This window comes from Alnus glutinosa, chromosome 6 (assembly GCF_958979055.1).
Source record: "Alnus glutinosa chromosome 6, dhAlnGlut1.1, whole genome shotgun sequence".
NCBI lineage: Eukaryota > Viridiplantae > Streptophyta > Magnoliopsida > Fagales > Betulaceae > Alnus > Alnus glutinosa.
The window spans coordinates 27233636-27305184 of record NC_084891.1 but is presented as its reverse complement, the minus strand read 5'-3'; the positions used below and the strand labels follow the sequence as shown (position 1 = coordinate 27305184).

At 36.9% G+C, this 71549-nt stretch overlaps 5 protein-coding genes across 7 annotated transcripts; 1 reads left to right on the top strand and 4 right to left on the bottom strand.

Moving 5' to 3' along the window:
• Positions 1-10577: 10577 nt before the first annotated feature.
• LOC133872004 (B-box zinc finger protein 21) lies at positions 10578-12231 on the bottom strand. Its single transcript, XM_062309508.1, has 3 exons — positions 11717-12231; positions 11218-11625; positions 10578-11092 (listed from the first exon to the last, which is right to left on the bottom strand). Exons 1-3 carry the CDS (start codon positions 11900-11902, stop codon positions 10829-10831), a joined length of 858 nt encoding a protein of 285 aa, XP_062165492.1. The 5' UTR covers positions 11903-12231; the 3' UTR covers positions 10578-10828.
• Positions 12232-26095: 13864 nt separating this feature from the next.
• Positions 26096-27581, bottom strand: LOC133871824 (receptor-like protein 19). The gene has a single exon (XM_062309256.1). It carries the CDS (start codon positions 27532-27534, stop codon positions 26257-26259), a length of 1278 nt encoding a protein of 425 aa, XP_062165240.1. The 5' UTR covers positions 27535-27581; the 3' UTR covers positions 26096-26256.
• Positions 27582-30830: 3249 nt separating this feature from the next.
• LOC133870512 (uncharacterized) lies at positions 30831-48585 on the bottom strand. 2 transcript variants are annotated; one of them, XM_062307671.1, is made up of 8 exons: positions 48315-48585; positions 46973-47109; positions 43146-45248; positions 42993-43047; positions 40394-40542; positions 33424-33510; positions 32013-32141; positions 30831-31106 (listed from the first exon to the last, which is right to left on the bottom strand). In XM_062307671.1, exons 2-8 carry the CDS (start codon positions 47075-47077, stop codon positions 31005-31007), a joined length of 2730 nt encoding a protein of 909 aa, XP_062163655.1. In that variant the 5' UTR covers positions 47078-47109; positions 48315-48585; the 3' UTR covers positions 30831-31004. The 2 variants fall into 2 exon arrangements, with proteins under 2 accessions (XP_062163655.1, XP_062163656.1); XM_062307672.1 differs by lacking the exon at positions 46973-47109 and having other exon boundaries at positions 48315-48584.
• Positions 48586-53485: 4900 nt separating this feature from the next.
• On the bottom strand, positions 53486-57380 carry LOC133871828 (agamous-like MADS-box protein AP3). The gene is made up of 7 exons (XM_062309262.1): positions 56868-57380; positions 56703-56769; positions 56539-56600; positions 56318-56417; positions 54168-54209; positions 54003-54047; positions 53486-53907 (listed from the first exon to the last, which is right to left on the bottom strand). Exons 1-7 carry the CDS (start codon positions 57053-57055, stop codon positions 53770-53772), a joined length of 642 nt encoding a protein of 213 aa, XP_062165246.1. The 5' UTR covers positions 57056-57380; the 3' UTR covers positions 53486-53769.
• Positions 57381-61263: 3883 nt separating this feature from the next.
• LOC133872028 (coatomer subunit alpha-1-like) lies at positions 61264-68426 on the top strand. 2 transcript variants are annotated; one of them, XM_062309532.1, is made up of 4 exons: positions 61264-61558; positions 61866-62096; positions 64152-64646; positions 65103-68426. In XM_062309532.1, the coding sequence occupies exons 2-4, from the start codon at positions 61889-61891 to the stop codon at positions 68054-68056; spliced, it is 3657 nt and encodes a 1218-aa protein (XP_062165516.1). In that variant the 5' UTR covers positions 61264-61558; positions 61866-61888; the 3' UTR covers positions 68057-68426. The 2 variants fall into 2 exon arrangements, with proteins under 2 accessions (XP_062165516.1, XP_062165517.1); XM_062309533.1 differs by having other exon boundaries at positions 61739-62096.
• The last annotated feature ends 3123 nt before the right edge of the window (positions 68427-71549 follow it).

The following is a 71549-nucleotide window of genomic DNA, read 5'->3' as shown; positions in this document are numbered from 1 at the left end:
CAATCAAGTCTGCCACTTTGGCATCCTCATTAAGAGTACTTCGAGGTGTTTGGATTAAGAAAGAGGAGAGAGTCGGAATCTCTCTATCACCCCAAATTCGAATATTTCTACCATTCCCAACTCTCCATATCAGACCATTTTGGATCACCTTACGTGCTGACAGAATACTTCTCCAAGCAAAAAAAGGTTGGCTTCCCAAAGAGGCCTTTAACAGTGACTTAACCGAGTAGTATTTTGCTTGAAAGATACAAGCAGCCAAAGAATGTGGATTATGTAATAGTCGCCAGCACTTTTTAGCTAGGTAGGCTTTATTAAATAATACCAGATCCCGAAACCCCATTCCGCCTTGTTTCTTTGAGCAGCTCATTCTCTCCTAACTTATCCAGTGGATCTTGGATTTCTCCTTTTGGTTCCTCCACCAAAAGTTTTGCATCATACTATTTAGTTCTTTGCATAGTGAGACTAAAAGCTGGAAGACACTCATATTGTAGGTGGGTGTAGCCTGTATGACTGCTTTTATCAAGATTTCCTTACCTGCTTGGGACATGAAATTTATCTTCCAATTTTGTAGGCATTTCCACACTTTATCTTTTATGCGTTGGAAGGATTTTTTTCTTAGACTTCCCAATCACGGTGGGAGGGCCAAGATAGGTGTCATACCTTTGAGTACCTTGGAAACCTGACAACTGGATGATCTTCTGTCTTTGGTTTTGGCTGGTGTTCCGGCTGAAAATAATTGCAGTCTTATTGAGATTCAACTTGTGTCTCGACCCTGCTTCATATTTTTCCAGAATCTTCATAAGGCATCGCCATTCCACCGAGTTGGCCTTACAGAAAAGTAAGCTGTCATCTACAAAGAAAAGATGGCTCAGTCGTGGGCCGTTCTTGGATGTAGGAATTCCAGTGATACTCCCAAACTGTTCTGCTTGATGGAGAATGAAACTAAGAACCTCTACGCAAATAAGGAAAAGGTAAGGAGATAGGGGATCTCAGTAGCGAATACCTATTGTTGGCTTAATATTTCCCACAGGATTGCCATTGACGATCACTGCATGTGAGACTGATCTAACACAAGCCATAATAAGATTAACCCACCGATCCGCAAAACCCATGCGCCTCATCACAACTTCTAAGAAAGCCCACTCCACCCTATCATCAGCTTTGCTCATATCAATCTTGAGACCCATGAATCTCACCCTACTCCATATGCGAGTTTGCATAGAGTGCAAGGTTTCATATGCCACCAAAATATTATCCGAAATCAACTGGCCAGGAATGAAGGCACTTTGGCTAGGACATATTATTAGCGGTACACCACTTTGAGTCTATTGTCTAACACCTTAAAAATCAGTTTGTACATGACATTACACAGGTTGATGGGCCAAAATTCTGTAACAATACTTGGGTGGCTTATTTTTGGGATCAAAGCTGTGTGTGGCATTTGTCTTTTCATCCATAAGACTCGTTTGAAAGAAGTGAAAGATAGCATTGTACACCTCCATATGAACTGTGGACCATTTTAGTAGAAACAAGCAACAAAACTGTCTGGCCCCAGGGCTTTAAAAGGCGCCATTTGATTTAGCTCTGTAGAAATATCTGCCATAGTAAATTCTTCCAGTAAACCTTTGTTCATAGCTGTAGTAACTCTCCTACTTATAGCCTGAGTACATACCCCTATTGCAAGTCCTTCTCCTGCTGTGAATAAATCTTTGAAATAATCAGTAAAAGCCTGCTCAATCTCTGCTTTGGTAGAACACTAGACACCAGCCACATTTCTTATCTAATCAATCTGATTAACCCTCTTACGTTGGTTTGCACATGCATGAAAATATTTTGTGTTTCGGTCACCATATCGGAGCCAATCTTCTTTTGCCCTTTGTTTCCACTTCAACTCTTCTTGCTCCAAGAGCTCATGTATTTCATCTTTAATATGTGCCTCAGCTACTGAATTCCACATATTATCCTATGCTTGAATTTCTTCCAAATTCTTTCTTTTTTGTTTGATCTTATCTTCAACCGAGTGTTTAGTTTTCCGGACCCATTATTGTAGAGAGACCTTGCATCTACTAAGATTGTCATGAATATTTGCCTATTTATCGCCTGGTATAGTTTTCTTCTTCCATGTTGAATGAATAAGGGTTGTATGATCACAGGTTCCAACTTGCCTCAAATCGAAATCGCCTATTTTTGGGCCAAATGACTTCATCTTTGCATTGAAAAGTAATGAGAAAAGGATGGTGGTCAGATGTCCGAGTGGCCAACACAACAACCTCAGCATACGCAAACAAATCAGCCCACTCCTTGTTGGCTAACCCCCTGTCCAACCGCTCTTTTGGGTGCTAACTAATAGTGATGTTGATGACACATTATAAACCATTAACTTTAACGGTAAAATAACCGAGCGTAACATACAAACATACGGTAAAATAACCAAGCATAACATACAAACATTTCTCACTTAAAATTTGACCAAACTTAAAGACCTTATTATTGAAATATGAAATTCAAAGATAAAAGTCAACTCAAAGGAAAACTTAAGAATTAAATATGATTTTTTTTCCTTTATATTATGTACATATCAGCAACAACTTACTGATGATCGCTAATATGTTTATATTAGCAATGAACATAGTCATCACTAATACATTTATAATATGTGGTCCATCACCATGTTTGCCAAGTTGCGTGCACCTAGAAGTTAATCAGCTAGCCAAAGAAAAAGTTTGTGGCCACATATGTTGTCATGATCTCGAAGGTTAGATCACGCAACCCCTGCATACGAAGCTTAACATTATGCACATGCAATAATATAAGACGAATAAAGGCACTATAAGAAATATGGTCTTTAGTGACTATCGACTAAATTTTGTCAGTAATGAGTATTAGCAACAACATAAGTTGTCGTTAGGGTCATCGCCACTACAAAAAACCCCCAATTATTGACGGTTTAATTCTAGAGGGTTTTTAAATTTTTACATACGGTTTTTTGAAAACCTTTCGTAAAAAAATAAATTACGACAGTTTCGATAAAACCGTCTGTAAATTTACAAACAGTTTAAATGAACTATCTAAAAATTTACAGACTATTTCAATGAAACTGTTTGCAATTTAGAGTTTTTTTTCTTTCTATTTTCTTTTTTCTTTTTTTCAATTTTCTTCTTTTTAAAACAGAAGGCTCTTGCCTTAAAAAAAAAAAAAAAAAAAAAAACAGAAGGCTCTAGATCTCTAGCTCTCGACTCTCCCATGAACCACTCTCTCTCTCTCTCTCTCTCTCTCTCTCTCTCTCTCTCTCTCTCTCTCTCTCCGACGGGCGACAAGATCTAGATGGAACGGCGGGATCAGGACGACGGGAGATGGAGTGTCGGATCTGTCAAACCCACGCCGTGTGCATGGGTTTCCAGCCGAAACCCACGCTCGACCTCTCTCTCTAGCCGGTTCTCTCTTTCTCTGTCGCCGGCCGACGTGGGATATCGATCAGACCATAATTTTTTTTTTTGAAAGTTATCAAACCATATTAATTAGTTTTAATATCAAAAACTAATTAATATAAAAAATAATTATAATGATATTAATATAAAAAATAATAATTATATTGATATTATGGACAGTTTTCCCAAATCATCCAAAACCCCGAATTCATGACCCATATTTCTGGACGGTTTAAAACCGTCCAGAATAAACCATTTGGACTTTGTTCTAGACGGTTTTTTGCAATTTCTGAACGATTTAAAACCGTCCAGAATTCTATTTGCTCCATCGAGAAAGACTTTTCAAAACTTAAGTTACACCAGACATCAATAGCTTTAAACTTAAAAGAAAACTTATCATTAGCTCTCAAACGGTTCTCCATGACCTATTCACCTTGGCCCTCCGGCCTCTTTAAATCTTTCTTTTAGACCTTGCAAAACTTTGTGAGACCTTGACTTTCTACAAGTACTGCAGGTCGTATATGGAATTGTATTGCACTCAAAGCATAAGAATTTTTCCATCTCTCCAAATCAAAGGCTCTTCTCTTTGCACCATCAGAGAGACATGTATATGTCCGCACGTAGGTTTTTATGTTTGAAGTGAGGATTTTGATAGGAAAATAATAAATAACGATTAAAGAAAAGAAAAAAAACCTATGCCAGCACATAGGTTTTTATGGTTAAAAGAATTGCATATTTTTGCATTTTTGGAGCAAATTTACTTTGATAGTTCATGGGAACTTATGCAAAGAAACGCTCATAAGGAAATCCAGTCATAGCTAGACTGACACATAGCTCGAAAGCTAGTAAAGTAGTTTGAAATCAGTGACAGACTGATGCAAATGCAAGGTTGGATAATTATTTCTTAATTGTCTTTCATGGGTCTTTACAAATTTTTGTTTAGTTTCGGTCTAACAATTATTTCTTATTTGCATATTTGGCGGAGTAACAAAATCAGATACATGTTTACTCTCAACTTATTATTACATATTTTTTTATATCTATTTCTTTATCACTTGTTTTTCGATTTTAAATTGTTATTAGCATTTGATATTTTTATTGTTATAATATATGTTGTGTCATATCCCTTTCATGCCATTCAATTGTACTCAATAGGATAATAAGAAAAATCTCTCTCTCCACTACTTTCCCATTCTCCTGTAACCCCAAAAAAGACCTTCGCTATGGTGCTTCCCTCCCCCCTCTCTCCCTTTACTCCTCCCCCTCTTCCTTTTCTCCCTTTTCCCCCCTCTGACGCCGTCTCTGTTGTGGCCTTTGCTTCCTCCTCCAGAGAAGCCTTTATCCTGCTAAAGCTTGATCTAGCATTTCCCTTTCTGGAGCTTGATTTAGCCTTATGTTACTTGTTTTTCTTCACCTCAACACAGCATCTATCGGTCTTCCCCTCCATCCATCGTGTTCTCTGTGTTGTTTGGCTTGGTTCTTGGATCGGAATCTTTTGATTCTAGATCTACGACTCTCCGCCATTTTTCACAAGACACGCCTCTCCATCAATGCAAGGACGCACTGGCGCGTGGTGCATGGAGTTCCGGGGGAGTCGATTCTGGTGCCGGTGGAGGTGGAGGACGACGCTGCCTCTGTTGCGGCTTTTGCTGTCCGTTGGGCTGTCCGGACATCTGTCCGAACGTAAGTTCCTTATGGTTGGTGTCTGTTAAGGTGTTCGGACCCTTCTTCGAACACTGGCGGGCGTCCGAACGCTTCCTCTGGCCGTCCAGACAATCACAATGAAAACCGCATTTGTTGAGCTGTAAGTGCGTCAAAATCTTCCTTGACTTTTGGGAATTGTCTTTCTTGATATTTGTGACACTGAACTTGTCATATTAGACCCTTTTCATATTGGAGAAAATATTCTGAATATTTTTGAAAAATTCTCTTAATTACGGTCCTCCTGTTTCAGCAGCTCCCTAATATGATAATGATTTTGTCAACAAAATGTAGCTAATAAATAGCCCCGTTTGGCAACCCCCTCCCCTCATTTTGGGAGAGGAATTTTTTTTTTTAGTGAGAGTAAAATGTAATTGATGTAATATAAAGTCGAAAGAATTTATATGAAAAAGTGAAAGAAAAAAAAATGATATTGTAGTAGGTTTATTTTATTTAAATAGCAATAAAAAAATGTTAATGTGATATAAAAAAAAAATTAAGAATATTTTGAAATTGATAATTTTTAAGAAAAGTAAAAATAAGAAAAGAGAAAAGGGGAGGAAAAGGAATTTGTTCTCACACTTGACCCTACAGAAGTACCATCACCAGCTCTTTTCATCACTCTCTCAACGGAAGTTCAGTGTGATGTTACAAGACCAAGGCACAATTTATGTCAATAGAACTTTCCCATTTCGAACTCTCAGACAAATGAATCCTTTTTGTTAACTGTTCCTCCGACCTTACCAATTAAGGTACACCCTTTTGGCTCCTCTGGATCTCTCTGTTCCTAATTATCAAACTGACAAACTGTCCTTTTTTTTGAAATTGCAAGGACGTACTCTGTAGCAAGATTCATCATATTTTAGGAGGTGAAATTCAAAATGTTTGCCTGTATTTACATGCCAGACAAGCAAAAATCTCTGTAGACTGCATTGATATCTACAATGATCCACGCATTTGCAAGCACAGGGAGGAAGACGGGGCAAAAAAAAGACGAAAACTGAACTTGGGTTGGGATAGAGCATGTTAACAAGCTCTTCAAACTTTAATTAAATTTTAACTAAAAAATTTATTTTTGATATTTTAATTTTACTACTTTTATCAAATTCTCCAAATGTATTGTTATTAGTGATGACATTTTGATCGTTATTGAAGATTTGGTTGCTGAGGACCAACTTTCTTGTAATGAAAAAAAAGATCTAAAGAAAACGTCTTCTTTTGCCTAAAAAGCCTTAATAATTTGTTTAGGTGTTCAATTTTTAAAATTAGAATTTAATTTTTATTAAGTTTACGAAATTTGAAATTTGACTTTATGAAATAAAATTTAAAAAAAGTTGAATAAAATATAATTTATTTAGAAAAAGTTGAATAAAATATGATTTGTTTTTGAAGAAGTTAAATAAAATATAATTTATTTTTTAAAATAGCAAATACCGTACGTAGCAAAAAGTTGAATAGAACCAAAATTCCAATCTTGCATCCAAACAAACCATTAAAATTTTGAAAGGTATATATATATAATCTTGTGAAACCTTTTGTTTATCACCAAAACATATTACTTGAACCAACACTTAACCAACTGGAATATTATATATTTCAAAAGCCATAATCCTTAAACAACTAGTTAGCTCTTTTCAAATAAGAAAATTTAACTTGTAGGAATAAAAAAGTTTGTCTTAAAGAAAATATCGATAGCCAATCTAAAATACCATTTTTCAAATGGTGTCAAGCGGACCACTCAATTGTGATAATGGTACATGCTCTAATCCTTATAAATTATTTCTCCCTTTAACTTTCAATTAAACAAGAAAGTTTTTTTAGTAGTACTATGAAACCAATGGCAAAGAAATTTCTGCGAAAAACTATGATTTTGGTGATGGAGTTGATTATTCTTGCAATATTTCAAGCTCAGGGCATTGTCCTTATCCCTGCCTCGGCTCTTTGTCCCACTTCTCTCCCCATTCGTCTTCTTCAATCCTCTCAAAATGGCAATGATCGTAGACATCTTTGCGTTGAAAGCACAATTGAAAGATGTAAGGATACACCAAGAGCCGATGAAATGGCTACCTGTGTTCGTTTTTATTTTATCAATTGCATGGATCCGATTGCAGTACGTAAAGGTGGTTTTTCAAGAAAGCATTACAATTTCAATGCTTCAATTTTCTCGGCGATATGCAAAGGGGTTTGCTTCAAGGGTGATCGTGAGAGTGTTGCCCACCCCCATCATGCAATTTGTTTGGCATATTGTCTTGAAATGTTCATTTGAGATGTCAACTCCATGTGTAATTAAGAACGTTTTCTGGTGGGCTGTGCCCATAATACATTCCCATTTTTATATGTTTCCAAAGTATCAATAGAAGGTTCTCTATTAGTTATTTAATTTTACTCTCCACAACACTACCAACTTTTTCCTTTTAATCTAATTTATATACGTTATGGTTTTCTTACTACTTGTAATTACACTTTTGTTTGATTAATCTGCTCTGTTTTCTTGATTGAGCATTAAAAGCTATAAATATTTACTTAAAAAAAAAAAAAATTGGCTTTATTGATTCAGCAAGTGTCAGAGCTTGAGTCTTGAAAATTGTAATATGCACAGTGAAATATATAGCTATATATGATTTTGCAGAATTTTATATTTTGTGATGTTTGATTAATGAAATAGTCAGATCTTTCGTTCAAAAAACAACGTGGCATTGATATTGGGTGCTAATTATAGTGATGTTGATGACACATTATAAACCATTAACTATAATGATAAAATAACCGAGAGTAACATACAAGCATTTTTCATTTAAATTCTAACCAAAACTTCAAGACCTTATTAATGAAATTGAAAACTCAAAAGACAAAATTCAACTCAAATGAAAACTTAAGAGTTAAATGGTTGTCATTAATATCAAATTCTTTTGTAGCATTGGCGACGACCACAAAATGTCATCCCTGATATATTGTTATTAGCGATGACAATTTAGTCGTCGTTGATAATTTGGTTGCTAAGGACTAAATTTCTTACAATGAATGGAAAAAAAAAAATCCTGAAGAAACGCCTTGTTTCGCCTAAAAAAGACCTTAAAATTTTGAAAGGTTATGTAACATTGAACTCGATTGTCTGATTGGGACGTTTTCTTTTTTTTTTATTTTTTGAAATCGTTAAAACTTTTCGAGATACATCAATGTAAATAGTTCTCGGGATACATCTTCACTTGTATGAAGAACCTTTAACTTCTTAATTAATTGCTTATAACTTTTATGCAAGCCTTTGGCCTAGTTCATGAGGCATATGTTACTTTAAAAATACGTCTCTACAATAAAAAACTGTCAAATTTTAATTTGCCAAAAAAAAATATATATATTTTTAGACCAATAAATTATAACTCTTCAGTGGCTTAAACAAAAACCAATTGAAATATATATATATATATATATATATATATATATATATATATATATATAATAATAATAAAATAAAATAAAAAAATCTATCCTTTTTCGACCAAGATTCTTCAAAGCTATTAACTATTCATTCAAGCTTTTTCTTTTTTTTAAGCACGTCATTCATTAATGCATAAAAAGTTTACAAGTAACAAAAAGTTCAACGGGGGTAGACTCCCGGTAACAAATTCAAACCAAAAAAATCGTGTCAAATTTGTAAATAACAAACAAAAAATGGGTGTAGTTATGACTCCAAATGGGTAATAAATGTCACAATTCTTTCGACCCCAGGCACAAGCCAAAGAATGGGCCAAAGAAAGTAGTATAGGGACCAAAACAGAGGAGAGTAGATAGAAGCATGACCCTCGCAAAACCCTTAAACCATTCAAACACTCAACCAAGTGAACGCGAGCAATTAAAGATATGACCCTCAAAATATCTTTTAACCCTACTCGAACGGACATAAACATGACCTTAACTAGACCATCCCTTCAAGGGATTTGGATTCTCTTCGGTTGAAACCAACTTGAGAAGAGCCAGTCCTTTATAAGTGGAGGGTTGAATTGTCTTTTCACATTTTATTTGACAATTCTACCCTCCACTTATAAAGGACTGGCTTCTCTTTAGTTGGTTTCAACTTGAGAGGATCTGTCTCCCTATTCAATCTTGAAGTGCCTAAAAACTACACTAACACATACGTGTGGGGAAACGGATCTCTTCCGGTTCATTTGAACTGGAGAGTATTCAGTCCTTCTAAAAGCAAGGGTATAATTGTCTTTTCACATTTTGTTGAACAATTATGTCATTGCTTTTACAAGAACTGGATACTCTCCGGTTCATTTAAACCGGAGAGAATCCAAATACTGCATGAGGGCTTGCCTATTCAAAAGTAGACAGCTTAGAAGTTAGGCTGAAAATAGCAGCAGTAGGTAAGCTATAACTCGAACAATCAACCTACTAGTCCAAATGAACCGGAGAGAATCCAAATACTGCATGAGGGCTTGCCTATTCAAAAGTAGACAGCTTAGAAGTTAGGCCGAAAATAGCATCAATGGGTCAGTCGTAACTTGAACAATCAACTTACTAGTCTGAGACTCCGAGCCTAAAAGGAAAAATTTAAAAATTTAAAAAAATTATAAAAAAAAAAAAAAAAAAAAAAAAAAAAAAAAAAGGTTGGGGTGGGGGGAGGGGGAGAATTAATGTGATGGCATCAAAAAGCAGTGACCCAAGAAAAAAGACAGAAAAAAAGAGGGGCATAGTAAGCGATATTTATCAGTTATCACGATCAAAACTCAAAAGCGTCCACAAGCAGCAACAGTTATCCAATGTCTTAATCTTGTAATAATGTACAATTATCAACAGGGTTGACTATTGAAAAGATCGTAGGTGATGACGCTTGATTTGATTTGACCTCAAACACCAACGTGGGAGAATGAACACACCCCTACGATTGAAATTGAAAAATACCCCCATTTGCACGAGTAAATTAAAGGTTGGTGAAGGTGAAAGATTTGAGAGGTAGGTTTGGACGGCATCCGGGATCCGGCGCAAAAAGATTGTCCTATCTAAATTTCACCTGCCTGAATTAACACGTATCATGAACTTGCATGTGAACCCAGGCGAGGCTCTTTGTTCTCACACTTGACCCTACAAGAAGTACCATCACCAGCTTTCTTTTCCTGAAAAAGGCATGATCACTCTCTCAACGGAAGTTCAGTGTGGTGTTACTAGACCAAGGCACAATTCATGTCAATAGAACTTTCCCATTTCGAACTCTCAGACAAATGAATCCTTTTTGTTAACTGTTCCTCCGACCTTACTAATTAAGGTACACCATTTTGGCTAACTTAGATGATTGTGTGTGCTTCTACGGCCACGTCCCTCAAAATCTGTGGTAATTATCACACTGACAAACTGTCCTTTCTTTGAAATTGCAAGGACGTACTATGTAGCAAGATTCATCATATTTTAGGAGGTGAAATTCAAAATGTTTGCCTGTATTTACATGCCAGAAGCAAAAATCTCCGTAGATTGCATTGATATCTACAATGATGCACGCATTCGCAAGCTCAGGGAGGAAGACGAGACAAAAAAAAGATGAAAACTGAACCTGGGTTGGGTTATGACACAGAGAGAAGGTGGAAAAAGGATAAAACTACAAACAAAACTTGCAAAGAAAAGAAAACAACGTTCGTTCAAGCCAAATCAGGAAAATATGAACATGAGCTCTGTTCTTGAAAATACGAGATTTGGAGGCTCTGATTCTACCACAAAGGTCTAGATCTCTTGGAGCCAGTGGACGGAGTGGTAATTTGTGGAACGGTGAAACCATCGTCCATCCACCTTTTGTTGGCTTTTATAGTAGTGCCTTCTTTAGTCTCTTTGAGCGCAGTCTGCACAGCCATGTGTGGAGGAAACAGAGGAGCAGTTGATTGAGGGACCCAAATGCCAAAACTACTCTCAGACGAGAAAGTACCCATATTGCTCCCAAGATCAGCATCCAGAAACGGCAATACACCATCATCGCTCTGCCATCAACAGAGATAACGAATATTAAATTTTTGAGATCTAGGAAATCACAAAAATCCTCATTTGGGCAATACATATTTTCAAGAAAGTGAAACCAATCCTGTTTGAATTTAGAAATGCAAACCTTACAGAAACCAAAGGGATCATAAGTTGAATCGAGAAATTCTTCAACGTGCCACCCCGGCAGCGTCTCTATTAAGTACTCCGAGATGCTACTCGTTTGGTCCATCGGCAACTTTTCACCACCCTTGTCAGTGATTGCTGTTGGTGAAACTGCAAGAGAAGTAGCAGCGGAGTTCTTGATCACGGGCTGAGATTTGTGATCAGGAACAGGCTCACAGACGTCGGTTGAAGCAGCGGCGGCGGAGGAGGAGGATGACGTATAGCGCGTCGAGGTAGCAGACAGCTTAACCCCAGTAAGAAGGAACCTATTATGCTTCTGGGTGTGCTCGTTGGCCGTGTGAATCGGAATATCACAGTCTCTGCACAGAATCGCTCTGTCCTCCTGACAGAACAAGAAAGCTCGTCTCTCCTACAGCGAATCCAAATCAAATTAGCAAATACACCAACAACAACCAAAAAAAAAAAAAAAAACCCATCATTCATTTGTGGGTTAATTATACCCGGCAAACGTCGCAGAGAGGGAATTGTTTGGAAGAAGGGTGGATAAGCGAGAAGCGTTGGTGCTTGGAGGCGAGCTTGTTCGCGTGGTGGACGCGGTGGTCGCAGGCGTCGCAGAGGGCTGCCTCGTCGGCGGTGCAGAACACGGAGGCCTCGTCTTTGTTACACACATCACACTGGATCTTCATCTTTCGGTTTGGCTTGATTGGTACAGCGACTACTTTGAGGGAGCTAAACAGAGGAAAGGTAAAGAAATGATGGGCATAAAGAAAGACCAGTGAGTGGATTGACAAATTCAAGAGAAGGAAGAGAGAAAGTTAAAATAAGAGGATAAATAGACAGCCTGAAAAACACAATGGAAAAGGATTTCTGCGAGATTAGGGGATCAAATTTCAGCTCTGGTCTCTTTCCCCATATTCTAGACTTGCAGTGTAGAGAGATCTGGCCCTTTCTGAGTGAAAACCAGTACGGAATTTGACCAAGCTTTCTATACTGGGGTTAGGTTGCTTTTCAACTCGTTCTATAGTGTGATTGGTCTGCTCCATAGGTTTATCACTTAATAAACTGGTTTTCTAAATAAATTTATCCTGCTCAATCTATTAAACTCATGTATTTTTTATTCTGTTTTTAAAATATGTATTTCTCATATTATATATATATATGCCCATCACATATTCTGAGACGCATCACGCATGTTGAATGAAGTCAAAATATTTCTTCCAATCATAAGAGGAAACTTCGTCCTTTAACAGTAAAAAAATATTGTTATTTTCCACACAAATTTATCACTTTTTAAAAAATGTATGGATAAGAAATAAGTTTGAAATGTAAGATTAATTCTTTTCTTTTCTTTTTTTTATTTTAAAAAAAAAGTCTATCGACTGTAGCGAGTGAACTGCTTTTCATTAACGTGACTCAAAAGTTCAGACATTCTTTCCATGCAAACTTCTCGAGGACCATTCGCCACTGCCGGGTTTTGTCAATTGCCAACTCGATTGCTGGAAATAGTTCAATTTTTTAATAGCTCCCTTCCAAGTCTCAGCAGGCCCACTTGTTAGAAAATTCATTAGAGTTCATTGATGCCAAGGGGGAGAATATCGATCTATATAATATATATGGTTTTTGATGCGTTTTGTTAATTTAAAACTTCGACAAAGAAAGAGCACATAGGCATCAGTTTTTTCTTTATAAATCTATTTATATATGTTGCATCAATAATTCATTTTTATAATTATTATTTGATATATCATGTATCTACTCGGTCCGCTCAAGTCGAAATTTTGAGCCTCGGAGCCAATCTTTTGGTCCCGATTAATCAGACCCAATTCACAAGCCTCGATTGGGCTAGGAAAGCCAATGTGCCAGCTCAACAATTGCATAAAGAACATAAGGTCACAATCGCCAACAAGCATAGAATTCAGCATAGCTTTAGGTCACAGTAACAACCTGTCTATGAGCTATAATTCAGTGCCACACCATGTCAGGGTTGTATACCATCAACAGTTGACACTTGGCCAAAGACGCATTCTCAGAGGGTGATTCGACACAAATGAAAAATATGCCATCATTTCCGATACGATCACAAAACCATTCTCACGACTAAGATCCTAACTCTAACCCTCGTAGCAATTCACCTTTTTACATTTAATAACTTAATCATCGGATGTTGTTCACACCAACACTTTCCGACTAATCTTACCCCTTTTTGGTGGGTGTTTGTTGCCGAGTTTGCAATGCTTGTCTATACATCATAATTATTCAGTATAAAATTTATTCATTTATATTGGTACGTATTTATTCTAATTGATTATATAGGTTTAGTTTTTTTAAAAAAATAATAATAATAATAATAATAATTAAAAAGGAATAGAGTAGTGGAGTGCGGAGACTGAAAGGTAGCGCCACTGTACAATCTTGTTGGGAAAGGGATAATGTGGAGTCTCTGTCCTTCTCCCCGCAATAGGGGTTTATTGGGGACCTCATTTTACGTGGGAATGGGGAGCATGGGGCGCTTTAAAAGCGTACATTTATTAGTGCGAGTAATTCTTTTTGTTATAGAATAAGGAATAGGAGCAAATAGCCGAAGAGTCTCGACTCTCTAGCGGGAGTTCTGTTCCCCCATAATGGAGAGTTGTGGCAAGTCATGGGCAACTTTGATATCTCGTCTCTTTCGAGGTCTCTTTTTCTTTTTCTTTTTTTCATCCAATTTAATTTATCTATATCCATACAATCAATCAATAACCTCTCATGCCTATCCTATTCTCTACAAAATATTGAGTATTTTTTACCCTAGGGATATAGGTTTTGGTTGGGAAGCAAAGACCCAAGACTTTAAGAGGTAGTATTTATTGCAAATAGATCTTATTCCATTCAAGTAAATGATATTTACGTAAGGGAAATGTTGCACGTATTCTCACGTGCATATTTTTTGGCATTATATTATTATATTTTAGATGAATTATTATTAAATTTTAGATTTAAAATGGATGATTTATACTATTACGTTTAAAAAAAAAAAAAAAAAAAAACTAGTAACTGTTAAGGATATTGATCTAATTAATGTTGTACCAAATGGTGTAGAATAGCTGATTAGATGGCATTTAAGAATATGATTTGGCTTAGATGCTGAAACTAAAAAAAAAAATTACATGAAATCTCTTGTAGTTTTTTCAATGGTCGAGACAAGGGCAAAACTAGCATTTTAGGTTTTAGGGTTAAAAAAAAAAAAGAAGGTAAAAAATGTGATTTTAAATTGGTTAAAGGGGTATTTTTTAAAATAAAAAAGAAAAGAAATTGGGGAGACATTGCAACTTGAGGGATCAAGATTTGATTTTACTTTCTTTATCTTTCTTAGGGAGAACTTGAAATTAAATATTGAGCATTAAAAAAACTGTAAGAGATCTCCCATATTCTTTTTGTTTGCAACACGTAAGCCAAATCTAGCCTAATGCACATATAGATTGAGATTTGGTGCAATACCTATGGTAGGGTACGCCATACGCCCACCGATAAGGTAATTAGGAGAATTTTTTTCCCCATGATCCAGGGGAGTGGTATCCTTTTTTTAAAGAGGGCTGCTACACTTACAACCAACTTCCCACACCCAACTTCTCACAACCTGACGTGGCATGCCACGTTAGATTTTATTTTATTTTTTTCCCCATTTTCCACCCTCGAGCTGCCCACCCCGAGGCTGGAATCCGGACTGGAAAGTGCCAAATCTCGGCCAACCGACCAAGATCTGGCCGTTCTGGCCGAGGAAAGGACAGCCGGCTCTCCAAATCCCGAGATGCAGTCGCTGGCCGTTCGATCCCATCGTCCGACTTCATTCGCCTGCCGGCCGGAAAGAGAGAAGAAGAAGAAGAACCAGGGAGAGAGAGAGAGAGAGAGAGAGAGAGAGAGAGAGAGAGAGAGCGTTGGACGGCCGGCTCTCCAAATCCCGAGATGCAGTCGCCGGCCGTTCAGATCCCGTCTTCCGGCTTCATTCGCCCGCCGGCCGTTCAGATCACGTCGTCCGGAGCTTCATTCGCCAGCCGGAAAGGAAGAAGAAGAACCAGAGAGAGAGAGAGAGCGTTGGTTGAAAACGAAAAAAAAAAAAAAAAGAAAAAAAAAAAAAAGAAAAATATATATATCTGATGTGGAAATCCACATCAGGTTGTAAAAACTTGGTTGTAAGGATTTGGTAGTAAGTCTAGCATTTTCCTTTTTTAAAACCACAAAAAACGGGTGGATATCAAGCAAAGGGTATGCAGTTGTGGATATTGCTCACCCACCTATTTAGTATTATATTATATATATGTTATATAGAGGAAACTGCATTTATTCCATTCTAATTAATGATCACCCTATTTGTAATATGCCCCTTCGCGACCGAAAATGATAGAAATCTCTTGCATAAGATTAAAAACAAAATATTAGGAAAAAAAATTATAAAAAAAGGCTAAAAATTATAAAAACTAAATTTATGAAATTAAAAAAAAAAAAAAAAAAAAAAAAAAAAAAAAAAAATAAAACTAAAACTAAGAATTTTTTTTATTATTATTATCATTTTGAGCGCAAAAAGAAATATTACATCCCCAATAATAGACTGGAAAAAACATTGCAGAAACGTGATAATTAGAGTGGAACGTGATATTTAAATATATATTTTTTTAAAAAAAAGTTATCTCTCTCAACTCTGACTATTCAAGAACTTAGGCCTTAGGGTTTCAAAAAAACATTTAATCTCTCTCTCTCTTACTGCTCATCGCTTCACCTATTTCCTATCACGATAACTATATGAGTAATGCTATATTCCATCTTTTCATCCTAATAAAAATGTGAGATATAGCATTACTATAACTATATAGGGAGGAACTAATCCTCAAATATCAAAGGTTGGTGCAAGGACTAGTACCTTTTTTTCAAGATGATAGCAAGAGAGGTAACACCCCTTCGACCCAATTTCATTGCTCTCCTAAGTGAATTTCGTTTATTCCTTGGTAGACGAATAAAATTAAGATAAGCATGTAGTCGAAAAAACAAGTGATCTCTTACAAAATAGACAAAAAAAAAAAAAAAAAAAAAGAAGTTTATATTTCTTAAAAAAAAAAAAAAAATTGGAAAAAGTACACATACCCCTCTCATCCTCAAATTATCACCTAATTGTTAATGTCCCATATCTTTATAGGTATTCATGAAATGTAGAGACATTTTATGTTGTCTAGGTTATCCTTTAGCAGCTGTAATCTGTAATGATCTGAGTTTGACTTTGCATGGGTGGAGGAAACTTCACATCTGCCTCTAACTTAGTTTATTATGGAGTTGTTGCAATATTGAACATTGGATTGTTTGGTCTCTTTTATATATATTGGAAGGGATCTTTTAAAAAAAAAAAATTGTCAATGTCCTCTCAAACTATCAATTGTATCAATCTCCTCCCTAACTATCAAAACAATATCAATGTTCCCTCAATGACAAAAATACCCTTCATGAAATTTTTTTAAAAAAATATTAAAATTATATAAAAAAAAAATTAAAAAAAAAAAAAAACCGAAATCATGTCATCTCAAATATAAAATAAATGATTTTAAAACATTAATATATTTTGTCTTTTTATTTTGTATTTATTGATAATTGTGTCATTTTTAATCACTATTATTATTTATTCAATAACGACGAAATAACCCTTTTTTCTTGTTCAAAATATGATTTATTCAATCTGCGTTTTCTTAGCAAAGATTCTTGAAAGAACAAAAGATGGTATGTCGGCGTCAGTCACACTAAAGCTGATAAAGAACGAATATTTTTGCGTTCATTATTTGATTCTAATACCATTCACTTGGACGAAAATTTGGTCGATAATAGCTGTGACATATCCATGGGATAACCATAAAAGAACATAGCCATGTGCTTATTTCACCTATCAAAGCACAAATTATGTAAGATTATCACTAAGTTTTTCATCCAATTGAATTGAGTAATTTTTTTTTTTTAATTCAAGGTATTAAACTGATATTTATTTTTAGAATATATGATTTTTACAAGCATTTTAAATGCTTACATGAAATTTCTATATATGCATGTTCAAACTAGGCTAGACCGAAAATACACATGTTCAAATTAGGCTCAACTCGATTAGAGCTTTGAACATGTATTCAAACTCGGCTAAGGTACCTAGTCGAGCCCTTATCGAGTACTTGATCAGCTCAGCTCAGGTATTTTTTTTTTTTTTTTTTCAATTTCTTGAGTTAAAAAAATAAAATTTATATTGAAATGATAAAAAATGTTAAATTTTATTTATAAGATTTAATAATCGAGAGTAATTTTATGTTCACGAACGGCTCATATATTAAATGAACTGAGTACGAGTTGAACTTATACAAGTCGATTTCGAGGCCGGTTGACAAACAAACTGGTTCATTTACAGTTAGCCTTATTTATAAGATATTAAATTATCAATTATACAACAGCTAGGGAATTAAATAAGACGGTTCCTCAAAAAATTATTAATTACAAAAAGATATTATTAATATATATAAGTGAATATAGTTATAAGAAGATAAATCGCAGTTCATTAATGGTTATTATAATCACAATATATATAATGCATGCTAACGTGACCCCAAATATATTAGAAAATATCATCCCATTCTAGATTGACGCATAACATTATCCATATGCATGGGGTCGAGATGGTGTCCAACCGCCAACGTATATATGTCTGTTAACAGATTAGGTTGAAAAGCATTCTTCTATCCCAATTTGATGAAGGCTTTATCCAAAAAACCAAAAAATAGTGTCCAACAAGCCCCATTTTCTTATGATTCCAGATATTTTCTTCTCGTTTAGAAGAATCGATCCAACGGAGTACTGCACTAAAACAAATGTTGTCTATAACTGGCCGGCCTGAGTTCTGTCATGTGATTTCGGCTTTAATTATTTTGTTTTTAGTCTCGAAAAATCCAAAGGAATTCACTAAAAATAGGGCTTTGGATGGAACTGACAATATTTTTGGGACTGACTGCAAATAGCTAGCTAGGTGTAAGGAAGGAAGAAGCCCATGATGACAGCTGAAAAAAGCTAAGTAATTCTTCGCATGCATCTTCAATAACAACAATAAACAATATTGGATCCCGCCAGATAAGGTTTTCGTGGGACAGAATTGGGGGGTACGGTCTTCTACCGACAGGTAGTGCCCTACTTGGCCACTTTCCACAGGCCGTCTGTTTCACCCTCCCAAGTCCCAAGGGTCGTTGTTTGGACACAAATTTAACGTTGTTGTCTGTCTAGCTATATGTATATATCACATATCATATATATAGCCAAATACTCCTTTTGGTTTATGCTTGTTCAGTTGTACGTTCCCATTCATTCGATGGTTATCATCACTTCTTTGCTCATTAATTCACACACTTGAATACAGCCATGCGAGTGCAACTTGATTATAGCTTGTTGGGTTCCGGCAGCTCTTCCTAGCTAGCCGAAATATTGGTTGGACAAACTTTTCTTTAAGTTGGATTTAAGGAATTTCCTTTTAACACAATCTACTAAAATCGATTTGGGCACAAAATGTGTACGAGAGTACATGCATGCTCAGTTAAAAATATATGTAAGAATCACGTGTATTTTGAACACGTGTCAGTTCAATAAATTAAGTTAAAAGAATTTTTTCCAACCTAATTTGAAAGAAAATATCGTCCATATTATAAAAATGACATAAATTTCTCCCAACTTAATCTACAAATATGTCATATCTCCCTTGAGCATGTAAGAATCACATATTTTTTTTAATAATTCTATTTAAAGTCATGTGATTCTTACATGTTAATTAAAAAATTATGAATTTCTCACGTGCTAAGGGTTATAATCAGTAGTGAGCTAGTTATATAATTTGAGTTGGAGTTTGGAGGAATTCCTATTTCTTGTGGGAAACTTAAGATGACAATTACCATCAATTTCCTTAATTTGTTTTTTGGGTAAGTAATCACTTTCCAAACTATGGACTGAGTTGAGGTACGTTTGGAGGAATTTCTCTACGGAAATTGAAATTCCTCCACCCTATTTATTGTAGAAAACTTAAGATGACAGCCACTCAATTAATTTCCTTTGTTTTTTTCCTAAGTAATCACTTTCCAAACTATATACCGAGTTGGGGTTTGGAGGAATATTTTCTATATATATGGAAATTCCTCCACCCTATTTCTTGTGAAAAACTTAAGAACGATGACAATTGTTAGAACAGTTTTCTAGTGCCAAATGCTGGATCAATTCAAACGTGCCAAAAAGAGAGGAAAAAAAAAAAAAAAAAAATGTAAGCACAAGAGTCTGCTTGCGAGAAATAGCTCCTATGCTTGAATTAGTTTAGTGTTTGAGAAGGTAAATATGAATGTACTAATTAAGTCTGAGTTTTGAGTTCTGCCATGCACTAAAAAAACTGTTCTAACAACAACCATCAATTTCATTTGTTTGTTTGGTAAGAAATCACCTTCCAACTCACCTAATTATGTGGAATCTTTCTTTGAGGACATCTATCTGCTTATAGGTATTTAAAGCATCAAGCCTAATCCTATCTAACAATTGAAAATAAACAAAGAGGCTGGGAATTATTGGCAAAAAGTATGAACAAAATAGCAGCGCGCAGCCAGGCACTAAAACACACCCCCCCCCCCCCCCCCCCCCCCCCCCCCCCGGGGCGGGGTACACACTAATTTTTTTTTTTTTTTTGATAGGCGTACACACTAATTATAAAAAATAGGACACCATTTTAATAATAATTCAACCATTATTCTGGGTATCTAAGTTAAAGTACAAGCATACTTATTTTTTAAAAAAATAAAAAGTACAAATCATGATAATATAAAGAAGCCTTAACCCGTCATTCATGCTTGGGGAGCTTTTATTGCATAAAGCAAGATGGATTAGGGTGGACGTACAGATCCCAGACCACAGCACTTAAATTTCAAGTAGAACTGAAGAAACATAATTAACTAGTGTCTATTTAGAGGCAGATGGGCTTGAACTGCAACAATGAGGAACATGATGTTCACCTTTGTGGGGACTAAAAGTAGCTAATTAGGTTCTTGCATCTTAAAATAAATAACCAAAAAGTAACTTCGCGCTGTGGCTCCGGATCTGGCTCTATAAATGAGCCAGCTGGCCTAGCTTGCATTGTCGAATGTAAAGTATTAGAACACTTATATAGCAGATTTCTAACTATTTTTCTTATATTTAGAGAACGAAACTACTTTTTAGTTTTTATTTCCTTATAAAAAAACACACCACAATAGATTCCCTTAATTTTTTCTATATCAATTAAATGCTCTTTCTTTATCTTATGGGGTAATTACCTTTTCCCCCCATGAACTACCGGTCAATGTCATTTTGCCCCCACGAACTACCACTTCGACCAAAAGAGAGCATCAAACTACCATTTTTACACACTTTGCCCCCTTCTGTCAGTCTAATTCATGCAAAGACGTAAATGCCCTAACTCAATTTTGAAAATGACTGAAATACCCTCATTTACAAAAAAAAAAGAAAGACTGAATGAAAGGGGTGGCTGCCGCCACCCCTGAGGTGGCCGGGTGGCCTGTGAGCCACCCCCAGAGGTGGCTCCGGCCACCTCTGGGGTGGCTTGCGGCCACCCCGGAAGCTGGGTGGCCGCGCGGCCACCCTAGAAATGACCTAGGGTGGCCGCGCGGCCCCCCCAGGTTCTGGGGAGGCCGTGCGGCCACCCCTTAGGTCGGGGTGGGCCGCGAGCCACCCCAAAGGTGGCTCCGGCCACCTCTGGGGTGGCTCGCGGCCAACCCCGAAAGCTGGGTGGCCGCGCGGCCACCCTAGAAATGACCTAGGGTGGCCGCGCGGCCCCCCCAAGTTCTGGGGAGGCCGTGCGGCCACCCCTTAGGTCGGGGTGGGCCGCGAGCCACCCCAAAGGTGGCTCCGGCCACCTCTGGGGTGGCTCGCGGCCAACCCCGAAAGCTGGGTGGCCGCGCGGCCACCCTAGAAATGACCTAGGGTGGCCGCGCGGCCCCCCCAAGTTCTGGGGAGGCCGTGCGGCCACCCCTTAGGCCGGGGTGGGCCGCGAGCCACCCAGAGGTGGCCGGAGCCACCTCTGGGGGTGGCTCGCAGGCCAACCGGCCACCTAAAGGGGTGGCGGCAGCCACCCCTTTTCCTTCAGATTTTTGGTTTTTTTTTTTTTTTTTTAAATATATTAATTTTAATATTTTTTATTAATTACTGTAGAGGGTATTTTGGTCTTTAAGTCAAAATTAACGGTAAAAAATGGCATATTCCATCCAAAATTAACGGAATTCCTGACGGAAGGGGGCAATGTGTATAAAAATGGTAGTTTGATGCTCTCTTTTGGTCGAAGTGGTAGTTCGTGGGGGCAAAATGACATTGGCCGGTAGTTCATGGGGGGAAAAGGTAATTACCCCTTATCTTATTTATTATTTTTTCTCTTTCTTATTTATTTCTTTATTCATTTTTTTTTTCCTCTCTTCCTCTCTGTCGTCTTCCCCAAAACCTTCTCCAAATCCCTCCTCTCTCGCATCCGCCTCCCTCACCCTCCACTGCCACCTCTCCATGGCCTCCTCAATCCTCTCCCCAAATTCCACCACTCCTCACCTCCAAACAGAAGACACAATCTGCACTCTCCCTCCTCAAGTCCAAGCAGAACCTCCACACCATCCTCGACATTTGACGTGCCTTGTCCCTCAACCCCGACAACCACCTCAACTGAATCACCTTCTCCGTTGCCATTTCCTAGCTCTCCGGCTCCATGTTGGCCTCGACGGGAACCCCATCTCCGTTGTTACATACGCTGATTGTGTTGGCCTCGACGTCGATGACGACCTTGAGGGATTTCATGGAGGGGTCGCATTGCTTGTTGTATCGGCGGCATTGATGAGGATCTTGTCGAAGATCTTGTAGAGGACGGGGACGAAGATCTTTTATTTTTGTGTTCAGCTGTGAATGGATTTTCGGTGGGGTTATTCGGTAGAGACAATGAAGGATATATGGTCCTGGACGAAGCAAGGAAGAAGGAGAGAGGAGAGAGAATAGAGAATAGAGAATATGTGTTTTTGTTATTAAAATAATCTGTTGGGAAGCACTGTAGCTTCCCAACAAAAAAAAATGCAAATTTAGAGTATATGCTGTGGGTCAGTTTTTTGTGTTTTTCATTAAATTTTTCCTAAATATAGAGAAGGGAACTAATATAGAGAATCTGTTGGGAGTGCTCTTAGATTGTTGCTAAGAATGCTGTAATTTGTTTATTATAAGTTTTTAACAAGTTTACACGTCACTTATGACATAAGTTAGTTAATCATTAAATTGGAAAAGTACATATATTTTTTTTCAAATTACTACTCAATTGTCAATGTCCCTTCCAAACTACTAATTGTGTCAATGTCCCTCCTCCCCAAACTACCAAAAATGTCAATGTCCCTCCTAACATTAACAAAAAGACAAAAATGATCATAAAAATTATTTCAATAAGACATAAATGTCCTTATAAATTCGAAAAAATAAAAACTAAAAAAATAATTTTTTAAAAACCAAATTACAAAAAAAAAAAAAAAGGAAAAATAATGAAAATTACAAAAACAATTTTTTTTTTTGTTAAAAAAAAAAAACAAAAGAAAAAAAAGTCAGTTTTTTTGTTATTATTTATTTATTATTTTTTTTGTTATTTTTATTATTTATTATTTATTTTAATTTTTGTATAACTTTTTGTTATTTTAGATTTTTTTAATTTTTTTTTTAGTTTTCTTTTTTGTATATATAAAAATAAAAATAAAAATTAATAATTTTATGAAATGTATTTTTGTTATTAGGGAGGACATTGACATTTTTCAGTAATTTAGTAGGGGAATATTGACACAATTGATAATTTGGAGGGACATTGATATTATAAAGCTAATAGGTCATTGGATTAGTCCTCGTTAAACAAAAAATTCAAAGATTGATTGGCACCACAATATCAGCAGTATGGAATAATTGTGGAATAAAACTAAAAGTCCAAATTCTAGTATTACTATTTAAACTTTAAAAAAAGAAAAAAAAAACAATTATAAGTTGTTGATTGGGCTGAAAGTAGCAGGCTTCTGCACTCTAGTAAGCCAGGATTTGGTGTGAAAATAGTTATGGGTTGGCTCAACTCAACGTCCAATCTATGAAATATGACAATATGCCCGTGGGCGACTACTTTTCTTTGGTTTTGTGAGTTTTACAACGGAGGTGAGCTGCAAGGCCAGGCCCAAGCGCATGAATTATTGATTTATGGCCGAGACGGGCAAGAATACGATCCGGAAACTGGAAAGTAACCCGAAAAAAGAAAGAATTCCGGGCCACACGATTCCAAATTTTAGTTAAAAACTCAATTTTTTTTTTTTCTATTTTAACTACCAAATTTTCAAAAATACCATACATCACACTCTTTAAATCTTTCTATACTCTATTAAAACATTTAATGATTTTATGTTCATTATTTTAACTAATCTTTTTCTCTTTCTCCATCCAGATCTCTCTCTTACTACAAATCACCTCACCCGCTCATCGGCGAAGGTCGCCATTGAAACCCTTATCCATTCCCAACATGCACTTCATGGCTAGCTGCTGAATTGAAGGTGGATGAGGTAAGAGTACGTAATTTTTGCCAATCACCAAGATCTCAGCTGCTTTTTAATTGTATTTTGGATTGCTAATTCCCTATTTTGAAGTAGGTAAAAGAAGAAGTACAAAGCTAATTCTATTTTCTAATGAGTATAATATATACAAGCCTACAAGGCACATGGAAACAATCTTTTTTTTTTAAAAAAAAATTAAATTAAAATTTTTTTTTTAAAGAAAAAAAAAAAGTGGGGGGGGGGGGGGGGGGGGGGGGCACATGGTGGCAATTTATGAGTGCAGTCATAAATTTCACCTCTCAATTAAGTATTATATACAAAGTTGTACGTTAACATATAAAATGAAAGATAATTACAGATCATAAAAAAATGAGAGCTTCAAAAATCAATGATATAGTTTATAGAAGTCCAACGTCTAGAAGTCATAAAATAAATAATTCAATGCATAGGATCTTGATGATTTCAGTTTCGTTTTTTTTTTTTTTTTTTTTTTTTTTTTTTTTCTGAGAGAGATGATTTCAGTTTCTTGTGGTCACGTGATGTATTTTTTATTTATTTTTTTTTTCAAATTAATATAAACTACTATGGAATGGGACAGTTAAATGTCAAATTAACAAAAAATGTTAACGAATGGACAACCAAAAGTTTGGGTAGTTATCAAATTGTTGACATAACCACCTAAAAATCTCACACCGAGAAAATGAGTAGTATAGATAAAATGAGTGGTTTGTAAAGACATTTATAGCTTATAGCCGTGATAAGTTTCACATTGATTCTTTACTATGTGATATTTGGGCTTTATAACCAATTGTAGGGAAGTTTCAAATTAACAAATCATTTTGAAATGATACTACAAATGTGGTTAAATATCATTTTTTAAGGTGCAACTTGCATTTTCTCATTACACTTGAATAGTTTGAGGGAAACAATTGTGAATTTTTTAATTTTGGTTAGTGGGTTTTTGAAGTTTGGTGTATGAGGAGGGCAGGGATCCGAATTTTCAGTAATCTACTGACTATTCACCGGGATAGAGCCAAAAAATATTATGAGTAGGGTTGGAGTCAAAAAAATTTGTTATTATAAGGTTAAAAAAAATAAAAATAAAATGTTATTTTAGGCCGTACCCCAAATCCGTCACCAACTATTCGAGAGTTGTTTCAACGATTAAGCTCTATAAGGACCAGAAAACTCTCTCTCTCTTTCTCTGGTTCTTCCAATAGCGTAATGGGTCGCCGGGGGAGAGGGCCTCCAAGCCTCCCTCCTCCCGGTTTTGCTTCCTCTTTTAGCTCTTTATGGGCTAGAGAGGTTTTTGTTTCCTCTCTGGGTTGTTCCCAGTAGAGGCTAGAGTCTCCCAGCCACTAGGGCTGTGGAGTTTTTGAGTCCCTCGGGCTTGTTTCGGTGGCGGTTTTAGTCCTCCTAGTCCTTGTGACTAGGGAGTGTGATTTGGTTTTAGTTTTGGTAGGTTTTTCTTTGTTCTTGGCAGGTTAGCACCCTAGAGAGGCTTCGGAGGAGGAGAGACTGTCGTCTGTGTCACCGGCGGAATGATCTTGGAGTGTTTCAATTTTTCTCAATCTTTTTGTCCAGATCTACTCTGTTCCGCCGCCCCTTGGTCGTCACGCCCCCCCTAGTCGGGCTCGCCGTTGTCCTCCGGTTCTGTCGCTGCGTGTTACGGTCGGATCGCTCTCTGGTGACCGGCGCGTGGTCATCACGCGCCAGAGGGTTTCCACTCCGTGGACCGCGCGTGTTGGCTACGTTCCAACTCTTTTGCCACGTTTGGTGGAGATTGGGAGTTAATGGTGTCCGGCTGCTGCAAGGGATCTTCTGACGCCAGCTCGTGTTCTACACGCGCTGTCTCCGGCGGTGCTCCTTCCGACGTCAGCTTATGGTTTTGGGTGTTTTTACCTGTTCTTGATCTCAGTTTGTATTGGCTATTGCTCTGTGCTTAATTTAATCTAGTCATAGCTTTTCTGCACAGATTGTTTGTGACCTATTCCATAGTGCAAGTAATGTTGTGGTCCTCCGTCAACGCATAGGCACCTTTCTGTTGGCTAGGTTTATCTGTAGCAATTAGTCATAGCTTTATGGGGTATTTGGTTTGGGATCTCTGTATTGTTCTGAGTCGCGTATTGTTTTGAGTATATCTCAGTGTGATTATAACTTCGTTTACCCCCTGAATGGATTAATGACATTCTCTTCAATAAAAAAATTAAAAAATTTAAAAAAAAAAAAAAAAAAAAAAAAAAAAAAAAAAAAGAAGAAGAAGAAGCTCTATAAGAATTCTCTCCATCAAAATTGATGGGAGAGTAAGCTCAAAACAAAAATAAATAAACAAACAATAATGATGATAGTAAGCTTCCATTTTCTTTGACAGCTTTCATATGACCATATCTATAGTAAACAAGGAGAGAACATATTGGTTGCCCTTTTATGTCTCAAGGAATCGCAGGCGCAAAAGTCTTACAATCCACCAACGACTTCTGATCCCCACCTTGACAGAAGAAGAACACGTCAGGGCACCGGTTAAAACAGTTATCCACCAGGCTCACGTTAACCGAACCCGGTTTCAAACCCATCAAAGCATCGGGTATGGGCCCGACCAAGTAATTCCCAGCCAGCAACAGCCTCTTAAACGACGACGTTCCAGCCCCGGGAACAGCCGCTTTCAGAGCGTACTGCGAAGGTATCATCCCCGTGAATTTGTTGTGCTCCAAAGATACAGCAGTGAGCTTCGGCATCGACCCCATAAACGCCGGTAACAATCCTCCAAGAACGTTGTAGCTCAGATCAAGAGCTACTAATCTGCTACTGACGCCCTTGTTACCGGGTACTTCCAGGGACGTGAAATTGTTGTGAGAGAGCGTGAGTTGTTGCAGAGAGGGATGGTCGAAGAGAGCAGAAGCTACAGCGTCGCTGAGTCTGTTTTGACTCAGATCCATTACTTGTAAAAACCGTAGATTGCCCACATTGTTTGGGAGCTTCCCTTCAAGGTTATTATTTCGGACCGAGATCTCGACGAGGGATGTTGGTAATGTTATCGGGACTTCACCGGATAGCTCGTTATCGCTGGCGTCAAAGAAAAATAGCATTCTCAGAGAACCCAGATCGGGAATCGCTCCGTTGAGGTTGTTTCTCTGGATTTCGAGTCTTTTCAAGCTTACCACCCTGTTAAAGCTTGAAGGAATAGGACCACGGAATTGGTTATTGTCGAGATAGAGCTCTTCGAGCTCAGAGAGTGAGCTAAGCGAGTCGGGTATACGACCCGATAGCGAGTTCCTGGACAGAGTGAGTCGGCGCAGGCGAGTCAAGTTGGTGAGTGAGTCGGGGATTGAGCCAGAGAACGAGTTGTCCGAAACGTCGAGGGTGCGCAGGAAAGGGAGGGACCAAGTGGTGGAAGAGAGCGAACCGGAGTAACCGGCCGGATCGAGGGTGATCTCGGTGACTCGGTACGAGCCGGAGACGACTAGGTCGCATCGGAAGCCGCACGTGAAGTGTTTGCCGAAGATGTGGTCGCAAGGGTCCAAGGAAAAGTCCCATGAACTCAGACAAGAACCGGAAGATACAGAACGTGAGCTGAGCCCATTTTTCAGATCCCTGAGAACCTCAATATCTCCTGGGTGGGTAGTTGAATCTACCACTAGAAGGAACCGTCCTGAAAATGCAACGATCAGAAGCAGAAGCGATGAAGGTAGGGAGAGACAGTACTTCGACATGGTTTTTCAGTTCCAGTGGGTTCTGTTTTCAGGGGAGAGGAATTGGTTGTACGGTATGGTTTGGATTTGTGGGGCTTTATTGCCGACAGCTGTGACCGTCGGATAGATAAGATTGTCTTGATCGGAGTTAAAAATGAAGCGTCATGTGAGGGACCCGCATGATATGAGGTGTGATCCATCTGGTGAGAGACGTTGATCAATTTACGGCGAAGCTCAGCCGCTCGATGTTAGAATTTATATCAGGTGCGTGCGCGTGGATGATGCAAGACATGGTCCATTAAACGGAAATTCACTAGATGCACCGTTTTTCGTAAGATTTTTTGTTTTGTTTCATATATATATATATATATCATTTAAAATTTTAAGTAATCTAATAACGTATTAGTAACATATATATTATTAAATTTAATCTTAACCCAAAACTGGTTTTTTATTTTTTATTTTTTTTCATTTAGTACGTGAAGACTGAAAAGGGGGAATGAGCCCCCAAATAATGACGATAATTATAATAACAATAGTAAAGGCATTTATATAATTTATTTCTATAGTTAAAGAAGTTTTCAAGATACATTTTTTTCTTGTGTTTCTGTTTTTTTTTTTTTTTTTTAATCAAATGGTCCGGATCAGGTTTCAATTTTATTTGTAAATTATTGGTGATTTCAATATAGTTTTTTAAAATTTTAAAAATCTCTCAATAAAGATCACTATAAAAAAGACAATTGATCATTTGATAGACATTTTTTTTTACACATGTTTGGTATTGTTGCCGTTATAGTTATGTCATATTCTAGTCTCACAAAATTTGAATGTACAAAAAAAGAGAAAAGAAAAGTGATTTAATACTAAAAATAACAAAATATTTAGAGCACATTGTAGTTCCTAATATGCATGTCATTTTCATATGTTTTATTTTGTAAGGTTAATCTAATAAACTTTGTTTTTGATAAGTAATAAACATTCTATACCCACATTATAAAAATATGTATAAGACATAATAAAGGTAACATTTAAATTTTTTAAAGCTTCAAGATTTAAATTAATACAATTAATAATTCATGACTTTAGAATCTAATAAATAATTCAACAACCAAAATCATATTTCAATTTTCTTTTCTTAATAATTGGGGACCACCATCTCTTTCCTTAAATATATGAGCCCACACTTCCATTATTATTTAAGTTTTTTATTTTTTATTTTTTTTTAAAAATCAAATCAGAACTCCTGTTTTTTGTCATTTCGACTCATGTAGGACAGACCATTGGGTTTAAGGTGAACAAGAAATTAACGTCGAGTCATTTCATATTGACGGATTTAATGAGCTATATTCGAGGATCTCGACCAAGAAGAAAAGTGAAGACTAAGTTTACCGAAGATGATTTGAAGAATATCCCACATAATAATCTCCATAACAATTTACATCTTTAGATTTCCTTTGGCACCAAGTATTTCCATAATTATTATACTTTGTTTTATTTCAATTCTTAGAAGATTTTACCCTTTTGTAGCTTTAGGGTTTCACTATATATTTGGATCATTGTATTATTATGGAAAGAGCCTACCCATATAAAGTTGAGTATGTTTAAAGGAGAGAGAGAGCTTTCAAAAAGCCAAAGAGAGAGCCTTCGGACGACTTGAGACAAGTGGCAAAGGAGCAGAAGGTGTTCATAGGTTTTAGCTGCCGAGTAACAAAGAGAGCAAGTTAAGTCCTGGACATGAGAAATATGGTGGAAAATGATAGTACAAGTGGGGATGATATTCCATATAAGCTTTCAGTAGAAAAAAAGTTTTGAATAGGACATCTAAAGACTTGCACACATTTTTTAGGAGGAAAAAAAACTCATAGTATAGTAAGGGTTGCGACAACAAATTATATGAGAGTGGTGCAACTAGCTTGGAAGAGTAGTTTAGCTTTCCAACAATCACCAATGTATTAAAATAATGAAAATAAGATTTTGAAATGATTTTTTTTATTGGATCCAGTGAAAAAAACTGGTAGCCAAAGGTGTTTTGCCTGAGGTGGAAGTCGAATTGAAGTTGAGAATATTCTGGACCTAGCGAATCGGGCAATTCTACAAGTCCCTCTTGTATCTTTTCAATAATGATATGACTTTTAAAATCATCATTGAACTTATGATTGATTATTATTGAATTTTGATCAAATTATAATTTTAAAAGCCATCTCATTATTCGAGTGACACAAGAGAGACTCGTAGAATTAATATAGTAAATCTGCCTAGAGTATTGTGTTTTCACTGAAGATGGAAGACTTTTGAATATTGATTTTTTGGTCGGACCACTAGGCATAGAGCTCAAGACGAATTTTGATTGTGGTGGCTTCACTAGAGTTGGCTTGTCCAAAAACAATGAGATCATCAGCAAAAAGAACGTGAGATCTCTAGCAGGTGAATTTTGAGATATTTTTTGCCCATTAAGATTTTCCTGGTATACCTCCTTTAAGAAAGGTCGGAAAAGAATTTCGACACCAATATAGAAGAAGAAAGGAGAAGGTGAATCACCTTGTCGAAAAGCCTGTTGGATTGAAATTACCTAAAGGATTGCCTTTGAAGTTTGAAGAGAACAGAAAAGGCGGGGGTAAGGTGGAATGGAAGCCTCAAGCCTAGATGGTCGAGGATACGGTGGAGGAAAGGCCATTCCATCCGATTAAATGCTTTTTCCATATTAAGTTTGATGGAAAAGTTCATGGACCAGAATGGCATTGTCCTGTATTTTTCAATATGTAATCCAAACTAACAAGTCTGCCTACTCCTAATTTATACAAAAATTAATCCAAACTAACATCATTAACTTACAGTTCTACCTACTCCTACACTGAGACGAGAAAAGAGAGATTCAGAAAGGATGATAATAGTCTTCCTTTCACATACTAATCTCTAGCGTCTTTAAGGTCAGCTCGGATCAGGTGGTGGGAGAGAGATTTTCTCTTTCAAGTTTCCACTTTTGGCTTTTGATCGCAACAATGGATCTCCTCCAGGAATCAATCAACAACCAAACCAAATTCGCTTTGAGGACCACATAGCGGCTACTGCTGATTTAGCCACATCGAAACCATTTCTTCTAGCCGTCAAAATCCCATCAGTCAAATGTTGATGGTTGGCTCCGGTAGATGCGACGGAGGCGGCAGAATCAGTCTCGTCCACGTCATGTGGATGATGTAGTAATTGCCAAATTACTCTATATGCAACATGATTGTTTTGATCTTTTCTCTAAGGGGAGGGGGCACGGTGGTGACTCCCTTGAACTACATGGAGAAGAAAATATTATACAGATCCAAACATGTGGTAAAATTGCCTTTTCACTTGATAAAAGAAAATCACAAAATAAAAAAATTCCTCCACTTTTACAGTTGTTACATACAACAGACAATGTAGCTTCCTTAAGGAACCCAGAAAGCGCGGGAAAAATGAGCACCTTCTGATAATCTTACTAGTCATGACATCTGGGCTACAACTCACGGCTGGTGCTTCTGGGTTTGGTTATTCTTGGTGATGTTATCCAAATACTGCTTCACACAAGTTTGGTTCGTCTCGAATATGAACGGCATTCCCCGTATCTGCGAATTTACTGTTAGTCACAAACCACCTCATACTTCAATATATACTGAAACTGACTGCACTGATATAGTTCTTTAAGGAATGGCATTCCCCTTATACCGCTGGCTGTTAATTTAAACAAATCTTAATAAGGCATAAGTTACACTTGGGTACTCCAACAACAATAGATCCTGTGATTTAGACACCTTGAGGGCTATAAAACTGGAAGTTTGGCTATAGGCTGCTACGAACTACTCTCTGGTCAGTTCAATGTTATGGGTCTAAAGCATCAGCTTGTGAAGTTACTAATTAATGTAAAAATATACCCAATAAAATGTTTTTATTTAATTGATGCATTGCGAAACTTTGCATACTCTACCATTGTAAAACATGTAACTGATGGGTCAAAGAATGAGATTAGAAATTGTAAGAAAATTAGTGCAAGAAGGGTTTCTAAAAATATTCAAGATGTACCTCCTATCCAATTAGGTTCAGGATTCTGAACCACTGACAATTTTGATCATATTCAAGAAAGAAACTACAGAAATCATGATGAATTGAAAAGACTAATGAGAGTATTTTCCTCAGAAAAAGTAAAGAATACAATAAAGCCACATGGAGGGTTTGGTTTTATACAAGGCTAAAGATCCTAAGCAGTTATTTAATAAAAGGAGCAATTTTAAAATGCTATCATTGGTAACAGATTAGACTTCGTTTTTTTGACAAGTAAACAGATCAGACTTTGAATTTATGGATGAAACACAGGACTATTATCAACACCAAAACTGGTTGGTGCCAAAAATGATAGTATATTGTAAAGTTAGTTCGCATTATGATGATAGAAAAGATACCAGGGCATGGAAATCTGCAATAAAACTTATGATACCTTTCAATTAAATCATGTTTGAAGAACTATAGGAACATACCTCAATCAAACAACTGGAAATGAGGCTTAGACTCTGACCAGGGCCTACTTCCTTGTTATTCACTGAAATTGAGCACTTGCCAAGATTTTTCAGATCGAATGATCCACTTTTGTCCATCTTTATTATAGCCTAATAAATGTGCAAAAGAAAGAAAATTAATCCACTTCAAGTCAAAGCAGAATATCTACACCTTAGTGGGCTAGCTAAGGGTCAAGAGTATCTAAAGATGTCTATCAGCCTAAAAACAATGGGATCCTTTTTTTCTCTCTTAGGGGGGGGGGGGGGTGTGGGTGAGGAGGAGGTGGGAGGCAAAGCAGTGGCATCCCTGATAAAGGTAAACGACTTATCTTCTCAACTAACACCTACATACACACCAAAACAAAATAAACAAATTAAGTACAAGAAAATAATTTAAAGGGAAATCTTTGCTTCTATATTTGGGCAAGACTTGCAGCAGAATAGTCAAATTACAAATCATTAATATCTTGCTTAGGTATAAAATAAAATCTCTGCCTTGACAAAAAAATTAAAATCTCTATCTTGCTGCAGGAATTACTTGAACCACGTTACTTAATGCTAGCTGCACCAAATATTATTCAAATGACCAAAAATTGTGTAAACTACTGAAGTGGTAACAATAATCCTCTCCTCTTTCAAGTCCTTAGCAATCATTTTTTATCTTGCTTTTTCCATCCCCATCCTCTTTTTCCCCTTCTCCACCACCAACTTAAAGCGAACTACTCTTTACAATAGCACATTCGTAGGTCCTACTTGCACATCTTACTCTCGAATGTTGCCACATGTACCTTCTTGAGAATGCATTCATTTAATATTTAAGAATACAAACTGATAGTATTAATTTTCTCTTCTTTTTTTTTTTTTCAAAAAGGAACAGGAAAGATGGAAAACCAAAGCAATGCCTCTCATGGCACGCAAGCATCAAGAGATACGGTAAGGAATTGATGCACCGTCAGGGACTGACTGGTGTATTACCTGCCAAGCGTTCTAGGTGAGCCTGATTCAGCCTTATTGAATGCTCAAGGACAAATCTAACAGGAAATTTGTTTTTTCTCTTATATTAGGCACTTGGTGGGAGCAATGAGTCATCGTAACTGTCCTCATGGGTCACGTCTTGATATTTTGGAACTGTCTATTCTATTGTCAATTTTACCTTCATCTAGGAAACTGATATGACAATGATATTATGTTTATTACAAACGGAGATTTTTTTTTTTTTTTTTTTGATAAGTGAAGTATATTTCAAAAAAAGCGCAAGGGGCGCAAAAAGAAGGAGATCTTCAAAGCAAATTAATAAATATAAATAAATTCCATATGTTGACAGTTTAGGAGAGAAAGATCAACCCAAATTCTTACTAGAATGGAAGAACATCGTGACAATAGAAAATCTCACCTGCCGTCGAGATATTTTATTAGCACGCCCTTCCCTTCCCAAGTCAATGTCAATAATAACATCGTCTGTTGCTCTACCAAGTAACACCTGCAAAAACAAACGACATTTTATTGATAGCATTGTCGCATGTCTGCTGACCTAGGCAATAATTTGCAACATTAGTTTTGACTGGCTTACTCTTGTCTATAACATCAAGACCTACATCGCTTCAGAAATGAAGTCCCAAAAGGACATAAATTAGCTATAAACCAGTCTAATAAAGTGACAACTGTTCTTTAACATGTGAAAAACACATGTTTTTTTAATAGCATGTATAACAAAACATGTACTTCTCACATGCTTTAAGAACACATATCACTTTATTAGACTGATTTATAGCTAATTTTTGTCCGTCCCAAAAGAACCTCATATTTATTGTGTTCGGCAAGTTTCCAATTTAACAAAAAAAAAAAAAAATCAAAATTTACTATCTTGTTCTTTTCAAACATATGCAGTGCTTATCGTCGCAAAAAGCCAGATTGATTACTTAAACAATTTAGGGGAGTGTTAAATCCAAACTCATAGTCACATCCATATGATTCATGGTTGTCTCACTGGAATGATTTCTGGGAGTGAAACCCACTTCCAATAAAGCAGATCATGCATAATAAAAGAATTCTCTTTGAATAATGTTTTTCAACCTTATTGAATCAGGTTGATTGTACTTGTATATATAGCAATAGGTTACAAGAGTTTGATTCAGCTATTGCTTCTATAGAGAGACTTACTCTAGCTATATGATATACACCGTTAGGATGAGATATACATTGGTAGAGATTGGTTTGAACTAAAACTATTATGATCTAAATAGATACACACGGTTAGAGATAGGTTTGATCTAAACCTAATTTGATCTAAATCTAACCGTTTACAATTCAAACCTCAAGGTTATCTAAAACTCTTATCTTCGGTTGAAGCTAAGAGACCTTCAACACTCGGACTCTTGGATAAGAGTCCTTGTGCTTTAACATCCCCCCTCAAGGTCAGCGGGTCAGGATACACGTTGAGCTTGGAGCAAAACCACTGAAACCGGTTGGAAACAATTGGTTTGGTGAGGACATCAACAATTTGCTCTTTGCTGGGGATGAACAGAATTTGTAGAGTCTTGGCAGCAACCTGATCACGAACGAAGTGGAAATCGATTTTCACATGTTTGGTTCTAGCATGGAAAACCAGGTTGGCTGCCAAGTATGTGGCTCCAATGTTATCACACCATAACTTTGGAGGAGAAGGGAGCTGAACACCAAGATCCCGGAGAAGATAATGAATCCATAGCAGTTCGGCTGTGGCATTGGCAACCGACTTATACTCAGCTTCGGTACTCGATCCGGACATCGTGGAATGTTTCTTAGAACTCCAAGAAATCAGATTTGAACCCCAAAATACACAATAACCTCCAGTAGACTTCCGATTGTCAGGGCATCATGCCCAATCCGCATCGGAGAAGGCTTCAAGTGTGGATGTATTCGATCGAGTGAGTAGGAGACCATGAGAGATCGTGTGCTTTAGGTAGCGAAATATCCTTTTAACAGCTTGCCAATGAAGTTTAGAAGGCTTGTGCATGAACTGACACACTCGGTTTACTGCAAAAACCAAGTCAGGTCGCGTGAGGGATAAATATTGCAAGGATCCCATGGTGCTTCGATAGAGCTAAGGATCTTCCATGGAATCACCATCAAACGCTAAGAGAGAGCTGGAAGAAGACATTGGAGATGAGATGGGCTTAGCTTCCAGCATATTTGTACGCTTGAGTAAGTCAAGGATGTGACGTCTTTGGGAAAGTAAAAGACCGGTTTTCAGGGGAGTGACTTCCACACCGAGGAAGTAGTTCAGTTTGCCAAGATCTTTGACTGTAAATGACATCCGAAGCTGCTGCAAAAGATCTGAAATAGCTACTGGAACAGAGGCAGTGATGATGATATCATCAACATAGACTAAAACAAACATAGTTAATGATGAAGTCCTTAAAATAAAGAGAGAAGAATTTGCCTTAAAACTAGTAAAGCCTAGTTCATGAAGCCTGGTACTTAATCATGCAAACCAGGCCCTTGGTGATTGTTTCAAGCCATAGAGAGCTTTTTGTAGCTTACAAACATGATCCGGCAGGCTTGGATGAGAGAAACCGGGTGGTTGAGTCATATAAACTTCTTCATCTAGATAGCCATGTAGAAATGCGTTTTGAATGTCAATTTGACGCATATCCCAGCCGCGAGAGTAAGCAACTTTGAACACCCACTTTCAGCCTACAAGGTTTGTAGCTTGCTAAGGAGGGACTAGAGTCCAAATCTGGTTCTGAAGGAGAGCATTAAACTCTGTCTGCATAACTTGCCTCCACTCGGGTATTTTGACAGCATTGGAATAGCATGTAGGTTATGTAAGTGCTACATCATGTACAGCCAGTAGAGCCCGAGAGATAGGATATTTAACTTTGCCATCAGTGAAGATCCTCGGTTGCACAATCTGATTCTGTGCACGGGTGACCATTGGATGTAACTGGGTGGGAGCAGGGCAGGGAGGAGGGGAACTAGACACAGCAGAGGATTCTGAGGAACCGGATCAAATACTGGATGCAGCAGGTGATAAAGGAGGAGGAGGAGAAGGACTTACTGCTGCAGGTGGAGAACTGACTGGGTAGGGGGGCAGTGTTAAGGAAGATGGTAATACGGTAGATGAAGCTTGCAAATGTGGAATAGATGTTGATGAATGAGAAGAAAAGGGAAAGGATTGTTCATGAAACACAACATCACGAGAGATGTACATGCGGGCTGTTGGGATATGAAAACATTTGTAGCCTTTATGATTTCGGCTATAACCTAGGAAGACACATTCTTTGGACCGAAAATCAAACTTGTGCTGATTATATGGACGAAGATTAGGAAAGCATGCACAACCGAAAATTCTTAAAAAATTGTAATCAGGGCTGCGATTAAACAGCTTTTGGAAAGGAGAGAAATTTTGTAGGACAAGTGTGGGGAGACGATTGATTAGCTAACATGAAGTTTGGCAAGCTTTATCCCAGAAAGTTTTGGGAACATGACTTTCAGCAAGAAGGGCAAGAGATGTATCAATGATATGCCTATGTTTGCGCTCAACACAACCTTGTTGTTGATGTGTATGAGGACATTAAATACGATGAATAATGCCATGTTTGTGAAAGAATGTGTTTAAAGGACCAAATTCTCCACCCCAATCAATTTGAACTTGTTTGATTTTTTTATTTTTTTTTTATAAGTAAGAAAAGTTTTATTAGAAAAAACGTAAAGCGCCCCTAAGTACACAGGAAATATACATAGGAACAACCAAAGCCAACCCACAAAAAGCACCCAACAAAACCATAAAGCCTAAAAGGAGCACCCGAGAACAGCCCACAAAAGAACCCAACAAATCCCACAAGGAGGTAAGCCCAAAAACCTCTAAACCCACAAGGGCACAAAACCCTACTACATGAAAGCTTTGCCTTTCCCGCGCCTAAAGGAAGCGCTTGCAACGCCATAATTAATGGAACTTTTCAAATTCAAAAGCTCTCTTTCTTTTGATCTTTTGGCATGCTATCATCTTGTCCCGATGGAATTCATCTTCCATGGCATCAAGGATTGCCAAAGACTCCTCGCCCTGAACCCCGTCCAACAACCAATCTAAGGGCAACCCATCCCAAAAATTATCATCCTTCTCCCAAACAACTAACTCCCTATTAAGATCAAACCCGACAGGCCATTCCTGAGATTGAGAAAGACCATTGCCCTCTACGGATGAAGGAATGATGCGACATCCCGGGGGGGAGTGAAGCCCTTTCCGTTTGACGCCCGAACCGGACCAAGCAAACGGGCCCAGAAGACTCCCAAGAGCCCAGCCCAAAGCCAAATTAAAGCTGAGGAGCATCCTGGTCCACGTACGCAAATTTGAATTCAAACGAGATGGACCTCGTGCAGAGTAAACAGCATGCATCTTATTCTTACCCAGCGGACGACGAGGTAAACCATTGTCCAGCGGATCAAACGAAGAGCTCCGTAACCATACTGGAGGCGTGGACTTCTCCGTCGACCCGTGCGGTTGCTCCTCCAAGTCAAAGCAATTCACCGCCAATCTCCCGTCTTCGACCACCCTACACCATGATATCGGAAATAGGTCCAACCCACGCAGTTCTCCATCTAAACCCCACAACCCAGTATGCGTGCTGTGAGAGACAACTTCACCCCGAACCACTGCCGCATACGATGGAGGAGACCTGCCCAGCCGACTGGAAGAGACACCCCTTATCTAAGTCCCCTCCAAAGAAGACGCCTCAAAACCCATCGTCCGATCCTTAGGACCGAGGAAATTGATCATCTTCCGCAGTTCCCCCGCAACCCGAGCCCAGCCCCAACCTTCACGACCTTCAGGGAGCCAAATAGCCCCTTTTCGACCACCCTTAGCGAAGACTTCCACCTCTAGGTAGCGGCCGGACTTGTTCTCACCCCCCTCGAACCATCAATACTTTCACATTCTCCCGGAAGTACTTGTTTGATTTTAGTGTTAAAGAGACGTTCAACCATAGATTGAAAATGGAGAAAAACATAAAAGACATCAGATTTGCATTGAATTGGAAAAAGCCAAGTAAATCGGCTGAAAGCATCAACAAAGGAAACATAGTACTTATTCACATTAGAGGAAACAATAGGGGAAGGACCCAATACATCTGAAAAAATAAACTCTAAAGGAAGATTAAAAACTGAAGTAGATTCCAAGAAGGGAAGCTGATGTGCTTTAGCTTGCTGGCAGGAGACACAAGAAGCAGTCGGCTTATTGGAAACAGCAGGAAGAGAAAACTTGGAAATCACATGCTTAACAGTGCGTAGAGCAGGGTGACCCAAGCTTTTATGCCATTGATCAACGGAAGTCCTTTCACCAACAAGAGAGTATGGAGATGGAAAGGAAGTGGGAGAAGGCAGCAGCTGATAAAGGCCGTTCTTAAGTGGACCCCAGTGAAGAATTGACCTGGTCCGACAGTCCTTGATGACAAAAAAAGAAGAGTAAAACTCAAAATATACATCGTTGTCATGAGCAAATTGACAGACAGACAAAAGGTTTTTGCAAATAGAGGAAACATGCAACAATTGTTTAAGAAGAAAAGAACGACGTGGAGAAGACAGAATAGCAGAGCCAATATTATGGATAGACAAACCTTTAACATTTCCCACCCGGATTTGGTCAGAACCCGTGTAAGCATCAGAGGACAACGTGAGGCTGTTCAGGTCATGAGTGAGATGGTGAGTAGCCCCGGAATCATGATACCAGCTATCATCTGTTGGTAGGATAGGAGAGGAGTAGAAAGCCTACAATGGGGACTAAGCGCCATGCTGAGAAGTCTAATCAAATCGTTGATAGCAAGTGGTGGCATAGTGGCCCAGTTTGTTGCATATCTGACAGAGAGGTCGAGAGGATCCTGCATGGCCACGACCACGGCGACCAGAAGATTGACCACATTCGCCAGGAAAAGAGACACGATAGCCACGGCCACAAACAGTATTGAAGCTGCAATCGTGCTGGCTAGAATTTCCAGAGTTTCTGGTAGTGACATGAGCAGTGGCTTTGGAGATATCTGTGTTGGCCAGTTGCTGCTCGAGATGCATCTCATGGGCGAGGAGAAGATCATAGATATCATCTCGGGAGATGGAATCAACCCGAGTAGTGACTGAGGTGACTAAAGGATCAAACTCTAATCCAAGTCCAGCTAACAGGAAGGAGACGGCCTCAAAGTCGTTGAGAGGTTGGCCACATCCAGAAAGTGTGTCACTGAGAGTTTTTAGCTTGTGGAAATAATCGGTCATGGAGGAATTACCTTTCTTTAAGGTAGCAAATTGGAAGTGAGCTTGCATAATCCGGGCATGGGCTTGGGAAGCAAACATTTTCTCCAGCGATTCCCATAGTGCACGAGATGTGGTGCAGCCCACGGCATGGAAAACATAGGAGTCAGACAAGGTGGATAGTAGCACACTGATGATGAGTTGATCTCGTTGATACCAAGAGAGATATTCCGGGTTGGCAATCATCACGGGAGCTCCAAGGGTAGTGACAAGATTCACTATCAGTTGATCAAGAGGAGGAACTGTGCCACCAATGAATCCATACACATCTTGTCCTCGAAGATATGCAAGGAGTTGGAACTACCAGGCCATATGATTGTCCATGGTCAGTTTGATGGAAGGAGAGTGGTTCATATGTGGGATATTGAACGCAAAAGATTGGGTGGTGGAACTGGAAACAGTGGTAACACTAGATTCGGCCATTGAGAAGAGAAAGAGAGGAACAGAAAAGATGAGCAGACGATTAGTCTTTTTGTTGCTCTGATACCATAAAAAAATTCTCTTTGAATAATGTTTTTCAACCTTATTGAATTAGGTTGATTGTACTCGTATATATAGCCATAGGTTACAAGAGTTTGATTTAGCTATTGCTTCTATAGAGATTTACTCTAGCTATATGATATACAAGGTTAGGATGAGATATACATTGGTAGAGATTGGTTTGAACTAAAACTATTCTGATCTAAATAGATATACACAGAGACAGGTTTGATCTAAGCCTAATCTGATCTAAGTCTAACCATTTACAATTCAAACCTCAAGGTTATCTAAAACTCTTATCTTCGGTTGAAGCTAAGAGACCTTCAACACTCGGACTCTTATCCAAGAGTCCTTATGCTTTAACACATAATGATACCTTTTCCGAGATAATTGTTGTTTTAGATTTTCAGCGTGCAAAACTGATCCAGAAATTACTATATAAAGTTAACAAAATTATTGTTGCAAATTTTAGAACATTTACTCAAAAATTACTTCTTTTTTTTTATAAGTAATAAAATCAAAAAAAGGCAACTCCTGATAGAGAGGTCTACAAAATGATCATATAGCCAACCGGGAGTAGGAGGGAATGGAATTGTAGATTGACATACCTCAGGTTTTTTAATATAATGCTTCGAATGTCGACCATACAAAATGGCAAATGCTCCATGAGATGCAATGGCTCTCCGCATATAAGAATGAGCACCCTGCTCCAGCCTTATAATTGCCCTCTTTGTGTCCTCATGCTGATATCTTGAAACTGCACATTAAAAAAAAAAAAAAAAGGAGAGAAAAAAGAAAAAAGAAAGAAAGAAAGAAAGAAAGAAAGAAAGAAGGAAGAAGAAGAAGAAGAAGAAGTTAACTCAAGATGAAGAAGGCATTATGCATATGCATAGGACATAAGCACAAAAACTCAAGAAGTTAACTCTCTCACCATTAAAATGGATGCTTATGAAACGAGAAAAAAAAAAATTAAAATAGACAAATACGGTGAAAGAGGGAGGGGGGGAGCATAGCATGAAAGATGTAATGCATTGCTCAAGTAATCATAGGTTGTCTCAAGCATATAGGGTATTATAAATTGATGGGAAAAATGCACTTCTAGTTCCTGTGGTTCGGGATTGTGACAAATAACTCCATAGGGTTTTAAAAGTGTTTAATTAATCCCTAGGGTAAGCAAAAAAAGAAAAATTGGTCCCTACCATAAAAAAGATGACGGAATCTGTTAACTTGACATATCAGCACCAAATATATAATGACATGTGTCCGATTTGCTTAATTCAGTGCCAAAAATACACGTTGGACTTGACAATTCACCAATTTAGAGAAATATATACTCCACATTAGCTCACTCTCTCCAAGTCAGCAAGGTAAAAGTAAAACTAGGAAAAAGAGTATAGTTAAATAGTCAACCAAATCGTTCATCGTTGATTCCAAATCTCCTCAGACACCACCCAACAAAATTCTAAATTGTCACCCTTGTTGATTCCAAGCATCTTTGTGTTGTTTCATGGCTCTTGTTTTTCTACTGTAGTGATACAAAACGGTGGAGCGGCCATGGCTCTGGCGAGAAGTTTTTTTATTGGACGTTACATCCTGGATTTTGGATTCTTTTGGTTTTTAATTTTCAACCAAAAGTTCCAAAGTGTAGCTTGCTAATGAATTAAGGAAAAAAATGTCACTTTCCGTTTATGCTGCGTGGACTTTCCACTGGCATGAAATTTGAAGATAGCACGAAACAACAAACACAACCATCATTACCCCATTTCTCACCAATGCCTAGGAAAGAAAAACAATGGTACTTGAAGTTTCAAAGAGAGAAAAGAGGGTAAGAGAGACTTTAAGGGGAAAGATGATTGCATGAAGCGACACACAGACAGTTTGATAGCGAGAGACATATATATATATATATATATATATAGAGAGAGAGAGAGAGAGGGGGGTACGGTAAAGAAAGACGATTATGGGAGAGTTTCAGCGCTACCACCACGTCCATCGATGGAGACCCTCTTCACGGGTGGGGTTGGAGCGAAACCAGGACCCATGACTATGGTGTCCAGCTTCTTCTCCAACAACTACGCGGACAGAATTGCCAATCCTTCTCTCAACTACTCAATGGAGCCATGGCCTCTCTACTGTTACGTATCACTACAGCAGAAAAACAACAAGACACGAAACGGCACAAAGATGACCGGAATTGACGAGGGTGGAGATTTGGAATTTTGTTGGGTGGCGTCTGGGAGATTTAGAATCGATGATGAAGGATTTGGGTGATGATTTGACTTCTCTTTTTTCTTGTTTTACTTTTACCTTCCTAACGTTGAGAGAGTGAGCTAACATGGAGTATGTGTCTCTAAATTGGTAAGTCTAGTGTGTATTTTTTGTAATGACTAAACCAGCCGGACAAGTGTTGTTATATTATTGGTGTTGACATGTCAAGTTAATGGATTCCGTCAAGTTTTCTAATGGTAGAGACCTTTTTTTTTTTCCTTACCCTCAGAAGTGATTAATCACTTTTTAAACCTTAGGAAGCTATTTGTCACAACTACAAACCACAAGGACCAAAAGCGCATTTTTCTCTAAATTGAATAACAAATTATTTATTAAAGAAAGTAAGCATACCTGGACAGGCATGCATACAGACACAATAAGAGAAAGAACGGAGACAGGTACTGTACACAAAGAGGCTGCAATCATCTATCTCATTATATTTTGAGGACATTGAACACATATCTTGTAACAGCAAGGTTGATATACATAAAGCAAACACCAAAAACATGCAAAATGTGCACACATTGTCTGTTGTATGGCAAATTAAAAGTAACAAGAACATGTATAAATTCCCACTTCATCAATAATAAAAATATCAACACAACATTAAATAATCTAAATCATATACAAGAAACCAAATTATCTATGTTATATGTGCTCAAATTCAACCTAACATCACTCAACTTGAGGAGCAAGCATAGCATACATCTGAATGAAGGTCAAATATTATAAAATGCCCAGCCATGAAATGTCTTAAAGAAAGGAGAGAGAAAGAATAGAACCATTATTTCATCTCCATATATTAGCAGAGTAAAGCATGATAAAATTAGATCAGTGGCTAGAGGATTTTCAAACAAGAAGTGCAGACCATCCTGGTCAACAGGCAAACAAGTAATGAACATTGGATCTTTTTATCAATTCTGCCAGACTGAGAAATACCTTCCTCACTAGAATACAGATCCTGGTCCTCTGGATCCAAGTCCCTGTCAAGTATCTGCAAGGGGAAAAAGATCAATAAAAATGTAACAAATAAATCAAAGATGAGATTCAAAATATCCACCAATCAACTATAAGGTTTGTAATAGCATTCACCATCGCCTCAATATCTGAATAATGAGGTACATCATCATCGCTCTCAATGGGTAGCTCTTCCAGATCTGATATTGGAGGGTTTCCCACAGGTTCAGATACAGCAATATCTACAGGTCCCATTTCTGCACTTGATTGATATTCTCGAATTGTAGCTGGTACATCTAGTTCCTGTTTAATGGCACTAGCATTTGTCTGGGTACAGCCATCTAAGCTATCAGAACCAAGAGATGGCCTCTTTATGAGTGAATCCGTTTGGTTAAGATACTTTGTGGGTGAAACTTCTACCATCTCTTCCTTCAGCATTGAGGGTCTAAGAGAATCAGTGCTCAGATTTGCTGAATTAATATGATTTGAACCACCACAAACAACACCTACACCCCTAGATGCCACATGTCGGTAGTCACTATTGGGTAACTCAAACTTAACCCCATCAACAACTGGATGGTTTATACCCACTTCGGTTAACACATGTGATCCTATCGTCTTAGAGGATGCACGACATTCTCCAGTGTTTTTTCCTTCTCTCTGCGTCAGAATCAGACCTCTTTCATGAGTTCTTTGATTACCAGAGATATCATTAATATTTGAAGAAGTTGGATTATTAGCTCCTTTAAAATTCTTCTGTGCAACATAGGACACTGAAGATGGGGACTGCTGATTTGGTGGGATGAAATCATCATTGCATGGAATTTCTGGATGCTCAGTATTCAATACACAAACTGATTCACTCGGATCAGGAAACTGAGAGTTTGGAGCTGGCAAAGATGATAGCATTTGGGCCCCTGAATCTTGAGCTATATGGCCATCACCACAGCGAGATCCCCTGTTGTCCTCCAACTCTCCAGGACATGCAATAGATGGATTCCTAAGACACATATCTGGAGCTACTGATGTATCTGGTTCAGTTATATTGGGCGTGAGATCTTGACTTACATCAATAGGCGAATTCAACAAAAGTGAGCTTAAGCCATCATAGTAAGATTTATCAATCACATCTTTTCCGTCAACATCCATGAACAGGAGTTCTTCCTCATTTGTAAAATTCAAAAGAGAATTGGACAGTTCCGCCAAATAACCTTCTGCACTAGCAGTTGGACTTCTCAAACCATCATAATAGGGCATTTCAATTTTCACCTTGGAATCTAAGTGACCATCATAACCTGATGTTGTTGCATTCTTAGCATCGTCATCATCAGGAAGTTTAAAGCCACCCTTTTCTCTAAGGCCAACATCAACTGGCATAGATGGCTCTGCAATGCCCTCAACTGCTCTCCATATAGGAATTCCATGAAGTGGAGATGAAAACTCCAAGTTGTGAAATGATGCACCGCACTCCGACATAGGTGAATTGAACACCTGATTACTTTCAAACTCAGAGCAGATATTTCCCGGATCGGTATCAAGTCGATCAAATGTAGATGAGGGTTCTGCACCTAAATCATCGGATTTGAACAGGTTGTGTGCAGGTAACTTTTTTGGTTGACCCAATTCCTCAACCGCTGAGCTATTCCCAGTAAAAGGTGGATTCTCTGCAAAAAGATGAGGAATTTCTTTGTGTATATTATCTTGCTCGATATGAAAATTTTCTTCAACTGGGTGCTGGAATCCAGGATCAAAGGCATGGGCAGCGGCAACTGTGCCACTAGTGGCAGTGCCACTATCCATCAGATTTTGTGGAAAAACATGATGCATAAGATCCAAATTCGATCCTTGGAGTCCAAAATGATCTGAGATAGGATCTCCAGATAAAGGCTCATCCCCATGCCCAATGTAATTGCCATCACCAGGTGCAACAAGAAAACTCAGATCCATGGAGTTGAGGTCATGGCATATTCTTTTTCGCAGAGCATAGTAACAACTACGAACACTTCCAGCCTTTCTCTTCCCAGAAACAGATTTGTTTTCTTTTGAGTTGCCAAATCTATTGAATTTTGATGGAAGAGTTGAAGCAGAAAGTTCAATCGCAATCATGCGAGCAGAAGCTTCTGCAGAGATAACTGGATCATAAAGGAGAGAATGCCACCGATCTTGCAGCTCTTGAACAGTAAATCTTCGAGAAAATTGCACTGCACCTTTAGCAAGTGATTCCAAAGAAGCACCAGCCTGCAAACGGAAAATTAAACAAAAACAGGTTTCTGAAGCCATTACAAATTTTGGGGCCATAACCAATAAGATTTAGTTGATAAATAATTCAAAGGCAAACTCCCACCCCGCACGCGCAGGAAAGGAACATGAAAAAAAAAATGAAGACCAGACCATGAGGAAGATGAAGACCAGACTATTAGAGACATGGCAACCTAAGAGAACATCCATCATACTAATGCTGTGTTTCTCAGTGTTCATAAGATGTATAGTACTTGCAGCATAATTATAGATGAAATAGAGTCAAATGCACAGGTTGACTTGGAAACCTATTGCATAGATACCAGCACGGTGTCCTGCTTGAACATCAAACAAAAAACAAATAGTGGGTTTGACTTGGAAAAGTAGTTTAGAAACATACTTCATCTTCAATTTTAATTTTCAAACAACCTAAATAATCCCCCCCTCCCCCAGCCCCCATTCAAAAAAAAAAAAAAAAAAAAAACATAAAGTCTTCCCTTCTATTTCACGGAGATCCTATATAAAGCTCATTTACCACATCTGAAAGTGCAAAAAGATGTAGGGTCATTTGTCTGCTTGGCTCATCAACCATGGGCTAGTTCATAGCCCTTTGGGATTCAATTACCTAGGAATAGACTTTACAAATAAAGCCTGAGGATTGAGATTCCATTCCTGTCATTTTATATGTATATCAGTACATGGTTACAATTATCTACGTTCCCAATGTGCCTATGATGTAGCACCAGGTGGATCTTTAGCTAGTGCGTATCATCATACGCGAATAGCTTAAGGTATAGATCAACCAGAAGAGGTATGTATAAAAGTATATTCCCCGAGAAGGAATCCTAATTCTGCCTTTGTGACTTCATCAGTCTACTGATGGCAGCATGCCAATACTTTTTCCTAACTACAAAGCTTGAGCCCTGTCTTCGCCCATGAACACAACAGGACATGATCGTCTAACTTGACTTCCGCAGCGAGTCTCATTGCAGCTCTTTCCTGCAATAGTGATGACAGTTTGCCACACCAGACATCACATCCCTTTGAAGTTTCACTTCAATTGCCACAATAAAGCATCATGGCATTTCCTCCACTCGTATGTAGTAACAATCTAATACATTGGAATACACTCAGTAATATTATAATTTTATAAACTGTAGCAGTAGGCATAATTTTATTAGAGGTTCAAGTGGAAATTCAGTTTAGGCCTTGGCTGGAAAACCTGCCTTGATCTTCTATAATAAGTGGCAAACCAGTTTCAAAAGCTTTAGCAAGGTTGTTATCATTAAGTCCAGTAATATACACTGTGGTGGGAATGAACACAGTTCCAGAAGGCAGGAAGAGCAAAGGTGAGTTATCAGCATTGGACTTATGGTGATAGTGCACTAGCCCCTTATGTGCTCCCTTTCCATGGAGACTACCTTATTCACATGCGGATTAAGTAGACTAAATATGTAAGGAAAACTTGATTACTTTTTTTTTTTGGCAGCACAACTGTGCAAATACTTAATTGAAAACAAATCTTAGTTCTCCACTTCTTCAAAATGAACAAACATGTCCTTTATTATTGTTGAGATGCCATAGCCCAATTAAAAATACAGAAATATCAGCTTCATACACTGATATGCTGTCAAGTATTTACCCATATAAGAATAACTAAGTAATGCAACAATTACAACGAGAAGCAACACAGTCTACTAGCATAAGCACATTTACTTTCATACCTTTGTCTGCCAACTTATATGGAATTGTATTAATTGCATTGTTTCATCCACTCTCATCTTTTCCTTTTCTCCTCGACCAGTAACCATACAGATTTGAAGAATCATGAGGCTTTGGCTACATGCCTCCCAGCTCAGACCTAACAGATTTGAAGCTCTCAGTGCTTCTCATGTCAAATTTTTTGTTTTAAACAGCGATTTTGATAAAGATTTTTGAGTTGTCAAATCTTGAGAGAAGCTGACAAAACAACCCTACGACATATGACATGTATGATGCAACTAACTTCAGCATTGCACAGCAGGAACTCAACATAACACGCCCAAGTGTACACTCCCTACTGATTAAATGCTTACAAAGGGTCTTCTTTCCCCATGGACTATGTCAAGGTAAACAGCTCCTCATCTCAAATATGCATGTGAATCTCAAACACGTAGATAAACATAAATTCTTAATAAGATGATTCACAAGCTCATGAAACCATGTCCAAAGAACTAGATTTCAGGGACCTGATATTTTGAACACCCTATGACTGCAGGAACTTCTGAACGCAACAGCTGGCTCCACTTTTGTAGATTATTGGAGAAAGGATAAGGTGTATGGTTTGGTTAAATCTCATTCTTGATACGTTTCTTGGGTCTCCAGAACACCAGCAGCATACATATAAAGAATCATACATTTATGGAGGCATTCAATGTTGACACTTCAGAATCTGATGAATTTAAAGAAAACGACATTCTTAACACCTGCCGAAACCCAATTTGACTTCCGAATATGGCACCCAGACAGTTCGATTCCAACCACATGCTCTTAGTGCGTGGCAAAAAGATCTCAGGAGAACCAACACGGCACCTACGGCGGAAAAGGTGGACAGCTAATAGTTAAAAGTCTGGCTCCACACCACCAATTCTGACAGTATTCTCTAACGGTAATGACTAACCTATCTAACATGGCCAAATTCCTAGATTCTAAACTCTAAGCACTTGAAATCCTCCAATGGTAAGAGTTTTCAGTATCCTAAGACGCTACGCAATTAAGCCCAAAATTCTTTAGTTTCAAACAGTTCATGCATCAACGCACTAAACCAATACTTCAAAAATCCCAAACAGACACAGTGTCTACTACATAAAGCACCAAAAATCAAGATTAATATACTCCTACATTGCGCTTAACAACTCCAAGAACGACTAAAATACAACCAGAAAAAGAAAATTCCCTGATTTTTCAAGAAACACAAATACAAAGCAATTCAGCCACGAACGAGTACACAGTTTTCGCCACAACAAAGAAAACAATAGAACCGATTTTGCAAAGAAAGAACACAAACGGTGGGTTACAAGCCTTTACCTCAACAGCGTTCCTCAGCAGAAGGTCGTCTTCTGGATTCCAAGGCGTCATCGGAGCAAGTGCTCCCATGTCTGAACCTCTCTCTCTCTCTCTCTCTCTCTCTCTAAGCGTGCTTGTTATCTGATAAAGTTGCCACTCATGGAACTAAGCTTCAAGAGAGAGAAACCAAGGAAGAAAAAAAAACGGAGGGGCATTTAGAGGAAACCTAATATAGAGTTGGGGGTTTTGAAACGTGGGCAATTGGGTCGCTGGGCGGTCTCAGGGTAATCCGTGATATCCTGGAATTTCCATGAAATCGAGCTCAGGTGGAGGCCACGTGCCATAATCCCTCCTTGCCTAACCTAGATTCTTCAGTGACAGGAAGGCCCACTGGTACTTTTCTTTTTTTCTTTTTTGTTTTTATAAGTACAAGTTGATGGAGGCTGACCACCCCTTAGTTTTTTGGGGCTATGGTAACTTTGTTTATCAATTTTTTTTTGTTTTTTCTTTCGTTTTGGCAGGATTGTTAATTTCAAAATGTCTTCTTTAGGGAAGTGGCCGAGCCAAAGTGTCGTCGACGGGACTTTTTGGCCGGTTTTTTCACTGTTTTTCTTTTGATTTTGGAAGCCAGATATGCACGTCTCCGCCGATTTCTGATCGACACGCACCCCCCAACCGCGTTTCCCGGCGTTTTCGGCCCCTGCCACCGCAAGCACTGGGCGTATCGGTTGTTGGTGATCGGCACGTGGTGTACATGTGCCTGGGAGCTCTCTACTCCTTGGTGCACGTGTGGTCACGCTCTACCTTTTTTTGGGCCGTGCTCGGTGGCATCGGGTTCTCCGGCGTCGGATCTTCGTCTAGGTGGGTCAGGTGACAACACGTGTCCTACACGCGCCGCCGTCCGGCGGTTTTCAGCCCCCTCTCCCACTGATGGCAGCTTGTTTTTGGGTTTTCTGCTTTTTGTGTTTCTATTTTTTATGTTGTTTGTCTCCGGTCTCAGCCTGCTTGTGTTTGGATCAAATTTTATGAGAATATTTGTTGGCAAATTGCTAGATCAGCCCTCTTTATTTAGAGAAAGAGCGTTATTGTAAGAGGTTCAAATGTCCTTCTTGTAAAATTTGTATTTCTGCTTAGGTAACTATTTTACTAAGACAGATCATTCTGGCTTAGAGAGTTGGGGGTCCTATCCCTTACTTTCAAGTTGTAAGCCTATGGGTTGTTTGCAATATTAATGATGGCACATGCTATTTTGTTAAAAAAAAAAATAAATAAATAAGTACAAGTTGATGGGTCTTTTTTTTTTTTTTTACTTCTTTGGAAAAATTACTAGATAAATTTTTGTAATTTCGGGTTGATAAATAGCTCTAAACACTCTCTAGAATAAGAAACTATATATATATATATATATATTCTTTTTTTCTTTTTTCGTTTTGGGAAGTTACATCACTCACTTTTTAGTGGTCACATCCCATCAGGTGTCATAGGTCCAACTCATTTGATACGTTCTAAATTTATTTATTTATTTATTTTCGCATATTTACGCAGGTCGTATATTGTCACGTTATTTAAAATTTTAATTAATACTATATTATATACGGTGATGTAGCACCATGTGCATTATTAAATATTATAGGAAAATGTTCATTGTATTATAACTTTCACTACAAAATCATTTACAAATTAATGTGATAGTTTATTATCGATGAAATAATTAAAAAATAAATAAAATGAAGTTTTTTACTTAATTATTTAACTAAATACAAACAATCACATCAATTTATAAACAACTTTATACTGAAAGTTAAAGTAGACTAGAAAATGACTTCAAAAATATGGGCTTACATGGAAGCATGTCTACCTGATTAAACATTATAAGAATGATGGTTATTAATTGTGGGACTAATTTAAATAAGTTGTCTGTTGTTAGATTTAGTGATAATGACATTTTGCACGAGGAGAACAGAAAGAGCAAGTGGTGGGGAGGATTAAAACGACATTTGTTGGACCTAGCCTGCTGACTGGATAGAATCTGGAGGGGACAGTGGAAGATAGTATTGGGCTGACTTTTTGCTTTATTTAAGAATCCAATGACTTCTTTGCTTTGGTGAACAAGCGTTGGGGTGAGAAATTTCTTCGCAAAGATTAAGTCAAGAGTGTTGTTGGGTATATTATAAGCATTTATTATTATATATACAATAAGGGTGTTGTTAGAGATATTATAACTTTTATTACAATCCGCTTCATACTAGGTCAAAACGATCTGACCTTTATTCTGTTAACAAAAGAATTAGATACTCCGGTTCAAAAAATAATTTGTTTAAATTTACTAGTAATTTGTTTAAGGCAAATCCGTCAATAAAGATTAGGGGCAATACCTTTCCTATTGCATTGCTTAGACAAATGTCTTGATAGCTTAAGCCCTACCTTTTTGTTATAATATATTTCCATATATAGGGTGATTGTAATCAAATCGTTGTGATTGATTATCAAATCCTTGTTAAAATATAATTCCATATTACAGTGATTGCAATAAAATCTAGCATTTTCACTATAAATATGGATTATTTGTATTGTAAAGAGCATTAATAAATAAGAGCGCAATGTAATCCTTATGGCTTTTATAGACCGAACCACAAAATTATTTGTGTTTCTTTATTTATTTATTTTTCCCTCTCTCATTCTGTGTTTATTTTTGTTATTCCACTATTCAATTTATTTTCCATTCAACTATATATATTTATCTTCACTGCTCAGGCAAAAAGACAATTATCACCATTACTTAGCTCTCTACGGTCTTATTATAAAGTTGTATGATTTAACATGTTAAATCATCTTTTTATACGGCAGAGGTCACTGCTTTAACTGTATAATGATTCTTGAAAGAGATGTGACCTACTTGTAGAGGTCGAAGTTTTTATGTACGTATACATGAGGATTGATATAGATGCTATTACACAATTGCAAAGACGTACATGGACTTTTGTTATTGTGAATTAATTTGTTCTTCAGGTTCTCAAGTTTTGTGTTTTTTCTAAGTTTCATGCGTGAGATTGATTGATTTTTTAGGTAGCAATGAGTAGAGTTTATACTTTATGGATTGCCAATTAGGACATTATTGTATACGCAGTTTCCCCTATTTTGCATTTTCTAGACAAATTTAGATGTTTCTAAAATTTAAGATTGAACCAAACTAATTTTCGTGTCTCGAGAAAAAAAAAAAAAAAATGCAACATACTTTTTCATTGAAAAAAGGGATCCTCTCCGGTTAGTATACTTTTAGGGGTAAAAATGTACATTCACAATTTTTACCCCTAAAAATATACTAACCGGAGAGGATCCAAATGCCCTAGATCATAGAAATGTGAGGATTAAATTTATCCGGTGTTGTTTTCTTAGAAGAGTCTATGGGCCGGCGTAAAAAAGTCCATCCTAAGAAGGCTAGACCGTTAATCAGTACTTACAAAAAAGAAAAAGAAAAAGGGTCAATTACGTACTATTGTATGAGTATAGCATGATGCTTTCTTTTGGATGCATACAATCTTCTTCCTTATAGATTTTAAAGTCTACTTTTTCTAAAAATAAAATAAAATTTAGTTCATTTTCATGAGAGAAGTGCTTAAGTTTTCAATTTCGGCAATTTGGTCTATGAATTTTCCTCTAGTTTCAAATTAGTGTCTTCGACAATCAACTGTCTAATTAACTAATTAACTATTTGCTATATCTGACTAATCAATTAATGACATGTGGCTTTTGTTTGACATGTTATGTGCTAATTTTACTTGACACGTTGCACAATTATAAATTATGAAAGATTTCATTTATCCCTTTTAAATTGTTACCGCTTTTGTAATTACTGAATTACGCCCCTAAACTTAAAAAATTATCAATTTAGTGTATCCATATTTTAATTTCTTATTTATTCTTTTCAATTTCATCTCACAGTTAAATTTTTTTGTTAAATCTTATAATCACCTCCTCACAGAGGGGTGTCAACCCCTATTTGATTCATCTAATGTAGCATAAAGTCAATTAATTGGATGGTAGGTTGACAAGGCTAGAGACTATTTGAAACCAGAAGTAAGCCTAAGAATCCAATTGTTGAAATTGAAAACCTAAGACTGAATTAATTAAAATCGCATGAAAACTTAGGGCAGACTAAATTTGTTTTTTTCAATAAAATATTGTTACTTAAATATAGTGTCAATACAATCTATATTGACTTCAAAAAGAAAATTGTCATTTTAGTGTGTATTAATCAATCTTTGGTTTTTTTTTTTTTTTTTTTTTCTTAGTAGAAAGTAATTATTTTTGACTAATTTAATTCGTCCTGACCATTAAAAGATATTTTTTCCCTGCTGTTCTTTTGGACAGACAAAAACACGTCTACCCAAAAACATACACATGAATTATCAATGAATATCACCTTGTATTTAGAGTGCAAAGCAATTAAACTAAAGAGAGACCAAGAAAGTAATGAAATGTACACTCAAAGATAAAATCTTAAAAGCAACGTAAGCATAATTCAAGCAAAGCGCGCGCGCGCACACATATATATATATATATCCTGTGGTGTAAGACCGAATTATGTTTTTCTTTCTTGACTTTTAAATTGTTAATTTAAAGCTCCTTATAGTTTGGATTAAATTGAAATATTTTGCTAAATCAATCAAGTGATTTCATATGATTATCTACTCTAGTTACACAATTTTTCATTCTTCTTTTTTCTCAATTTCATCTAAAAATGTATCAAATTAATCCACTCCACATAGATCTCACGACAATTGAGAAAAAAAAAAAAAAAAAAGGAAGAAAGATTGTGATTAACAAGAGGTTGTATAATTGAGTAAGGCTAGAAATTACATTTTTATTCAATAATTCTCACGTGACAGTTTCAATTAACCTTGTGATCAATCGTTGATAAAAAGAAATAAAAAATTAAAAGATTGGTTGAAATTGTTACATCAACATTATAAGATAGTTGTTTAATAAAAATGAAATTTTTAGTATTATTCGGTGTAATTATTAAAAATTAGGGAGATAAAGTATAATTAGGTATAATCATTGGGAAGCAAAGTATGGTTTATCCTTAAGTAAGTTATCTACTTCATCTTCTTTTGGGTTCTTTCAGGTAAACTAAGCATAAAGCATTAGGCATGCAGAACTAAGTGCTTAACAGATCTATATATAAGGAATTAATTAAACGAGATTCTAACTTCGTCATGCTATATTAATCAGAAAGCAAATAAGTCAACTGCATGCATGTTCTCTCACGTACAACTAGAAGAAGAACGACAGAATATTGTATGTAGTTACATAAAGTTGATCAAGTCATTAGATCTAAACGCTGATACTACAAATAATTTGCATTCTGGAAATAAAATATTGGTAACTGAATCGGGGGAATTTGTGTGGTGATCATAAGGTCTACTCAAGTAAGGTATATGTTGTGAGCTCTGACCCCGATCCACTATGAAAATTAGGCTGGTAAGGTTGCAGGCGTAATTAAAGCAAATATGTGAGAATCTCCATTTGAGTATCCAACGAAGGAACCATAATCCCCTGCTGCATTATCGACTAACCCATGTGGGTCTTCATTTCTTGCATTCTTAATAAACTAAGAAGGATCCTTCTATTAGTTCAAATTTGTTTCTCAAATTTCAAATCCCAGTCAAGAGTACTATATATAAAGCTCTAGAGCATGATGCTTACAAGTTCATGCAGAAGAACTCCATGTACTTCTTCAGCATTCCTTGACTGCAATCAGGTTCAGACAGTTAAAAAATAATAATAATAATAATAAACTCTATCATTCGAAACTCAAAAAACAAAGTGCAACGAAATATATTAATAACCATTATTGCCGATTGGGTTTACCTTTTTCTTGTGAATGTCAATATGGTTAGTAATCACCCGATACTGTGGATTCACATAAAACCAAGCTCATTAGCTTACATGATATAATAAGCCTCGCTCAGAACAACACTAGCTAATTAACTGTTAAGCAGATAAACAAAAAAAGGAACTGCTATTTCAACACCCTATTGCTGCTGGTGGCATGCATGGTGGCAAAGCATTTCCAAGGACAAATATACATGCAATATGCGATATAAAAAGAAATACCACAAGATGATTTTTTTATTTATTTTTTGATGAATGGGAAATTAAGAAACAAAACAAAAGATATATGCAGGAAGCTAGCTCTTGGCAAAATAGACAAGAGAGCAACAAACAAAGCTGAAAAACTAGCAGCAGTCACAAAAATACAAAACAACTCAAACTAATTAAGGAGCCAAAGACAGCCAAACCGAATACGTCATGAACAGGCCACTAAATAGCAAATCTACTAACCAGAGATCAGCAATACAATTTCAGAGATACCCTAGGAAACAACAATACTTCTACTGGCAAGAGTAGGCGGGACACCAAAAAAAGAAAGTTTGACATCCGACACAATATCTTGAAGGGCGCTAAACACGCTTTTTAACCAACTAAAACGGCATTTTAGAAAGGAAAATGTTAAATTTACAACACCAACACAACAACCACACAACAATCTCTCACATGAGGGTGGACCCCACACATTGGGGCCCACCCTCATGTGAGGGGTTGTTGTGTGATTATTGTGATGGTGTTGTGTATGAATCAAATCCCTTTCAGAAATATAAAATTTGTTGACTATATCAGTCTACCCAACAAGTTTTGAGCTGACAACTAAATGGGTATTAAATCCTTTCTTTCATAAAATACATGTTCATCAAATACCACAACAATTAAAGGGCCGGGGTTACACACATATATATGTATATATATTCACCAAATGTTGAGCTCAGCTAGCTCCTTTACCTCGTTTCCCTCAATGTTGTCTTTTGGATATTCAGCATGTCATATGCTATTTGATACATAGAGGTTGAAACGGAGCAAGAATTTTGAGACGATAAAGATGCATGGCGATATGGCGTTCTTCATCCACAGCATTACGAAAAAGGAAAATGCTATAGATCTCAAATTTTTTTTTAAAAAAATTTAGTTCTCAAATAATGTGTCATAATCTCATGTGATTTATCATTTTGAAAAATATATCATAATTTCATGAGATTATGACGCATTATTTTGAAAAAAAAAAAATTTAAAAATTTAGCATTTCTCTACTAAAAGACTAATGCGAAAGTATCTCTAATAGGAGAGAAGGCTTAACATAATATCTTAATGATTAGAAGAAAACCACATCATACGAAATCCTGTCAAGTTCAACTATGCCTTTTGCCCCATTCAGCATTATTCTAGTGAGGTAATTATTGTTTAACAAGTAGAAGAGATTCTCACATATGTGTGCGTACATACATACGTACATTTTCTATATTTTACTATGTCCAAAATAATATATAACTTCTTGTATTTTACAATAAACGAGTTTACAAGCAAGACGTACTTTCTTAAAAAAGTTTACAAAGAACATAGACTTTAATAAAACAAACACTTTTCCAAAAGTAATTTTAGATTGAAAAAAAAAAAAAAAAAACATTTCAAATTTGAGGTAATATAAAGTTAGGGACAAAGTTTTCTCCGAGCTCTATTGTTAAAAATTCCTCCAATCTCATAAAAAATTGGCACGTCCTTTGAGCATGTGAGAATAGATAAGCACATATTTTTTTAATAACGTTAAAAAAAATATTATTCTCACATATTACTAAAAAAAAAACATTTGATTCTCACATATTATTAAAAAACAATACGTACTTCTTTAAATGCTAAGAGATACATGTCAATTTTATAGACTGAATTGGAGAAAATTCCTTTCACTCAGTTTGAATAAAACTCTGTCAATAAGTTTTAAGATATAAATGGCTTCGATTTCTAAAATTTTTCCATTCTTAAATAACAAAAAAAATGAAAACACAATATTTATTGTGAGACGGAAAGAATACAAAATTAAGAGAATGGCAATCAAATAAATCTATAACATATAATGGTGATAATAGAAATGACAGCAAAACCCTAACTTTCCGTGGATATATAGATCCAACCTTACGGTCACGAATAACCTTGACAGCAGCCTCCATTTCTTGCTCAAGACCATGCAATTCCGTCAAGTTCAGATCATTCAGAGATTCACCCCTCCTCTGCCTACCAAATACATGCCAAAGAAACAATTATATCAACACAGGAAACTCCCCAACTAAATTCAAGAATTCACCAAACACAATAAAGCGACCTGATTCTCCCTACTAGTCTAGCTAGCTATTACCTTATCTCCCTTCTTAGGCTCCCATTCACCTCCTTAAGCTCCTTTAGTTTTTTTAGATTTCTCTGCACACGTTTTCATACTTGTAGTAAACTAACAATTCTTGCATTCAATATATATGCATAGAGAGAGAGAGAGAGAGAGAGAGAGAGAGAGAGAGAGAGCACCTCATAATGAGAGCTCCAAAGATCTTTCTCTGAGGTCTTTTGGTACTGATCAAATAATTGCTTCGTTCTAAATCCCAAATTTCAACCAAAAAAGAAAAAATGGTATCAAATTAAATAGGAAAAAGTTCATAAGAGTAATCTAGGGTTTCAGAGAAAGAGAAATACGTGATGGAAGGGCTGATGTACTCATGGAGCTTGTCAGTGCTAGAGAACATTATGATAGAAACCTTGGCATCGCAGAGCACGGTGAGCTCGTTGGCCTTCTTGAACAGACCGGTCCGCCTCTTCGAGTACGTTACCTGCCTGCTGGTCTTGTTCTCTATCTTCTTGATCTGGATCTTTCCCCTCGCCATGATATCTCTCTCCGATTTTCTTCCTTTCCTTCCTTCCTTTCTTTTTCCTTTTCCTAAGATACTTTAATTAAACGAAAGGAAAAGAAGAAGAAGGAGAAGGAAGGGGCATTGCCGAAAATGGAAAGCTACTGCCAAACTGGTGAAAGGCTTGGCCGAAGTGATAAAAGGTGGAAATGTCTTTCTAGATTGATTCGGGACCCGCATTCCGATGTTGGGACCATTACCTTTCCGTCCCTGATTATCCGTTTCCCAGACTTTTGATTTGATCCGTTTGGTTTTGATTGAATATTAGGTCGTTTTGATTGATCGAGTTTGGCTCCGGAGAGAAATTTTTGGGTGCTTTCTGATGAGCATTGAGGAATGTTGTTGTTGGATTTCTATCCGTTTAATGGCATGATATCATGCATCTGACGGTAAAGATCAGCTCAGTCGTGTATAAAGACTCCCTTCTTGTGCTTTATATATATATATATCCAACTTCATATGATAAGACGGTAGTAAATAGTAAATAGTAAAAATACCATCGTACGGAAACATTTCTTTCGAGGCATGAACGCATCGTTGATTTGTAAATTAGGGGCTAAAGGCGCCTTGCCTTGCCTTGGGTTTATCCCCTGGTTTCCTCATTGCCGCATAGGCTAGTAGCTAGTAGCGTTTCGGCTAGAGCACTCGAGCGAGTGTTTTCAGGACATTAACGTTGTTGAGGCTCGAAGTAAAATGTCATTTCATGTCTCTTATCCGTCCACTCACAACTTTGAAGGGCTGAACTGTTTATAAATGATAGAACCGTCCCTCTAAATTTTCCTTCGGCAGAAAGTACTCCTTCAGTTTGCTCAAATTATAACCCGGATTCTAAGAGGGCATGTTATGAAAATAGAATTTTACAGTAGCTGCTACTAGCTAGAAAATCAACGTTGGCATGATTTATGAGCACATATTTTATTGTTTATGTAATTTTCGGTCAGATAATATAGCAGCTTCAGATTTGCTATTTCGCCGATGATATGCAAGATAGCAAGCGCCCTCCAAAGATTGGCCAGTGCCTAAGTTAGTAAGGATTCATGAGAGTAAAAAGATCGATGAGAGAGAGCTCAAATCTGTTGAGATACCTCTTTACCATATTATCATAATATATATATATATAGAGATCAGAGTATGGGTCTGATACCAAAAGTTATTGAGCAATCCAATTACACCAACTAGTACCTAAACACCATAGGGAACCAGTTGGATAATTTTGCCTCTTCCAAAAGAGAAACATAAGCCTTTTAAGCAAGAGAAACCCAAAATCAAGTTTCCAGAACTATATATATATATATATATATATATATATATGTGAAAATTCGAGACTCCAAAATTTCAGAGCACCACCTTATATAATTCCCTTGCTTAATTCTCTTCATCTCCAAGTCTTTTTGTTTGAGTTGTATAGTCATGTAGTCCTCTATTTAATGGGTGATCAATTAATAAATATGTAACAAGAATTAATCTTAAAATTTGTGTTTGAAAATGTCTAGGTTCCTTTTATAATCTAAAATGTCTAAGTTCTCTCATAATCAATTTAAGCTCTAAGTTTTCTTAAAACCTAACAATTGAGGGGTCAAAATACAAAGAGAAAGACTCAAAATATTTTTTTAACAAATTTATAAAAATAATAATAATAAATAAATAATTTTTTTATGGAGGAGCCGTCGGTGCAGACTCGGTGTGTAGCATTATAGCATTTGGTATCCATGGGCCTAGATAGCATTCGATGGGCCTGTATGAATTTCAGTTAGTCGAATGCCCCCATTCAAATATGTATTAAAAAACATAAGTTTAGCCCAATCCAATATGCATTCCGAAAATCCCCAAAAATAAAAGATTGCTATTTTTTATGAAAAAAAATATTTTGCGCCGTGTTTATCCCAACGAAAAACACTTTTATCACATGTGCGCAATGATTAAAACATTACGTGACTACCTGTTACTTCAAATTTAATTAAAGATTGTGCCAATTTACGTGAACTTTCAAAACTGAAAATGATTTACCTCTATCCGAAATTTGGGCTACTTTTATTGATTTGGAAGAAAGAAGAAAAAAAAAAAAATCTTATTTATCAATTTAAAATTTTCTGCAAAGAACACGTGCTAAGATTGTGATACATTAGATCATTAGTATAATTAAAACTACTTTAAAAAAAAAAAAAATGGAAGAAGAAGAAGATAAACTTGAGTGTTAAGATTTGAGATATTGTATTATTAATAAAATTATTATTATTATTAACTGTAAACTCATATCCTGTGTATTTTGCCGTAAAATGTTATTAAAAATATTTGGGTTAAATGTTATTTAGCCTTTTAATTTGAATTAACACTCGTTGTGATGCAGCATAAGAAACTGACAAATCACATTATATGGTCATCTAAACTAATAATTTAATATGATTTAACTCCCTCTGTCAATCTTGACCATTACTTTAGATGAAAAATCATATTTGACCAAATTGTTCTGAAAAATGTCCTTATTTTGACAGCTGAAAAAAATATAAGGATAAATGCAAAATCATTATTTGTGGTTTGCCGAAATTACAAATCATTTTGTAGTGAAATAAAAAATAATTCAGAAGTCTATAGGACTAGCCAAAACAACAATTTAGTATCTGCAGTTAAATTCTGTCAAAACACTTTACCGATTCTATTAGTGTACCTTGTGTCATCACCAATAGAATAAAGATACATGTCACTCTATTTTTTTTTTTTTAAATATGAATCAATTAAAAATATAAATATATAACTTAACAAATTAATTTTTGGGATAAATACAAAATCAATATTTGCGGTTGGCCTAAATTATAAATAACTTATTGAGGTATAAAAAATAATTCAGAAGTTATCGGGGTAGGCAAAAATAACAATTTAGTCATTATAGTCAAATTCCATCAAAAACTCACTTCGTTAATGTGCCACGTTATCATCAATAAAATAAAAGCATGTGTCTTTCTTTTAAAAAAAAAAACATATTAACATATTAAAATTATATATATATATATATATATATATATATATATATATATATATATATATAAAGCCTAAAAATCAAAAAATCAAGGGTGAGGAGGGTGGCCTGCGAGCCACCCCAGAGGTGGCGCTGGCCACCATTGGGTGGCTGCACCCTTGGCCCCATCTGGGGTGGTTCACGGGCCACCCAACCACCCCTTAACATTTTATATTTTTTTTCTATGTTTTTTTTTTAATAAAAAAAAACCTTCAAAGGGGAAAATTGGTAGAATTATGTCAAATTGGTCATGTTTTATGCACGTGACTAGTTTTCCGTCTAAGAAGACAGAATCTTCTATCGAAGTATTTAAATCATATCAAATTAATAATTTAGAGGTGAGTTGTCAGTTCATAGTGCTATATCACAAACGACTGTTAGTTCAAGGGGCTAAGTAATATTTAACCTAAAATATTTTCTACAATTTTTAGTGTTTGATGTATACGAATTTTTTTGATAAACATTGTAGTAAAAAATTTTCCAATTTTGATAGTGACCATAGAGGTAGACTGCGTTTGGTTCCCAATTTCGAGGCCGGACGCGCATTTTTAAACAAAAATTGTATAAATTGTTTTATTTAGGAGTTTGTTTAAAAATAATAACCTTTCAAAAACATGAAAAAAAATATTTATTTATTTTTTTCAAGTAGCAAGCAAGTAATAGGTACATTTTTAAAAACACATTATTTTAAAAATAATTTAAAATATATATTTTTTTCTAACTACAAAATTTAACAAAAATTGTATAAATTGTTTTATTTAGGAGTTTGTTTAAAAATGATAACCTTTTCAAAACATGAAAAAAAAATATATTTATTTATTTTTTCACATAGCAAGCAAGTAATAGGTACGTTTTAAAAAAACACATTATTTTAAAAATAATTTAAAACATTTTTTTTTCTGACTAAAGAATTTACAAATTTTACCAAATGCTTAATTATATTTTTAGTTTTTAATCTAAGCATTTTAAAACCACTAAATAAAACTAAATAGACACCTAATAAAATCAACCTGGCTAAATCCCTTTCATTTGTAGACAAAACATCGTCTTTTTTTTTTTTTCTTTTTTTATGAATAAGTAGAAATTGATATTAACAAAGACAAAACATCGTCACCAAAAAATAAATTATAAATTATAAATTATATAATTTATATTTATGAATTTTCCAAGAGGGATTTCAGTCAAGAATGTAACGACCCTCGCAAGCATTTACATTAGGATCGAACTTCTTACCCCTAAGAAGAGAGCAGATCTGCTCTTGGCGAGGTGGCCCTCGCTTTCTACTACTACTTGTTTCTTTGCATTCCTTTTACGCTTCTGATCTGCGAGCCGAGCCCTTCTTTTCCTCCTTCCACCTCACTGCTTATCCTACGCCCACTTCGCCTCCGATCTCTCGCCTCCGCTCCTCACGCCGCCGGCAAGGTCCGGCTCTCCTTGATCTGGCTGTCCTCACTCTCAGATCTGAGGTACGATCCTTTCTTTATTTCTTTACCTTAATTCTGATCATTATGTACATTTTTATATCTGTTTAGGTTTCTCGATCCGAATTTCGCTGTGTTTGGTTGTTGAGAATAGGAGGAAAATGATAAAGAAACATGCAGAAATTCGGGCAAACTAATTCAAATTAAGCTCAATTCTGTGGTCAGGAATTGCGAAATGCAAGATTTGGATAATTTTCTCAGCATTCAAGCGGAGATTAGATGCAATTATGTGAACTCGGCCTGTGAAGGAATTTGCTTGATATGTGATGTGAATGCTTTGGTGTGTGTGTAGGGTTTGAAAATTGAGTGGAAAGGATGCTGACGAAGTTTGAGACGAAGAGCAATAGGGTGAAGGGACTGAGTTTCCATGGTAAGAGGCCATGGATCTTGGCGAGTCTTCACAGCGGCGTGATCCAGCTCTGGGATTACAGGATGGGAACTCTCATTGATCGATTCGATGAGCACGATGGACCGGTCCGTGGTGTCCATTTCCACAAGTCTCAGCCATTGTTCGTCTCCGGGGGTAAATCAGTCTGCCACTCTTCCAAAGTTTGTTTTGCGTTTTCACTCGTTTGTAATATCACGGATTTTACTCATTTGGAGTTGTGTTGATTATTACTACGTTGATATTACTATATCGGTTGTGATATTAAAATTTAGGGCAGCTTAGATTTCATGTTTTCAGTTTGTGGAATTTGTTATCCAAATTTTAGGTACGTTTGTCATTGCGGAGTTGCAGTGGCAGAGCCAGTATTACACCGGATGGAGGCATAATTGAAAATTAACTGATAAAGTGCAATACAATTCAACAAACACTAATTCAAGAGAGGAGTCTCAGTAAACTAATAAATAAACAAAAATGTAATTGAGTAAAAATATTAAGAAATCTAACTTTTATTTATATTTTGATAATACTTCGATCGTCCCGTAATGCAAGTTCAGCTATAGTTTGTTTGAATTTGGTACAACCTATGGTTTTGCTTAGGGTTTGTCATTATTTGAACTAACTACACCAATTTATAACTACAATTAGAAAACTGAATAAAACTAAACATATAGTTATGATTTGATACTTCTAATTCGGTTAGTGGCATTATAAATTAACCAATGAACTAGTAATTTATGGATCATAAAATGCCAATGTAATAGTATAAAACCATAGTTTCAACATATAAGAATAAAAATAAAAAATTGATGGATAGTTTTGATTTTGAGCTTAAAAAAGTTAAAAACCAATTAGAAGAGTAAAAGAAATTACTTATTTTGGAGAGAAACTATTTAATTGCATAGAAAAATTATTTAGTGATTGAAAGTTATCGAAAAGAATAAATTGATGCGGTAGTATTCAAAATATGGTAAAATCTCTCTAAACTTTCTTTATTTGGTTTCTTTCAAGATACAACATGATGCTCTATCATTCTTTATTCTTTGTCAAATTGTTACTCCTTTAGCACTTAGAAACGTTCAAAAATATAATAGCCTCTTTTCTAATACAAATAGGATCAATAAAAGAGTAGAAGGAAAAATAAATTTGATAAATGGTAGAACAGCAAGATAATATTGAAATAAGATTTTTTTGATAAGTAAGAAAATTTTATAAAAAAAGCGTAAGGCGCCCCTAAGAACACATGAAATATACACAGGAACAACCCAGCTAGCCCAAAAAAACAAAGGAAAGCCAAAAACAAAGAGAAGCCCCAATAACCCAAAAAAACAGAGGAAAGCCCCCAACAAACACTCAAGAAACAAAAGAAGCACCCTAAATCCACAAGAAACCCAAAAAACAAAGGAAAGCCCCAACAAACACCAACAAACACTCAAGAAACATAAGAAGCTCCCCAATACAATAACAACCCCTATCAAGCACCCAAACTTGCCCCGAAAGCCCCCAAAATAAGACCCCCTACATCATGAGAGCTTTTCCTTTCCAACGCCCGGAGGAAGTGCTAGCATTGCCATAATTGATGGAGCTCTTCAAATTCAAGAGCTCCCTCTTGCCTTTTGACTTCTGGCGAGCAATCATCTTGTCCCGATGGAATTTTATGAGAAAGAAAGTTTTGATATGTAATTTTATGGTCTGACAAAGAGAATAATACAACTAGGAGTATTAATTTTATGCTTTTATTTTATAACTAAATAGATACAATTTTTATTTTCCTTTTTATTGGAAAATACTTTCATTGAAATAAAAAGTAGGTTAGGTAGCAGGGTGGGAGGCCCAAGATGCCCAAGGGGTCTCTGCTCCTTTTGAAGGGGTTGGGGGTCAACTGCTCCACCCTTTCTCTTTTCTTTCAACCCTTCTTCCCTCTGCCAATGCGGGGTTGGACATTACAACTCATTTTCTTGTATGTCATCCGACATCCAATGCATAAAGGAAGGATTTTGTTTTACATTCTTGCTGCCTTCTGTCATCAATAGATGACAGCCCCAGATTTTCTATTTGCCAAATTATAGAACCTTTGGAGGAAGTACAGGTTCTGTAAGTTCTGAAGCTTGGTTATGTTTGTAAGTTTCATGATGGTGTGTTGATTCCATAAATGCCTTTAAGGAAGTAATTTTTGGTTTTATGTTTTCTCAGGGGATGATTACAAGATCAAGGTGTGGAATTACAAGTTGCATAGGTGTTTGTTTACCCTTCTTGGACATCTTGATTACATCCGCACTGTCCAATTTCATCATGAATACCCATGGATTGTTAGTGCGAGTGATGACCAGACTATAAGGATTTGGAACTGGCAGTCCCGAACTTGTATTTCTGTTTTAACTGGACATAACCATTATGTCATGTGTGCCTCATTCCATCCTAAGGAGGACTTGGTTGTGTCAGCATCCTTGGATCAAACTGTTCGTGTCTGGGATATTGGTGCCCTGAGGAAGAAAACTGTTGCCCCTGCAGATGACATCCTGCGGTTGAGTCAGATGAATACGGATCTCTTTGGCGGGGTTGATGCTGTTGTCAAGTATGTATTGGAAGGTCATGATCGGGGAGTTAATTGGGCATCATTCCATCCCACTCTTCCTCTAATTGTATCAGGAGCAGATGATCGGCAAGTGAAAATTTGGAGAATGAATGGTATGTCTGTGTAAACCTGTCTTCTTTTCCTGGTTAGTCGTTTCATTTATCCTTTGGTTTTGAGTGAAAATATCTTACAGAAAAATATGTCTTACAAGATTGGTCATAATAAACAATAGCCATTGGTTTTCATGTGCTTCTCTTTGCCAGGGAGAAGGAAAAAAAAAGAAGTTGAATGACCTATACTGTTTTTTTTTTTTCCCCCAAATTTCATTTTGAAGAAGTTAATCCAACTGGAATTATAAAGAATGTGGTATGTGTTAAGGGGGAAAAGAATAGTGACTGATGACATAGCAAACGCTAGATGGATTTTTTGCTGGGAGATAGCTCTGACAGAAACAACAAATAGGCTGGTAGTTTAATGGGTTCCTTCTGTGAATAATATACATAGTACAGGTTCATCAGTTTTTCCATTCAAACTAGCTAATGGTTGCTGGTTCACCTTTCTGATTTCAGATACAAAGGCTTGGGAAGTAGACACTTTGAGAGGGCACATGAATAATGTGTCATGCGTTCTATTCCATGCTAGGCAGGATATTATTGTGTCCAATTCAGAGGATAGGAGTATTCGTGTCTGGGACGCTACAAAGAGGACTGGTCTTCAGACATTTCGTAGGGAGCATGACAGGTTTTGGATTCTTGCATCACATCCTGAAATGAACCTTCTGGCTGCTGGTCATGATAGTGGCATGATTGTTTTCAAATTAGAGAGAGAGCGGCCTGCTTTTTCTGTGAGTGGTGATTCTATTTATTATGTTAAAGATCGTTTTCTGCGTTCCTATGAGTTCTCAACTCAGAGAGACACTCAGGTAATGTCAATCCGAAGGCCTGTTTCTGCCTCCTTGAACCAAGGGGCGAAAACACTTTCTTATAGTCCTACAGAAAATGCTGTTTTGATTTGCTCGGATGTAGAAGGGGGTTCTTATGAACTATATACTATACCTAAAGATAACTTTGGTAGGGGTGAGACTGTCCAGGAGGCAAAAAGAGGTGCTGGAGGATCGGCTGTTTTTGTGGCTCGAAATAGATTTGCAGTTATTGAAAAGAGCACCAACCAAGTGTTAGTCAAAAACCTTAAAAATGAGATTGTCAAGAAGAGTGCGATTCCTGCTGTTGTTGATGCAATATTTTATGCTGGAACTGGAAACTTGCTTTGCAGGGCAGAGGATAGGGTAGTTATCTTTGACCTCCAGCAGAGGATTATTCATGGGGAGCTTCAAACTCCCTACGTCAGGTATGTTGCTTGGTCACACGACATGGAGAATGTTGCTTTGCTGAGCAAACATTCTATTGTAATAGCTAGTAAGAAGCTCGTACATCAATGCACTCTACATGAGACAATCCGTGTAAAGAGTGGAGCTTGGGATGAAAGTGGTGTTTTCATATATACCACCCTGAACCACATTAAATATTGTCTTCCTAATGGAGATACTGGAATCATCCAGACCCTTGATGTCCCAGTGTACATAACAAAAGTGTCTGGAAATACTGTTTATTGCTTGGATCGAGATGGGAAAAACCGTGCCATTGTTATTGATGCAACTGAATATGTTTTCAAGTTGTTCCTTCTGAAGAAGAGATATGATCAGGTTATGAGCATGATTAGGAGCTCTGATCTCTGTGGGCAGGCCATGATTGCATACCTTCAGCAGAAAGGTTTCCCAGAGGTTGCCCTTCATTTTGTGAAGGATGAGAGGATTCGCTTCAACTTGGCACTGGAGAGTGGTAACATCCAGGTTGCTGTTGCTTCTGCTAAGGAAATTGACGAGAAAGATCACTGGTACCGGTTGGGAGTGGAGGCCCTTCGCCAGGGTAATGCTGGCATTGTAGAGTACGCGTACCAGAGGACAAAGAACTTTGAGAGGCTATCATTCCTATATCTTGTAACAGGGAATATGGATAAATTGTCCAAAATGCTGAAAATTGCTGAAGTCAAGGATGATGTAATGGGTCAGTTCCACAATGCCCTATATTTGGGCGATATCAAGGAGCGTGTTAAGATCTTGGAGAGTGTTGACCATTTACCGCTTGCTTACATCGCAGCTAAAGTTCATGGGCTCCATGATATCGCTGAACGTCTTGAAGCTAAACTTGGAGATAATGTTCCTTCTTTACCTGAGGGTAAATCACCATCTCTTTTGATGCCTCCAAGTCCAATTATGTGTAGTGGAGATTGGCCCTTGTTGAGGGTAATGAGAGGAATATTTGAGGGTGGTCTTGACACTGTGGGCAGGAATGCAGAGGAAGAAGAGTATGAGGAAGCTGCAGATGCTGACTGGGGTGAGGATTTGGATATTGTTGATGTGGAAAAAATGCAGAATGGAGACATCAGCACAGGGTTGGAGGGTGAGGATGCGCGTGAAGAAAACGATGAGGGAGGATGGGATCTTGAAGATCTTGATCTTCCACCTGAGATGGATACACCCAAAAATGCTAGCAATGCTCGTTCTTCAGTATTTGTTGCCCCAACTCCTGGTATGCCTGTAAGTCAAATTTGGATCCAAAAATCATCTCTTGCGGCTGAGCATGCAGCAGCTGGCAATTTTGATACTGCAATGCGATTGTTGAGCCGGCAGCTGGGTATAAGGAACTTTGCACCCTTGAGACCGTTCTTTCTTGACTTACACATTGGCAGCCATGCCTATCTGCGTGCCTTCTCTTCGGCCCCTGTGATTTCACTGGCAGTTGAAAGGGGATGGAGTGAATCAGCTACCCCTAACGTGAGGGGCCTGCCTGCTCTTGTTTTTAAGTTCTCTCAGCTTGAAGAGAAGCTTAAGGCTGGTTACAAGGCCACGACAGCTGGGAAATTTACAGAGGCTCTACGGCTTTTGCTCAGTATTCTCCATACCATTCCCCTGATTGTTGTCGAGTCAAGGAGAGAGGTTGATGAAGTAAAGGAATTGATTATCATTGTCAAGGAATATGTTCTTGGTTTGAAGATGGAGCTTAACAGGAGGGAAATTAAAGACAGCCCAGTTCGTCAACAGGAGCTTGCAGCCTACTTCACCCACTGTAACCTTCAAATGCCTCACTTGAGACTCGCCTTGTTGAATGCCATGACTGTTTGCTATAAGGCCGGTAATCTCAACACCGCAGGAAATTTTGCCAGGCGTCTGTTGGAGACCAACCCAACCATTGATAACCAAGCAAAAACTGCCCGTCAAGTCCTGCAGGCTGCTGAAAAGAATATGAAAGATGCATCCGAGCTGAATTATGACTTCAGAAACCCATTTGTAGTTTGTGGGGCAACATACGTGCCGATATACCGCGGACAGAAGGATGTATCATGCCCTTACTGCAGTTCAAGGTTTGTTCCAGCCCAGGAAGGGCAGCTTTGTGCTGTTTGTGATCTTGCAGTTGTTGGATCAGATGCATCTGGGTTACTTTGTTCTCCGTCCCAGATAAGATGATCCCGAGAAGCTTAATCAAAGAATATTTTCAACTGTCAGCAGCAAGCATTGGTTATGATAGTTATTTCTTCGCCACAAGTAGGGGTCCGTATGTTAGAACCAAACAGTTGGTTCGGTCAGATTATAGTTCTGTTATATTTTTGGTTCAATTTCTATTGTCAGGTTCTCTCTCTCTCTCTCTCTCTCTCTGTGTCCCGCACAATTGAATTTTTATGATTATGAATTATGATTTTCACTGTGTAATAACTTTCTTGAGCGTTTTGGCCTATAGATTGTTCTTTGACTTGTGAGAATAGTGTATCAGGTTGGTGGAGGGCATATTCAGTGCTTTTCCCAGAGATTTATTAATGTGAATTTCAATTGGTTGACAGTGGCGGAGTTGTTGCACTATTTTCTTTCGTTTTTACTTTGAGTGAAACAAAGTGAAAATGATTCTTGTGAGTCGCGAACCAAAGAGTTGTACCCAAATTTAAGGAAATAAAACATTATTTTAACATAAAAATACTTTTTTTCTTTTCTAACATTTATTTATTTGAAACAATATTGAAATGGTATATGAAAATGGGATCCGACTTGTGTACTGTATTTAATGGCTCAGATGGTGTAAAAATATTCAGCGGCCCATATCTCTTTTTAATTCATTTCTCTCTCACCCTATTGTCTTTCTCTTTTTCCGAAGCTTTTGTAGTAGCTTTTGTTTCTCTTTCTACTCGCTCTCTTTCACTCATCGTCCTCTAGTTTTAATGAAACAAAGTCTTGATTTTTTGAGTTTCCTGTTGAACGGCATTTGGTTGACTGATTTTGGTGTTTTTAAGTTTTACGTATTTTCATCGATTTGCGTTGATTTACTGGCTTCTGTAGATTATGGGCATTTGGTTGATTCCTAAGATTATGAAGATTTTGGACATTTGGGATTTTGGGCATTTGGTTTCTGAACGTTATCCTCACACGTCATACATTTCCTTTCCTTTTATGATTTTTTTTTCCCCTTTTTTTTTTAAGAATTGGTGGTGGTTTTTTTGGAAGGTGGGTTTTCTTTGGGGATTTTCTAACTGGATTTTTGGTGATGCAGTGGGTTCGATGTTGGTAGGATTGTAGCGGCTGTTTGGGTTTTTGAAATTTATTTATTATTATTATATTTTTTTTGTGGTAAAGCTGGAGGTAGACCAATTTTTTCATTTTTGTAGTGGCTATGCCTTATTTAGAGTTAGAGATAGACCAGTTTTTAGTGTTGGTAGTGGCTACGTAGCAGAAAGACAAGCGGTAGCACGAAAGGCGCAGTTGGAGGGGCTGGAGTTTGTTCGCAGTTGCCGCGGGTGTTTAGTTAAAAAAAATTAACAAGTTTGCTTTGGTTACATCTGGGCCATTGAATATTTTTACACCATATGAGCCATTAAATATTTCTACACGTCGGATCCATGAAAATGATAAGGAAGCTTTTATTGAGATTATTTAAATACGGAAGCAAAAAAATAGTTTAAGTATTGTGAGGCAAACTTAGCCCATGAGTATGGGTTTGACCTGTTCTCTGACAAGCATGCCCAATGGGCTTCAGCACAACTTTTAAGAACCTACTCTACTTCAAATTTACAAACCCCTTTTACTGGACAAAAAATCTCTCCCTTTCATTTCCATTTCTTAAATTTGGACAGCTTAATAGTTAGTAGGGATCGTCGTCTTTGTTCACCAAAGTCGGTGAGCCTTATCATTGATACACATGCCTAGGACTCTACACGTACTGCTAACTGCTAGGGTAATTCGCTGAAGCCACGTGAGGGCCTCACTACTTTTTTGATAATGATAGCTCTCTCTCTCTCCTCTCTCTCATCTTTTAGTATGGGAGTGCCTCAATAGTTAAATTGCAATCAGAGTTCACCTTTCTTTCTATCGGGAAAAAAGAAAAGAAGATAAGAGAGAGAGAGAGAGAGAGAGAGAGCGTTTTTGTTCGTATATCTTTATAAAGGTTGCCCGCCCAAACTTCGAAACATAGTTTATGCCCCGCAATGGATATTTGTAGGCACTGATCGCAATTCACAACGAACTGGAAATTGAAATCTTATCATTTGACACAAACAAACAAAAGGAGGAGGAATGGGGGAATGCTATTTAGTAGTCCGTGACAATGAAAATGAGTTTTTATTTATTTTTAATAAATATTTGATTAAATGTTATTCGGGAATAATAGATTAGAGGATCAACCTCTTTCTCTTCTTTTTATATACCCCTGACTCTGCATGTAGTAGGGGTGTAAGATGAGCTTGGCCTCTCGTGAACTCGGCTCGGTTCGATTCGGCTAAACTCGATTCGGTCTCGGTTTGAATAATAAATGAGCCGTTCGTGAACACAATAATATGTTCGAATATTAAACGAGACATACTCGTATAATCTCGGCTCGACTCGGATAAGCTTGTATAAACTCGAATAACTTCATTTTTACAATTTTTTCTTTGTATTATTTTAATTTTGTAATAAGAACATCTTAAGTAAAAATGAATTATCTTCTTAATATGATAGATATAGCTTGAATTATTGTTGTGAGTTTAATTTTATAGATTTGTGTGTACATAAGTGTGTTTGTGAGTATGTGTGGTTATATGTGTTTGTGTGCACACATGTAATTTGTGCATGTGCATAATAAATTTATATACATACATATAAACTCGAGATTATATTATTTAAAATTCAAGTTAATTTATTTAATGAACTCAGATGATAAAATTTTAACAAGACTTAATTAATTAATGATTAGTATGGATTTATGAAAATATAAACAATCATGATATTTACTTTATATAAGAAATGAATAAGTTAATTGAGCAGCTCGTGATAATATCAAGCTCGACTTGTATTCGAAATAAAATTAAACGAGTTAAGCTTAAACAGAATATTTCGTTCGATGTTAAATTCGAGCTCGACTCGTGTTCGAAATAAAATTAAATGAGCCGAGCTTGATCATTCAATATTTGACTCGACTCGACTCGAATACAGCCTTAACAGCAAAGTAAAAACAGTGGACGGAAAAAACGAGAGAATCTAAAAGTTAGAAACTATTCATGGTTGGTAAAACAGAAAACTAGAAGGATTGAAAAAATCAAGTTTATTTCTTTTGTTCGGAAGAGGAGAAAATTGGGAGGAAATAAATACTGTTTTATATTAAATTATGTCACTATACTCTTAAGTACTATTAATAAAAGGATCATTAAATAATTAAGGGTAATTTAAACTAGTCATATGTCATAGTCTATTTGTCCTCCCTTGGAAGATAAGGATACGATGCATCTAATATATATATATATATATTTTCTTTAATTCAATTATCTTACTTCATAGTAACTACTAAAGTTGTCAAATTTGAATTATTTAGTTTGAAAAAGATTTCTTTCAAAAAGGCTTGGAGAATGAAAGTTCTTTCCATTCAGTTTATTAAATTAAAATATATATGTTAAGATTTATGTTGGCTAATTCGGTGTAAAATATATATATATATATATAT

Bases quoted from the DNA above. Each gene is read 5' to 3' on its own strand.
- LOC133872028 (XM_062309532.1), top strand. From the start codon at position 61,889: ATGCTGACGAAGTTTGAGACGAAGAGCAATAGGGTGAAGGGACTGAGT. The intron at 62,097-64,151 runs GTAAATCAGTCT...ATGTTTTCTCAG, and splicing joins GCCATTGTTCGTCTCCGGGG to GGGATGATTACAAGATCAAG. The intron at 64,647-65,102 runs GTATGTCTGTGT...TTCTGATTTCAG, and splicing joins GAAAATTTGGAGAATGAATG to ATACAAAGGCTTGGGAAGTA.
- LOC133871828 (XM_062309262.1), bottom strand. From the start codon at position 57,055: ATGGCGAGGGGAAAGATCCAGATCAAGAAGATAGAGAACAAGACCAGC. The intron at 56,770-56,867 runs GTATTTCTCTTT...TTTGGGATTTAG, and splicing joins TACATCAGCCCTTCCATCAC to AACGAAGCAATTATTTGATC. The intron at 56,601-56,702 runs GTGCTCTCTCTC...AAACGTGTGCAG, and splicing joins TTTGGAGCTCTCATTATGAG to AGAAATCTAAAAAAACTAAA.
- LOC133871824 (XM_062309256.1), bottom strand. From the start codon at position 27,534: ATGTCGAAGTACTGTCTCTCCCTACCTTCATCGCTTCTGCTTCTGATC.
- LOC133870512 (XM_062307671.1), bottom strand. From the start codon at position 47,077: ATGATTCTTCAAATCTGTATGGTTACTGGTCGAGGAGAAAAGGAAAAG. The intron at 45,249-46,972 runs GTATGAAAGTAA...TTCCGTTTGCAG, and splicing joins ATATAAGTTGGCAGACAAAG to GCTGGTGCTTCTTTGGAATC. The intron at 32,142-33,423 runs GTGAGATTTTCT...CACATTTATTAG, and splicing joins ATAAAATATCTCGACGGCAG to GCTATAATAAAGATGGACAA.
- LOC133872004 (XM_062309508.1), bottom strand. From the start codon at position 11,902: ATGAAGATCCAGTGTGATGTGTGTAACAAAGACGAGGCCTCCGTGTTC. The intron at 11,626-11,716 runs GTATAATTAACC...GATTCGCTGTAG, and splicing joins CTCTCTGCGACGTTTGCCGG to GAGAGACGAGCTTTCTTGTT. The intron at 11,093-11,217 runs GTTTGCATTTCT...TGTTGATGGCAG, and splicing joins ATCCCTTTGGTTTCTGTAAG to AGCGATGATGGTGTATTGCC.